This window comes from Ceratotherium simum, chromosome 26, assembly GCF_057802395.1.
Source record: "Ceratotherium simum simum isolate JZ-2026a chromosome 26, ASM5780239v1, whole genome shotgun sequence".
Classification (NCBI taxonomy): domain Eukaryota; kingdom Metazoa; phylum Chordata; class Mammalia; order Perissodactyla; family Rhinocerotidae; genus Ceratotherium; species Ceratotherium simum.
The window spans coordinates 13,913,152-13,985,240 of record NC_141925.1 but is presented as its reverse complement, the minus strand read 5'-3'; positions in this window follow the sequence as shown (position 1 = coordinate 13,985,240).

The following is a 72,089-nucleotide window of genomic DNA, read 5'->3' as shown; positions in this document are numbered from 1 at the left end:
TGCAACCTTTATTTGGAGTTTGATTGCTTCATTGCCTCTTGCCCTCCAGGTGAAGGGGCAGCCAAGAAAAATGCATTCTGCGTGACACCATGAGCTTGGATGGCGTTCTGAATGCTGCTCAGACTGTGTCTGTTGCACTGGGAAGGGACAAGAGGTGCTCTGCATCAGCCCCAAAGCCAAACATTTCCCCCAGTCAGGATTATCCTATTCCTCCTTCAAAGAACGACAGGTCATAAGAACTCAATACTTATGGAGCACTGCTAAGTATCACAGCGCTATTCTAAGTATTTGACATTATTAACTCATTTAATACCTATGAGGTATTACATACTCTATGACGCAGAAACGATCAATAATATCCCCATTTCATAGATGAAGAACTTAAGCACAGAGAAATTAAGTAACTGTCCCAAGGTCAGATATCTAGGAAGTGGTAAGCCGAGATTTGAAACCACCATGTCTGACTTCAGAACTAGTGCTCTTAACTGCCTCCACTATACACAATTTACTGTGTATTAGGGACTCTGCAAGGATTTTATGAGAATCAATAAGGTGAAATTTCTTCCCTGATGGAATATCCAGCCTGGTAAAGGGAGTAGATTAACAGAGACAACACAGCGTGTGAGACAATTAGAGCAAAATGCACTGTCTCTGCTGTTTAGCACCATCACATCTCTTCTTATTCTCTGTCTTTATTCTAGTTTGACTCAATGGTTTTGAACCAAGAATCATGTTACGACATATCAGTTACCCTTTAGGTGGTCATTAAATAATGGTTGAATGAATAAATAAAGTAATTCATGAATGAATGTGGTCTTATGGTGAGATTTTGAGCAAGAAATGGAACTATGAATGGTAAGAGGCTCTTAGAGTGAATATTTGCTTTTTTTTTTTTTTTTTTTTTTATGCAGCACTATCCTCCAAGCCCCATCCTTATTTGTGAAATTCTCCCTTCCCCGAACTCCACCCGTGTGGTTCCCACTAAATCTGCCATGGCCTTGCATTGCAGCCCCCCTGGCCTTAGTTGACTGGCCAGGAGTAAGCTCCTAAAATGAGCTGGGCCAAGGACTTCCCTTCCTCAGGAATTTTGGAATCAGGAGAAAGAAAATCAGAACAATCTCTCTAGGTAGTTAAAACTATACAATGAAAAAAAATGGAATCTGTTGGCATCCACATTTTCAACCCCAGGGAGAAGCCTTGTCTGCACTAAGAGAGCTGCATAAAGCTTTATGCTAATGTGCAGCCAAGAGCCAAAGATGAGAGATGGAGAGAAATTACTTCTGACATCGTTCAAGTCTCTGTTTGCAGATACTTAACATCTCTGAGCATTCATTTCCTCCTTTGTAAAATAAGGGGAGGGAAATTACATCCTAAAAGGTTCTACGGTCCCACTGCTGTTTAAGGAAGAAAGGGCTCCAACCAGACAACATCCAAGCAATGGGAACAGCTGACCCTCCCCCTGTAATCATTTTCACAGCCCCAGCACCAGAAAGCAAGTCCTGTTGAAGGAATCCAGTTCCTTTTGTTCTTGAGTTCCATCAAACAGCCTTCTGATTCCTGACCACAGGTGATGGGCAGAAAGGGCAGCACGAATAGGTAAGTCTCTATGTCAGGCGAGTTTCATGTTTTTCATGAATAAAATGGTGTTTGAAATGTGCACAACTGGTCTCCTGTGTCTTTGGATGTCATGAGCTATATCTCAGGGTCTGCTCACCTGGATGGGCTCAGCATTCAAATTCTGCTCCTACGCGGCTGAAAGATCACACCCTCTTGGCTCTCACCAAACATCTGGTCTAAACACGGCCGTTTTCCATGCCCATTACAAGGCTACACTGCTCCTCAATGAAGAAGCACAGTAGCATCTGTGATTTCCAACCGTGATACGGTCGATGAAAACAACTCTTAAAATTCCCTAGACCCATGGTTTTCACATTTTTCTCTAAGGATCTTCAGAGGTCACCTGGGGAGATGGGGGTGTTAAATGGGATGGTCCTTCTACTGGCTTCCAGCAGTGCAGCTCTACTCTGATGTCCTTTTTCTGTTTTTCTTTTGTGAGGAATACTGGCTCTGAGCTAACATCCATTGTCAATCCTCCTCTTTTTTTTTTGCTAAGGAAGATTAACCCTGAGCTAACATCTGTGCCCATCTTCCTCTGTTTTGTATGTGGGATGCCGCCATAGCATGGCTTGATGAGCGGTGTGTAGGTCCGCGCCCGGGATCCGAACCTACGAACCCTAGGCTGCAAAAGCAGAATGTGCAAACTTAGCGACTATGCAACAGGACTGGCCCCTGATGTGTTTTAAATATTTGGGTTCTGCATGTATTAGTCAGGGTTCATCAGAGAAACAGAACCAATAGGACATAGATAGATTAGATAGATAGATAGATAGATAGATAGATAGATAGAAGAGGAGATTTATTATAGGAATTGGCTCAAGTGGTTATGGAGACTAAGAAATCCTACAATTTGCCACCTGCAAGCTGGAGTGTTTCAGTCCAAGTCCAAAGCCTTGAGAATCAGGGGACCAATGGTATAAATCCCCATCTGAGTCTAAAGGCCTGAGAACCAGGAGCACTAATGTCTGAGGGCAGGAGAAGACGAATGCTTTAGCTCTAGCAGAGAGAGTGAATTTGCCCTTCCTCTGCCTTTTCGTTCTATTCAGGCCCCCAATGCATCGGATGACGCCCACCCACCTTGGTGAGGGTGATCTCTACTGGATCTGCTGATTCAGATGCTAATCTCTTCTGGAGACACCTACATAGACACACCCAGAAATCATGTTTTACCAACATCTGGGCATCCCTCAGCCCATTCAAGTTGACACATGAAACTAACCATCACATAACATGTGATACATTCTGACATTTTCTATTTTATTTAAAATTTTGAAATGGCAGCCCTGCCTCACTAAATTAATGTCATGATCTCCTAATGGGTCCCAAACTGAAGTTTGAAAAACATCACTCTGCCATGCCCACAAAGCACTTTCCAGCTTGGATTTGCTTGAGTTCACTATATCATAGGTCACAAACCCGTTCCTACCAGACAGCAAGGGACGTGCTTAATTTGAGCTGCACGTGGTTGGCTAGCATAATGTTTTTGTTAAAAAAAAAAGAAAAACTTCCAAAAGTTTTAAATGCAGACATGTACATTCTAGAACTCTAGTCTTTCTTGGGGGGTGGGGGAGAGGAGGAAATAAACAGAAAGTTGGGCAACACGGGGTCTATATTCCCATATAGCTACAATTGGTTGGAGCTGAGTAGCAGCCACTGAGTTAGATGGAGCATTCCCCCTCCAGTTGACCAAGGTCCTTTTTGTTTATGATAATTCCACTAATGTGGAAAAAGATGTCTGAGTTTGCTCCCTCCACTCTACGCTTTTCCCAAAATATAAGTCTGAACAGGAAGCAATTCCAAGACCTCTTGGGTTCACTCTGAGGTCGCCAAGCCCTTCCACATGTCAAGCCTCCCACTGCAAATCCCTTCTTACATGGATTGTGTGAGAACAGCCCGCACTCCTTTTGATAAATACCCTTTGCTAAGATGCGGGTCAGTGTAATTTTCTGAAAGGTTAGGAGGAGTGACGCTCAGAGAGGGCTCGCTTATTATTTCAAATGCCACCTGTCCCATTCCCTAACATTTACTGAGTTATTCATAACTTGATTCCTGCCACACCTGCCAGAGTGTCTGACCCACTCCCCTCTCCCCCTCCCATCATAGTCTCTCCAGCCCTGAAATGGGAGCTGTAGCCAGAGGGCAGTGGTGCCTCCTTGAGCCAGCATGGTCTCTAAACTAAGAGAGGGAAGCCACTGTAATAGGTAATTTTTGTGCCAAGTCAAGCTTAAAAGTCATCAATAAAATCCACCTGTTTTGAGGCATGCAGCGTTGTTGATTGTATCCATGTGGCTGCAAATGTTTAGTCCGTTTTCAATTTGCCTGCTAGCCTGCTCAGCCAGATTAAAAAACCAATACTAATGTTTTAAACTAGCAAGTCTCGGAAACACTAATTTCTCCTTTAAATAATACGGGGCATTTGTTTGAGTCAGTAATTTCAGTTAAAGAAACTTTTGGGGCACTAGTATTCATCCCATAAGCCTACTGAAGTTATAATAAAAATGATAATAAGGATAACATTAAGATCTATCATCTCTTCAGTGTCTACTGTATGCCAAGCAGATCCACGGTGTTCAGCTCATTGCAATGTAGATAGATAGATAGATAGATAGATAGATAGATAGATAGATAGATAGATAGATAAGATAGATGATTGATAGATAAGATAGATAGGTAGACAGATAAATATAGACAGTTGTTTAACTCACAACATCTCCACAAGTTAGATATCAGAGGATTATTCCCTTTTGACCAATAAGAAACCAAGGCTCAAAGAACTTCAATGATTTTCCCAAGGCCACTCAATCATTATCGGAGCCAGGACTGGATTTTGAGACTGTCTGTACTTTCTACCCAACCCACTGCCTCTCAATCATTATTATACCAAGAAGCCTCTCCTTGCAGGCAGCGTCTATGTCCATATACACATCAAAGCACCAAGATTACTCAACAAGACAACTGTGATAATTCCCTGCTGTCACGGTCTTTCTTCTGGTCTGGAATGAGAAATTCTGGAGCTAGAGTGGACCCAGCCTCCTTCTTCCCACAGGACCCAGGAGATCCTGGTCTCACAGGAGGTTGAACACCTTGACACTAGGGTCAGACTGGAATCCTGCCTCCCTCATTTCTTAGCTATGGGACCTTGGGCAAGTCATTTAATCTCTCTGAGCCTCAGTTTCCTCATCTAAAAGAAAGAGGGAGACTAATAATACCCACTTCATAGGGTAATGGTGGGAGAAAAATGAGGTAGTTGTAAAGCACATGACCCTGTGGCTGGATTATGATAAATAAACGTTAGATACAGTTATAATTAGCCATCTGAAGGCTGCTGCCTGAGCAGTTATTACAGCCGTATTGGAGAATCTATAAGAACAGAATTTGATAGCTTTACTATTGGGACAAAATGACTACCCTTCATCCCACCCCATATACACTCCCTTACCCCATCCACCACCCACAATGCCACCACCACCTCCTCCTCCTCTGCAGAGAGAAGCTGTCAGCCAGGTTTTGAAAAGTAGGCAACTGAAAGGCAGCCTTTGTCAGTCTGCAGAGTTCACCCAAGGAAGCCCCAGTCTGTGTGTGTCCTGGGCTTGTGCTCAGATGTGCCACCTTCTCTGCTGGGCATCAGCTCTGGGACCCACTGTTCCTGAGTTCATATGACTAAGAACATCCAAACTCTACTAGACTTACTCTTGGGTCCTAAGGATAGGCTGACTGACTTTCTTGCATCTCTTCTTCCTTCCCTCTTCCTCTTTCTTCCCCTGCCCCTACCCCTTCCCAGTATGCCCCTTCCTCACTTTTTCTGCCCCTGCCCTTTCCCAGTATGCCGCTTCCTACCTTTTTTCTCCAGGATAATTAGGTTGCATTTTGACCTATGAACTCTCAGATATGTCCAATGTTATCTGCTTCTCCATCCTGGTTCAGCACCAAGTGTAGCCTGGAAGCAAGGACTTGAACTCTCCCATCCCATTAAATATCTTCTCAGCATTACACTCCTTGTGCATCAGGTCTGTATTCGTTTCCTAGGGCTGCCACAACAAATGACTACAAATTTGGAGGCTTAAAACAACAGAAATGTATTCTCTCCCAGCTCTGGAGGCCAGAAGTCCAAAATCAAGCTGTCCTACACTCCTTCCAAAGGTTCTAAGGAAGACTTCCTTCCTTGCCTCTCCTAGCTTCTAGTGGGTGTGGGCATTCCTTGGCTTATAGCAGCATAACTGCCTCAGTCTTTGCCTCCATCTTCTCTTCTCTCTGTGGCCTTTCCTCTTCTATCTCTTAAAAGGACACACGTCATTGGATTGAGAGCCCCTCCTAATGTAGGATGAGCCCATCTCAAGATCCTTAACTTGATTACATCTGCAAAACCCTTTTCTCAAGTAAGGTCATATTCACAAGTTCTAGGTGGACATATCTTTTGGTGGACCACCAACTAAATTCCTTGATACTACTGAGTCCCATGAAAGCTGTGACATACCTTCCCTTCATCATCCAGCTCACTTCACTCCTTTACCAAAACAATGCCAAGACCTGGAGAAAACCTTTCACTTTATTACACAAGCCAGATCTCCCTACTCCCTTCCTCAAAGTCCACGTTTTGCAGAAACGTGGAGGAGGTTGTGGGAGTGATGTGGGGAAATAAAATATAACTCCAGGATGATAAGTGGGTTCCTGGTCTCCTCCCTGAGTCAGTCAGCTTCCTGCAGGATGAGGATCACTGCATGGGAGACATTGGCCATGCCACTGGTCACTCTCTCCAATGAGACAGAGTCTGAGAAATGGGCAGACATTAGCACTCCCCAAAACCTATTTCCATCGCAGTAACAAAATTTCTATTTTCAAGTAAATCTAGTAAGTGCTGAGTTAAATAAATTCAGACAGGTTTCTTCACTGCAGAACTTGCCAGAGCTCTCAGTACAATACCTCTATGAATAGAGGTAGAAATAACTCGTAGTATTTCCCAAACTTATGGCCCAGAGAACCCTTTACTTGTGAGGCATCTCATAGCCCCAGTGTTCTTCCAAATACGCAATGGGAAATACTAGTATAAATCATTCTATACAATTAAGTAGCTATCAAGTCATTAGAGAAATGCAAACTAAAACCACAATAAGATACCATTTCACACCCGCTAGGATGACTGTGACCAAAAGACAGACAATAACCAGTGTTGGTGAGAACATGGAGCAGTGGGAACCCTCATACTTTTCCGATGGGAATGTGAAACGGGGTAACTGCTTTGGAAAAAATGTTTAGCAGTTTCTTTAAAGGGTCAAATTTACCATATGACCCAACAATTTCACTCTTAGAAAGAAAACATACATCCACATGTGAATGTTCATAGCAACATTATTCATAATAGCCAAAACCTGGAAACAGCCCGAAAGTTCATCAGCTGGTGAATGGATAAGTAAAATGTGATATAGCCATACAATCAATTATTATCCAGCAATAAAAAAGAACGAAATAATGATACATGATACAACATGGATGAACCTCAAATGCTTTATGACCAGTGGAAGAAGCCAAACACAAAAGACCACACATTGTATGATTCCATTTATGTGAAACGCCCAAAAAAGGTAAACATATACAGACAGAGTAGATTTGTGGTTGCTAGGGGTTGGGGATAGGATTAAGGATTAACTGTAAATGGACATGAGGGATTTTACCGAAGTGATGAATGAGTTCTAAAACTGGATCGCAGCAATGGTTGCACAAGTAAATTTACTAAAAAAAAAAAATCATTAAATTGTACACTTAAAACAGGTGAATTTCATGGTATACAAATTATGCCTCAATAAAGTTGTTTTTAAAAAGCGCTATCACTGATTAATGAAATAAAATTTATTAATCTAAAAAAATGTCTCTCAGGCTATATGTACAGCCTTATACTTCCTCAAATGAAGGTGTTGAGCAAAAGTTTTTAGCATAAAGAGGAGTAAAGTTCCAGGTGCAAAGTTTTTCATCAACTTGGGAAAGTTGATCCACTTGCATACAGTACCTACCCTTTCGGTTGTGTTTAGAAGGATGCATTGAGGTCCTTTAACTGAAGGATGTGCAGAGTTACTTGCTAACTGGAAACACTTGTGACGAATCCCTACTTGCAAACTGTACACTCGACACAGCAAGACCCAATCCATAGAATTTATTCGAATGGTGGAATTGATTAGAATTCCAGGACCAATGTGATAGAAGTTCTAAGGGAGAGGGATTGGGCTCTTTGATCTGCCTGGTTCCACCCTGACTTCTTTCTAATTAGCAAAGCTTTTGAGGCTGACTGATAAGCATTCTGGGCACTGCACATGTCTGGCCACTGACTAATTAATTAATTTTTGACTTTGAGCAGTGACATTTCATTTGAAAACTTTCTACCATCCACAGATGAATGTGGAAAAATAGGGCAAAAGATTTAAAAATATGCTAAAGATGCCGTTTCAAATCCAGTTGATTGCCAAGAGGGCAGAATGGGTCACTGAGTTAAATAAAAAGATGGATGCTGGAGGGGAAGGGCTGGGGGAGGGTGTGCTAGGCCAGCTCTGATCCACTTTAGCCCGTCTGTGTGTTTGGGCTTAGCCATTTACCCTCTCTATTCTCTGGGTCATTTTATTTAAAAATTAGGGGTCTCCTTGGCATCCTCATTTATTGAGAAGTGACCGTGTACATTGCCCACAGAGAGATAAAAACAGAGAACAAAAATGACTCACCAAGAACGGAATGAGAAGGTGAACAGAGCTTATGAATCTACACAGAGGTTCTGAGATGAACATTGCCCAGATCAAGGGTCTGCAAACTATACCCCCAGGGCCAAATCCAGCCCACCACTTCATTTTGTAAGTCAAGTTTTATTGAGATGCAGTCTTGTCCACTTGTCTATGCATTGTCTTTGGTTGTTTTCATGTTCACCATGGCAGAGCTGAATGGGTGCAACCAGCAAAGCAGAAAATATTTACTTTCTCTCTCTTTACAGACCAAAGTTTGCTTACCCCTGGTCTAGATGGAGTGAGCATTATGCCTTTTTTGGTGTCATTGAAGGAACATTGGGAATCCTTCCTTGTTATCTTAAAAGACCTCCTTTTTCTGACAAGAAGGGAGCTAACATTTTCTTGAGTACCTCTATGTGCCTGGCACTAGGTTCCATTCTCAGAGATTAGCCTCACCCCATATCTTCTGAGGTGGGAATTAACAGAGTCGTGTTTCAGAGGAGGAAACTGAAGCACAGAAAGTTAATCACTTGCTCATAAGTTACAAAACTGGTGTTTGAAACCAGACCAACTTGTCTCCAATATGACAGCACAATGCCTCCCTACAATGTCAACACTAAAGTGAACATTTTGGCAGGAGGCTCCCTTAGACATTCCCTTTGGAAAGGGCCAGAGAGCTTTGGGAACAGATTTTAGAGTGATGCATTTGATAGCATTTATTCAGTCACCTCTATGCCAACTCTATCCTCCCAGCTTGGAGACAAGCCCCTCTATTAGTACCCCCTCCAAGCAGGACAAAGACAAGGCCATAAAATTTAACAAATCTTTGCCAAAGAGTTGGGGACTTCAAAGTTTTTCACAGAGAGAAATCATTGCTACAACTAGAATTACTGGCTCTTCAGTGGAAAACCCACAAATTTAGGTCCCTTGTCTCCCTTGCCCCAGACTCAGAAAGAGCTCCCCCTCCCAACCCAAGACCTTCTCATTTCCCATCCCAAGATGTTGACCATAGAACAGACCCTTCCTTCAGAAAAAAACCCCCCACTCCAACCACACAGGGGGCTGCAGCTTCCAAGGTCCAGGCAAGGCATTCAAAATATTTACAGTGTAGTTCTAAAAGACTGGGTCATTCTCTACTCTGGAAGGACTATGCCAAGGCTAGTCTACCTCATGTTCAAAGTCTTTTCTTCAGCCTAAGGTAAGGAGATCAGGCCTGACCATAACGCCCTCCTAGCAGAATTCTGCAGCCCTGATCACCCATGAAAAAACTTCTAGAGACAGGCACACACATTTCTGATCAGCAAGTAATAAGTTTCAAGCATCATTCAGCCTAAATACATTTTTAGAGAGGAACAAGTTTCCTCTCACTCTGCAAAGATGCAGCCCTGCTACACATAATATCCATTTCCATGACTAAATAAAACTCTGAGCATTTTGAGCTTCTGCATTTAAGTTAATATTGACCAAGGTGACTAAGGTCTCATATGGCATCTCTGCGCAAATTAGAAAACAGCCACCTCCTGCCAGCAGGTGCACCACTTGACAAGTGAGCAGTGCCTCTGTGAATTAGGGCAAAGTGGCCCCGTTGGACACACTCCTCTGTTGGACACACTTCACCCTAGGGTGCCAAGCTGAGCAAACAGATGGTGGGTTGGGCTTCAATGTTACCATTGTGCAGTGAGCAACCTGCACAGCCATCCACAGCTCTACTTGGTTGCCGTGAGGAATACTGGCCATTTCCTTCCTATATCTTTAACTAATGGGCCCATTCCAGTGACTTTTTTCATAAACACAAGTCATCTGAAAAAAAGTTAAATTGATGTCCACCCTTAGATGAAAAAAAATGTTGGTATTTTCAACAAAAGAGTTCAGAAGACCTGAGTTGAACTGACAACTCAGCCAACTGCCCTCTGTGTGAGCTTGGACAAGTCACCCGGCCTCCCTGAGGTTTTCATCTCTAAATTGGAGGCATCGATACCAGCACTACCAAGACCTCAAAGATGTTGAAAACCTCTAATTAGAAAATGAAGAGTGACTTGGTAAACATAAAATGATTTGCAGATATTAAGCAGTAACCTCATAAAAAGATGCAACAAATGATATCATTCGTGCTTCCATCCAAAGCCATTTTTCCTGTTCGTGCTGTTTCTGGCTGCAGTATTCTTCCAGCAAAAATCTGAGAAGGGCCATTAGTTGTCCCTGGTTTTCCAGAAAGGTCATCCAAGCAATAAAGGGTTTCCACTGTGGAAGGTAATTAGCTCTCGAAGCCTTTCCATCCCACCTGATCAATTAGACGAAGACTAAACACTCCCATCCCTACAGTACATAAAATCGAATTTTATGTACACTTTACTGTTATAGAATTGCAATGTGCTGCTTTCAGAATTGGTCACACGAGCTGGTGAATAATCAAATTTTTTTATGTCACCACCCTGCCTCATGATAAGATGTTTGACTAGAATTTTTAATTTCTTGAGAAAATAACAAAAAACAAAAAAACGATGATACAGGCTTTTGCGAGGCTCATCGGGGCTGCTTTAAAGATGTCTGCGGAATCCAGCCCAGATTGCAACTGGGCTGCCTTAGCCATGCCTTTCCACTGCTGTAATCTGCAATCCAGCCTCTGTGTCTGGGCTGGATGTGAGTACCAAATGCAAGGCCCATTTTTCTTTGTCAAAAGCTCTTCTGTGATAGGAGGAGATGTCAGACATCCAGCGCGGGATTCTTCTCAGCAACCCACCCAAGCATAGATGTGCACCCCTTTCCTCCTCTCCTGGAAGACAAGTTATTAAAAAGATGTATTTTTGAAAGCTGCCTTCTCTGCATGTAACATCAACGTCAACAAACAAAGGCGGAGGGAAGAAATGTCGATGGGAGGCCGGTCCAAAGAGAGGGAGGGAGATGCCTCCCTGAGCGCAATTTAAGGAATGATCAATGCATGTGTCAAAGGCAGCGATAAGACATGCTGAGCTTATCAAAACGGAAGCTCTGATGACAGAGTTCACATGTGGCAGGAAGATAAGAGAAGCCAGGCTCTCCTCTCTTTCTTTTCTCTCCCCAAAGACCCTGTTTTAATTTCCCACTCTGCATGTTACATTTTCAGTCCCAGTGGAGACCATCTAGCCTTGTTCAATTCCTCTTTTAATCTCACTGTAAATGTTTCCAGGAGACTGTGATTAGCAGACGTCGACCTCAATGCTATTTGGGGAAATATTGTGCGAGCGGTGTTGGAGATCCAAAATGCAGCTGAAGGTTCTGGAGATGCTCTGAGCACCAGAGAAAGGAGTGGGAAGGGCATTGATCTGGATGTTGAAAACATGTATATGTCTTGGCTCTGCCACAAACATGCTTGCAGAAGATCATCTCCCAGGAAAGGAGTTTCTTCTACTGAAAAATGGAGGGGAATATGGACTGTGTTATCAAGAATCATTCCATCTAGAACAATCCCACATTCACCCCTGCTCACTGGTAACAAGGCTCGGAGGTCACGAAGCCACAAACCTGAGCCCACAGTCTTCACCTCTATGCTCTATTGCTAATGGTACTGTATTAGTCAGCTTGGGCTGCCATAACAAAATACCATAGACTGGGTGGCTTAAACAACAGACATTATATCTCCCAGTTCTGGAGGCTGGGAAGTCCAAGATCAAGGTGCCTGCAGATTCGGTTCTTGGTGAGGGCCCTCTTCCTGGCTAGCAGACATCCACCATTGTGTCCTCACATGGTGGAGAGAGAGAGGGCTCTGGTGTGTCTTCCTCTTCTTATGAGGACACTAATCCCATCATGGGTCTCCATCCTCATAACCTCATTTAAACCTAATTACCTCCTAAAGGCCCACTTCCTAATACCATCCCATTGGGGTATAGGGCTTCAACATATGAACTTGGGGAGAACACACACATTCAGTCCATAACAATTACCAAAGCTTCTTGCAAGACAACCAGAATCTCAATATGGAAGCAGAAGGTGGTTTGTATATCCCAACCCCTCCTCCCTCCAGTTCAGCAGATGCTCCCACTGCTGTCCCACTGCCCCCAGCAAGGCTGTGCTGGCCCCTTTGGTCATCCCCAAGCCATGAAGATGTCCCTGGACTCTTAGACTAACTTCAGTCTATTCTATTTTTCCTTGATCCATAACTAAAGCCACTTTCTGTCTCCTTTATCCAAGTCTGAGGCGAAACTAATCCATTTCAAGAAATGGATTTCTTTCAGTTTCCCTACTGAAGGCTCTTTGATTCTGCCCTGATTAACTGGAAGTGGCTGTCTGGCGTTGAGAAGGATCCTGGGGCCATGTTTGGACTGAGATGGAAAGAGAACTGTGATTGATCAGTGCTATCAGATAGATACATCACACATTTGTCATCTCTGCCACCCAGAGCCTAAAGCAGTGTTCTCCAACACTGATGTGCATCAGAATGATCTAGAGTGCTTAGTTAAAGTACAGGTTCCCAGGTCCCACACCAGAAATTCTGATGTAGTAACTTGGTGACAGAGCCTGAGCAGCGAGCTATAGAAATGCCCCTCGGTGATTCTGGTGCACACCAAAGTCTGCATGGCGAAGTTCTGGGAAGAAACTTGTTCCCTTCCAATCTTAGTGACTTGGGATTCTTAGTGGTCCAGAAACTCCTTCACAGAGATGACCCAGAGATGTGTGGCTTGCCCACATGCCTCTGGCCTTGCAACTTCAATGCTAGTAGGTTTGACTTCCAGCTGTCAGCATTTGCACCTCTCTGCAGAAGAGCTTTCTCAGAACACAGGACCTGCTCTACTCACACGTAAGCAGAACAGAAGTGCCAGTGAACTTTTGTGTCCCAGAAGCAGCAACAAACCAGTGAAGCCTCACAAGCACACACATGAGATGCTCCCAGAGTCCCCCAGTGGGGTTAAACTCCAGGTGCCCACAGCACCACCCTGCTTGGTGACACACCCTTACCTGGCCACCTTCTCTTCCCTGTCTCATGTTCCAACTCTCCTCCCCCAAAGAGTGTTTAGGGATTATCACCCAAATATGTTATCTGTCCTGCAAATCTTGTCTTGGCATCTGCTTCTAGGGAAACCCACATTAAGACAAAATTAAAAATAGAACTACCCTATGATCCAACAATCCCTCTTTTGTGTATATGTCCAAAGAAAATGAAATCAGGACCTCCAAGAGATATCTGCACTCCCACGTTCACTGCCATATTAGTCGCAAGAGCCAAGACATGGAAGCAACCTAAGGGTCCATCAGTGGATGAATAGATAAAGAAAAAGTGGTAAATATATATACAATGGAATATTATTCAACTCTAATACAGGAAGGAAATTCTGTCATTTGCAACAACACGGATGAACCTGGAGGACATTATGTTAAGAGAAATAAATCAGACACAGAAAGACAAATACTGCATGATCTCACTTACGTGTAGAATCTAAAAAAAGTTGAACCCCCATAAGCAGAGTAAAACGGTGGTCAAAAAGGGATGGGAGGTGGGAGTGTTGGTTCCTCAACTGGCTCCGTACACAGAGGGCAAGGAGAGACCAAAGAAAGAGGCAGACTGCTCCAGACCGGAGTGAGTGAGGCAGGTTTAACAAGCAAGGGAACTTACATATGAGGCTTCTCTTGGGTGGCTGCAAGACGAGTAGATCTCTGCACCTGCCTGCCAGAATCTTAAAAGTTTATACAGAGGTCTTCACGGGGTTCAGTTATGTACACCATCCAGATGGTCTCAACAATACCTTCCTCTCTCAAAGCTACATCCTTGAAACAGCTCCGGCAATGGGAACGGCAAGCAGAATGTACATTTTAAGGATGGAGGAAGGGGTTGAGGAGCCTGCAATTGCCAGGTCCAGCTCACAGCTCAACTAGCAGTCACGTCCTCTCGATGACCTCCTCCAGCAGGGTGAAATGAGGAGATGTTGGTCAAAGGATACAGAGTTGCAATTACGTAGGATGAATAAGTCTAGAGATCTAATGTGGGGCATAGACACCATAGTCAATAATGCTATATTGTATACTGGAAATATGCTAAGAGTGTAGATTTCAGGTGCTTCACCACACACAAAAGACGGTAACTGTGTGAGGAAACAGATTAATTAGCTTGACTGAAGTAATCATTTCACTATGCACATGTGAAACTGGGGGCCAACTTACTTTAACTATACTCAGTTAGTTGTCTGTTTGCTAAAGTAGTTAGATAATACATTACTGAAGCCCACCCTAGAGATAGCATCTCTGATGCTTGGGTCACCACAATAACAGTGGAGTGCTTAAGGTTCTTGGGAACTGAGAGTCGACTCCTTGTCCACTTCAGGTCGGTTAACGCCACCTGCACAGATGACCCATAGGTGACCTCATGATGGCAGGGAGCCAAACACTCCACTCACAGATCATGCTGACGCCACCATTTTGTAAACATGCATCCTATGACTATGCTTGTGCAGATTCATCAGTTACCTCACTCCTCCTCTCCACCAATCATCTATCCCCACACTTCAGACCACCCTTCCCCTTTATCCCATAAATATCCCTAGTCCCCATCTTTCAGGGAGGCAGATTTGAGATTTGCTCTTCTGTCTCCTCACTTGGCTGCCTTGTGAATAAACCCTTTCTCTGCTTCAAACTCCTCATCTCAGTGATTGGTCTATCATGTGATGGGCAAAACGAACCTGGCTTGGTAACATATGTATATAGCAAAACGTCATGTCATACCTCTTCAGTATATACAATTTCTATTAAATAAATAGAGTTAACTTCAGGCATAAACTTTGTGAAAGAACATAGCTATGTCAACATTAGAAGCATAATAGGGATAATTTTTTCTTAAATTCCCTTCCCTCAAAACACACAGCTCTAATTCTTTCTCCCATCCTACCCCACGTTCCACTCATAACATGAATGAATCTGTGTGTTTGTAGGGCAGCTTTAACTTTTCGAAGCACTTATGCATTTAGACGTCCTTTTGGTGTTTACAAGAGATCTGTCAGGTGGGAGAGGCGAGAGCATGGTTCTCTTTTGGTAAATGAGATCAGCCCTTTGAACACAGGCAAAGAGAAGCGAGTCGGATGGCACAAGGTCACACATCATATTGGCCTCCAGCCTGCCACCAGCATTGCTGCCTCTCCAGGGCAGCATCATCTGTTGTGGATTATACAGTCCCAGGAGCAGGGACGGGTCAGAGCTGTTTACTGTGTGCAGCACAGGGCACTGCACCCCACCAGACAGGGATTTACGATGAGAACACTGTGCTGACAGTCATTGTCTCTTTTCACTCTGGGATGAGGAGATTACTCTAAGAGAAAACTGCTGTTGGGATACTCTCCTCGATGGAAAAGACAAACTAATTGAGCCTGAGTTTGCTGAGCTAGAGCCAGTCAATGAGATTCAATTCTTTATCTCCTATTCATGGTGCCCCAACACATTCAGAGGCAGATGAAAGTGAATGAGCTTCTTTGATACAGTTACTCAAAGGCCAGGCCAGTGTATTCACAGGTACAAATGTCAGATACAGACTAGCACACCTGAAGAGAAACCAGCTTGTTACAAAAAGACTTCTGTGAGTCAATGATTCTTCAACTTGTGTGTGCACTGGAATTCCCTGGAGGGCTTCTTAACATCTAGATTGCTGGCCCCACCCCAGAGTCTCTGATTCAATAGGTCGGGTGGGGTCCGAGAATCTGCGTTTCTTTTTTTTTTTTTTCCCTTTCTTTTTTTTTTTTTTTTTAATTTTTTGTTTATTGCAGTAACATTGGTTTATAACATTGTAAAAATTTCAGGTGTACATCATTGTACTTCTATTTCTGCATAGATTACATCATGTTCACCACCAAAATACTAATTACAACCCATCACCACACACAGGTACCCAATTATCCCTTTCACCCTCCTCCCTCCCCCCTTCCCCTCTGGTAACCACCAATCCAATCTCTGTCCCTATGTGTTTGTTTATTGTTGTTATTATCTACTACTTAATGAAGGAAATCATACGGTATTTGACCTTCTCCCTCTGACTTATTTCACTTTGCATCATGCCCTCAATGTCCATCCATGTTGTCACAAATGGCTGGATTTCATCGTTTCTTCTGGCTGAGTAGTATTCCATTGTGTATATATACCACAGCTTTTTTATCCATTCGTCCCTTGATGGGCACTTAGGTTGCTTCCAAGTCTTGGCTATCGTGAATAAGGCTGCAATGAACACAGGGGTGCATGTACCTTTGCAAATTGGTGTTTTCAAGTTCTTTGGATAAGTAAAATCAGAAATGAAAGAGGAGAGGTTACAACAGACACCTCAGAAATACAAAAGATTATAAGAGAATACTATGAAAAACTATATGCCAACCAATTCGACAATCTGGAAGAAATGGATAAATTCTTAGAATCATACAACCTTCCAAAACTGGATCAAGAAGAAGTAGAGAATTTGAATAGACCAATCACCAGTAAGGAGATCGAATCAGTAATCAAAAACCTCCCCAAAAATAAAAGTCCAGGACCAGACGGCTTCCCTGGTGAATTCTACCAAACATTCAAAGAAGACTTAATACCTATCCTTCTCAAACTCTTCCAAAAATTGAGGAGGGGGAAGCTCCTAACTCATTCTACGAAGCTGACATTACCCTGATACCAAAACCAGACAAGGACAACACAAAAAAAGAAAATTACAGGCCAATATCACTGATGAACATCGATGCGAAAATCCTCAACAAAATACTAGCAAATCGCATACAACAATACGTTAAAAAGATTATACACCATGATCAAGTGGGATTTATTCCAGGTATGCAGGGATGGTTTAACATTCGCAAATCAATCAACGTAATACACCACATTAATAAAATGAAGAACAAAAATCACATGATCATCTCAATAGATGCAGAGAAAGCATTTGACAAGATCCAGCATCCATTTATGATAAAAATTCTGAATAAAATGGGTATAGAAGGAAAGTACCTCAACATAATAAAGACCATATATGAGAATCTGCGTTTCTAATGAGTTCCTGAGTGAGGTTAGAGATGCAGCTTTGGCTCTGAGGACCGCTGCTTCAAGATAGTGCTTTCCAAATTTAATGTGCCTACGAATAACCTAGAGCTATAGTTAAAATGAAGATTTGGCCTCAAGAGGTCCCAGCTGCCTTTCTAACAAGCTCCTAGTGATGCTGACGGTGCCAGTCTGTGGACCACAGTAAGTAAGGAGGCTCCAAGCCAGCGTCTCTAAAATGATGTGCAAGTACCCTCTGACATCAGTCACTAGCGAGCTTATTAAAAATGCTGATGGAAACTCTGTGATGACAAGCAGGTGAGTTGAGAATGACTGTACCCACACTATGGGATGAATGAACACATTTGCGATACAGACTCACGGACAATACAGCATAAAGACCGCACAGCTGGTTACCATGTCATCCCCAGCTCTGTCTCCCCAGCAGGGCCATCTCAGGGCCTCAAACTCAGCTCTGGCTCTCTTGAATTTGCACCAAAGGTGGAATTCTCTAAGTGTCTTGAAAACAGCAAGTTGCAGAAACCCTCTTGAAAGGGAGAGAGGGCCAGCAACCCTACTTGGATTTGGAGTGACAGTCTTCATGCTGGAGACCAGCTGTGGCTTCTAGCTGAGCTGGAGTAGGGTTGGACTGTCATCAGCTCGACATCCCTGAGGATATCAAGATAGCCCCTCTCACCTCCAGCAAAAAGAGAAAGAGGGAGGGCGGGGGAGTGAGACAAAAAGAGGAAATTGTGCTCTCATTACAAGATGGCATTAGGAATAATGTCAAAATTCAAAACAAATATTGAACAATTTGCAAATTGCCTTTTCCTGGGACTTTTGTCTTGGCTTTTCTCGTTTGCTTTAATCGAAAGTCGTGTGCTTCGATGAGCTCACGTGACACGCCATGTTCAGTTAATCCAAATGACTCGAGCCACATGATGCTCTGTTTCTCATCAGTTGCAGAACACACTTTATGTTTCAGGAACTATAGTACAATCACTTCCTAACTATCATATTGCACAGAAATGGCTTTAACACTCAGGTACAATGGCACTTCCTGAGCGATTGAGGGGGTCGTCCCTGGGTCAAAGATGAGCAGGCATCATGAAGAGCAGGCAATTCCCTGTGTACCACCTGGGAAAGAGCAGACAACTGGGCTGGAAAACCAGCTGTGGGGGAAGAGAACATGGCACCCGGGTGTCCCCGATCCTGTAGTGAGAAAAGCAGAAAAAAGCCCAAGAACGTGGCTAGAGAATTGCAGAAATTGGAGAAGAGAGGAGACACGAAGCCATCCACTTTATTTCTAGAGACATTCCAACTAGCCCCCCACCTTTTACGTTCTCAAGACTGGAAGCTTGTACCAAATCACCCCCCAAATGGGGCAAGTTGTAGTAATGTATGGAATCCAAATATTAAGGAGTTTTTTCTACTTTATCACAGGCGAAATAATTTTTCAAAACCAACCAAGCAAGACGCACAAGATTTACTCACAGTGATAAGAGCTAAAACAGAAATTGCTATATGATAGTCACCGGGCCAGGAATCTGATTTACTCCTCCCAACCACTGTACCAAGCAGGTATTATTATTCCCATTTTACAAAGCAGAAAACTGAGGCTCAAATAGCTTATTCAAAGGCCATTCAAGTCATAAATGGTAGAGCAGAGACTGATCAGGGCTACATGAAACCAGAGTTGGGTTTTTAACTCCCATTCTAAACCACCTTCTGTAATCAGATGCAATCAGAAATGGAAACATCCATCATTGCTATACGCAAAACGTATGTTGGTGAGGTCGCTTCAGAAAACAGTTTAGCAGTTTCTTAAAATTTTAAACATAAATTGACCATATGTAGAAAGGACCCCACAATATCTCGTCTAGTATCTACCAAGACAAATGAAAACATATGCCCACAAAAGGCTTTTTGAATTATGCTGCTATGAATGCTCATAGCAGCATAATTCACAATAGCCAAAACCTGGAAAGCACCCAAATGTCCGTCAACTGGTGAATAAATACAAGGTGGTATATCCATACAATGGAATACAATTCAGCAATAAAAAGGAATGGGACAATGAAATATGCTACAACGTGGATGAACCTAAAAAACATTATGCAAAGTGAAAGGCGCTGGGTGCAAAAGACCACATAGTGTATAACTTCATATGAAACATCAGAAAAACTACATCTACAAGACGGAACATAGATGACGGTTGCTTAGGGCTGGGGATGGGAATGGCAGCAACTGAAGGGCACAAGGTGATGAAAAAGTTCTAAAGTTGGGTTGTGGTAATGGTTGCACAATTCTATAAATTTACAACTCAATAAACAGTGCACTTAAAATGGGTCATTTTATGATGCGTAAAATATACCTTAACACAGCTTTTTTAAAAAATAAAAATGTAAAAAGCTAAAAAATCTAAAATCCAAAAAGAATTTAGAAAAAAAGAAATAGCCATTGATTGATCTGGCAAATGATGACATGACAAGCATGTGCCTTCATTTATGTGACAAATGTGACCTCATTTACTCCTTGCAACAAGGCTGCCCCCCCTCACCCTTGGTGCTCTGATGTCACGTCGTGCACAGGAATTCTCATGTCCCCAGACCTCAACACAGGACGTGACATGCAGGAGCCACTCATATGTGCTTGCAGAATACAGCAATATTGTGTCATGATTAAGTGGTCAGGCTCTGGGCAACAGACAGACATAGCGTCAAATCCTGACTTACTTGTATTATTCTAGCATCATTAGCTATTATTACTTTTAGGACTTGAATCTATTATGATATATATGGTTTAGAATAACATCTGTGGCAGGCATTGCTATTTGGCCAACCCAACAGCCATATCAATCCCCCTTATCCTCTTGCCACTTTCCACTATTGCAGCAGGGAAAAGTTAAATACTTTCCTGGATCTCCTTGCAGCCAGGAGTGACCCTAGCTAATGAGATGCTGTGAGCTCTCCTCACAGCAAATATGTGAGGAGAGAGGAGGACAGAATCTGAGAAATATTTTTTCTCTCCTGATAAAAATAACAGTTGCAGCTGGTGCCATCCTTGCCTCCTTCATCCTGATTTGAGTGTAGACGTGATGTAAGGAGCATAGCAGCCATTTTGTGGCCATGAGGGGGAAAAAAAAATCACAAAAGTTCTGGCCTTTAATTGCTGAGCCATCTAACCGACACCAGCAGTAACATGCCTCTAGACTTTTTGACATGTGAAAAAATAACCTTGTTTAAGTCTTATTTCTATTTTTCTATTACTTGTAGGTGAATGTGTTTTTAATTAATATTATTAGAAGCTGAACTACAGTAGTAGTTTTTTTCCTTATTACAATGCGTGCAGGTCTCCTACTTTGGTTTCTCTCTCTTTCCAGCTGGCTCTTCCAAACCATACCTAATCTCTTTGTTGTCTGACTAGAAGACTGACAGTCACGTCTGGGCTGTCCCTACTTTAGATCCAGTTCTAAATATCCACTTGGAACTCCTCTTTTCTGGTGGTGGATTCGTTGAAAATATCCCAAAGCAGCATCCCCAATGGGAAATAAATGAGTCTAATTTCAGAAAAGACAAGCTCATCTTCTCTCCTCATAATAGCAAATCTCATAATACAATGGTAACTACCAACAATGATAACAGGCATTTAATAGACATTCACCCTAATCAATGCCTCTCACCACGAGCATCCTTCATTTTTCCCATCTCTGATCTTTGCGAAGAGGGAAATTTCACTGTAGTATATTCCACAAACATGCAACAGCCCTTCAAGGGGCCGTCTTGATGTCAATTCCCTCAGTTTTTTCAGAATAGGAAGGCAGAACACTGAGCGATCACCAATAGCCCCAGAGCATCCTGCCTCTCTCTGCAGTGGGACATATATTGTCCTGATCTCAAGCAGGTTTGATTTAAACTGACAGAAGGAGGCAGCTTCTCTTTAGGCACCTGGGAGAATCATGATGGAGAAGCTTCTGAAATTGGACAATAATATTCGATTAGCAATCAGGTGCGGTGGGATCCAGGGAGCAGCAGGACGTATTCCTAGAAGGTGCCATAATGAAGGGATGGGACTCAGGAGAGAGGATTGGGAGAGTGTGGTAGGCAGTTTCTGACATGGCCCCTCAATGGCCTCCTCTCCTTCTGTGTGGGCCAGACCAGGAGCCTCGCTTCTAATAAACAGAACATGGCAGAAGTGACGGCATGTCACTTTTGTTAGGTTACAAAAGCCTGCGATTTCCTTCTTGCTATTATTCTCCCAGGCTCTTCTCACATGCCTGCTCTGATGGAGAGAGCCAGACTGCAAAGGAGAGAGGATGGCCTCTGGCCCACAGCCAGCAAGGAACTGAGAGACTCGGCCTGACAGCCGATGAGGAAAAAAATCCCACAAAAAACACAGAGTGGCTTGGAGCAGATACTGTCCCAGTTGGACTTGAAATGATGAGGCCCCAGCCGACACCTTGACGGCACCCTGGAGAGACCCTGACACACAAGACCCAGCTGAGCCATTCCTGGAGTCCTCACCCACAGAAACTGTGTGGGTTAAAACTGCTACGTCTGGGGGCGATGGTTACACAGCCATAGACAATACAGGGAGAGATGCATGATGATATTTTAAAGTGAAAAAAAAATACGCACATATATAAATGTTTGAATACTCAAGTCCTTTCCTCACTCCACATTTTAAGAAGGTCTTTGTTTTGTTCTGTTTGAGGATTTTTCATTTTTTGGTTTTTGTTTGATTTTGTTTTGGAGGTTTTGCTTTTCGTTGCTTTTTGGCCCAAGCGGCTGCTGACTGAATTTGGGCATTTCTTGTGTTAATCAGGACGGTACTGATCACCGTTATTATTGCTACCATTTAATTGGCATTTGCAACGTCAAGCACTGTGCTTAGCTTTATAAGTACTATCTCGTTTAATTTTCACAACCACCCAGTGAAAGAGGGACTATTACCACTCCCCCTCTCACAGGTGAGGACGCGGAGGTTTAGAGAGGTACAGTTCTTGCCCGGGTCACTTAACTAGTTAGTTGTGGAGCCGGGATGCAAACTCACCCCCCGTCTTCATCACTTCGCTGGGCAGAGCTGAAGAAGGGAATCCGGCGGAAAGGCTAGAATGACTTATATCTGAAAGGGCACGGATCCAGAAGGTTGTGGGGTGGGGACGTGGAGGAGGGAAAGAGCTGACAAAGACCAGGCTTGGGAAAAGAAAGATTGGGGAGAGTTGGAAGGAATAAATGAGAGATTGCGGGCACTGCCATGCATGCTGATGAGAGTGGGAAATGGAGAGAGAGAATACAGGAAGGAGGGGGAAAGGAGGGAGAGAGAGGGGAACAAAGAGAGATTGAATAATTTTGTTGTACATTATATACGTAATCCCTTTTAGCATTTTCAAGAGATGCAGTAAAGATCTAAATTACTTTCAATGTAAGAGATGGGCAGTACACAAGACAGTAAAAGAGATGGGCATGGCATCAGGATTACTTCGTCTCTTCATTCTATTCGTTTCTCTGTTTATAGTTTCTGTGATACCGTCTGTTTCTTTGACCCCTTCTTTGTCTTACATGGATCTGAGCTTGTTCCTAATTATCTCCCGCATCTCTCTCCTCCTCCTCGTTGATGCCACTGTTGCTGCCCCCGTTCCAACCCTCACCTTCTCCCTCCTGGATTATGCCAACGGGGCCCTGAAAAGACCTGTCAGCCTCCACTCTTACCCATACTGACCTCTTTTCTAGACTAGTGACTAGGTGATCAGTTTAATTATGCAAACGCAAGCCGGACACTGCTCTGCTCACACCCTTCACGTATGAAATCAACTCCAAGCTTCAGATCATGATATGAAAGACCACCACAACCTCTTGCCTGAGCTACCGTGACCATTTCTAAGTGGAATGAAAAAGAAGTAAACAGTAAGTCCTCTCTCGCCTCCTGACCCACCCTCAGGATCCACCCCACTAGAGACAACCGTATTTCTTGTTTATAGTTCCAGAGATGTGGGATGCATGCATGAACATTATGTATGGGAGGATTAAACTTCACCCACTACAACTTGCATATAAAAAATGAAAACAATGCAGCAAATGTAGTCAATGGATCTTTGATAAAGAGCAGAATTGAAACAGCAGCACGATGACGGTCCTTTCAACAAATGGCGCTAGAACAACTGGACACGCGAAAAAGGAATCTAACACGGACTTTACACCCTTCACAAAAATTAACTCAGAGTGGAACACAGATCTAAACGTAAAACGCAGAACTATAAAACTCCTAGAAGATGACATAGGAGAAAACATAGATGACCTGGGGTATGGCAATCTCTTTTTAGCTTAACACCAAAGACATAACCCATGAAAGAAATAATTGATAAGCTGGACTTCATTAAAATTAACAACTGCTGCTCTGCAAAAGACAAGGGAATTAGAAGACAAGCCACAGACTGGGAGAAAATATTTGCAAAAGAAACATCTTTCTTGTAATCCAAAATATACAAAGAACCCTTAACACTAAACAATAAGAAAACAAACAACCCGATTGAAAAATGGGCCAAAGACTTTCACAGACACCTCATCAAAGATCTCAGATGGCAAATAAGCACATGAAAAGATGACATAGATCATATGTCATCAGGAAATTCTCATTAAAGCAACAATGAGATACTGTTACACACCTATGAGAATGGCCGGAATCTGGAACACTGACAACACCAAACGTTGGTGAGGATGTGGAACTCTCATTCGTTGCTGGTGGGAATGCAAAATGGTGCAGCCACTTTGGGGGACAGTCTGGCGGTTTCTTACAAAACTAAACACAGTCTTATCACATGATCCAGCAATCTTGCTCCTTAGTATTTACCCAAAGGAGTTAAAAACTTATGTCTGGGGCCGGGTTGTGTAGTGGTTAAGTTCGTGTGCTCTGCTTCAGAGGCCCAGTGTTCACGGGTTGGATCCTGGGCGTGGACCTACACACTGCTCATCAAGCTATGCTGTGGCAGCATCCCGTATACACAATAGAGGAAGATTGGCACAGACATTAGCTCAGGGACGATCTTCCTCAAGCAAAAAGAGGAAGATTGGCAACAGATGTTAACTCAGAGACAATCTCCCTCACCTATGTCTGTACAAAAACCTGCACACGGGTGATCATAGCCACTTGATTCATAATTGCCAAAACTAAGAAGCAACCAAGATGTCCTTCAGTTAAGTGAATGAATAAATAACCTGTAGTACATCCAGACAATGGAATATTATTCAGCACTAAAAAAGAATGAGCTATCAAGCCATGAAAAGAAATGGAGGAATCTTAAATGCATATTACTAAGTTAGAGAAGCCAGTCTGAAAAGGCTACATACTATATGATTCCAGCTATATCATGGAAGAGGCAAAACTATGGAAATGACAAAACGATCTGTGGTTGCCAGGGGTGAAGTCACTGGGAGGGATGAATAGGCATAGTACAAATGATTTTCAGGGCAATGAAATACTCTGTGTGATACCGTAATGGTAGATACATGTCATCACACATTTGTCCAAACCCATAGAATATATAATACTAAGAGTAAACTGGGTGATTTTAATGTGTCAATGTAGGCATATCCTTGGTAACGAATGTACCACTCTGTTGAGTGATGCTGATAATGAGGGAAGTTGTGCCAGTATAGGGGCAGGGAGTATATGGGAAAGCTCAATACCTTTCTCTCAACTTTGCTGTGAATCTAAAACTACTCCAAATGCGGCAAACTTTATATTCCCTGATTTCATTTTGCTCAGAGCCCCATTCCACTTGGTAGTGGGAAAAACACTAAACATGCCAGTTTTTTATATCCTCATCTCAGGAAGTTTAAAACAGTCTTGAGTTGGTTCAGAGTCTTTAGGATAAATATTCAGTCGAATCAGAAGTTTAAACTATTCCAGGAGGGTTTCTCTCTTCCACAAGATGTCACATGGTTGCAAGAAAATTGTATGTGTCCTCAGAAGTGTAGAAGAAGGAAGCCTGGGTAGAAGATGTCCACCAGACATCTCCTGGAACTTTTCTGGTGCCTGCAACACTACGGCTGGATTGGTATGTCCCTGGTGTCTCCAGAAAGGATGGCAGGTCTCTTTTGATGTTTGGGGTATCATATTGGGACCCACTTCTCCTTCTGGCCACTTGCCTCTTGTTGCCAAGTCCCTGTCTTCTGAGTCCTCCCTGCTCTGACCCCAGGTGGTCCACGGGTTCTCTCAGCATCTCCACATCAACCTGCAAACATTCATGGAGACCCACAGACACAGGCTACAGGGAAGTCATCCCCACATTCCTCCCCCACTCTTTCTCTATCAAACACAAAACAAGGCTTCTAAAAGCCAGAGGTGTGAAAATATTCATTCCACATAGCAGGAAATCAGGAACATGCCCCACCACACTCTGAAAACCCCCAGACTTATCTTCCTGTTTCTAACATCACTTCTGGGGTATCCATCATGGAGGGGGCATTCCAGACACAGTTACCTTTCTCCTTCCCACCCACTCTCCTGCTCCTCCCAGGACCAGAGGGTCTTCTCCAGCACCCCCACCAGGCAGGACACATGGCTTGTCATGAAGCTCTGTGGTCTAAGCTGGCCAAACTTGCACTTTGGTGCATAAAAAGGCCTTTTGGAATTTAGAAAGAAAGAGCAAATAAATGCACAAAAACCTTTCTCTCTTAACGAAGTTTGGCTTTGAAGATGATTTTTTGCAGTTTACTGGGGAAAAATAAATATGTCATCTTTGAGACTCAAGGTTGAATGATGATCTTTGTTCCATTCTGTGTGGCTCTCTCCTTCTCTGGGACAATCAGCTCACAGCTTAGCTTTCATAACCCAAGGAGTGGCATGAAGAAAGAAACCTGCTTCTCAAAGAATAATTAACCACGAAGAGGTGTTTCAAAAACATTACACCTATCATATTTGGTGTGTGTAGGTATATGTGTGTGGTTGTGTGTGTGTATGTATTTGTACAAACACGTGGCAACATGTTCTACACCAAGGGTCTGCAAACTATGGCCTGCCTGCCAAATCCAGCTGGCCTCCTGTTTTTCATATCGCCAGGAAGCCAAGATTTATTTTTACATTGCTAAGTGGTTGGGGGAAAAAAACAAAAGAAGAATAATATTTTGTGACATATGAAAAATTTTTGAAATTCAAATTTCAGTATGCATTAAGTGTTATTAGAACACACGCCCAGTCCTTTATGTATTGTCTGTGGCTGCTTTCTCATGATAAGGGCAGAGATCACATAGACCACAGAGCCTAGAGTAGTTACTATCTGGCCTTTTTGTGTGTGTGTGTGGTGAGGAAGATTGGCCCTGAGCTAATATCTGTTGCCAATCTTCCTCTTTTTGTTTGAGGAAGATCATCCCTGAGCTAACATCTGTGCCAATCTTCCTCTATTTTATATACGGGATGCCGCTGCAGCATGGCTTGATGAGCAGTGTGTAGGTCCGTGCCCAGGATCTGAACCCATGAACTCCGGCCTGCCGAAGCAGAGCACACGAACTCAACCACTACGCCACCAGGCCATTATCTTGCCTTTTAAGAAAAAGTTTGCCAACTCCTTTTCTATAGTGTTCAGTGACTTTGTTTTGTCATCTTAAACGTATCTTGGAGATCACTCCATATCTTACATTGACTCTATTTCATTCTTTTAGAAGGCTTTCAGAATTTTCTTATTACCAACACCTCCACAATGAACATTCTTGGATGTCTGACTTTCTGTATATAACACTCTACACCTCTCTCCGTATTCCTCCCCCTCCAAGACCATGAGCCCCTTGAAGATAGCGACTTCATCTATTTATCATCACCATCCCAGAGTAGAACTAAATAAAAACATTGACTGATGACAATACATCCGACTTGGAATTCTCGCCAAAAGTTGAACATGGTTCAAACAAAGGGATTTGAACTTCAGTAAATCCTGTGTCCTTTAGAATGGAAATCTATCTTCTGCACCGTTCTTTATATGCATAAATATCTACTCTGCCTCCCTTTTTCTTAGCAATTTGACTTATGTTTAGCAACCATTCCCCAAGATAGCATATTCCTCTGTGACAAGATTTAATTAAACTTCCAGCAAAATAATTAGCAAGGCGATCTTAAAAGACTGTTTTAAAATACCAGAGTGATACCAAGGAGCAAATAGAGTTAACAACTGTCATCAGAGATCAAAGCCATCCAGAGACGTGACTGAAAATTTAACCTCCAGCAGCCAAGTAATGAAGAAGTACACACTGGAACAGTTGTGATAGCCTCCCTCTCGGGTCCCACCGACAAATTCATTTGACATGGAAAATTTCCCAGAGGAAGCTTAAAAATGGTAAATTTCCATTAATTACATAGCAAAGAATGTTCTCTTCATAATTTATTATCCATTAGGAAACTTCTGGGGAAGCTGTAATGGGCTCTTATTATATAGACTGTCCTTCCTGACGTGGAGAGGCTGATGGGATTAACAAACAGTTTCTCAATTGATGGGAAAGCTCATTTGGAGTAAGACACTTTGTAAAGCTACCTTGACCATGACAGTGGCGATGGCTATGTTGACCATGAGTCATGCAGTGATGTTGATGATGGGAGTGGTGATGGAATGGTGACAATTCCAACAAGCCCGGCTACCAATTTAGGATCCACTAGCCAGCACTGGTGGTCTAGTGGTTGATTCAGTGCTCTCATGGCCACAGCTGGGGTTTGTCTCCCAGTCAGGGAACCACACCACCATCTGTCAGTTGCCATACTGTGGCGGTTGTGTGTTGCTGTGATGCTGAAAGTTATGCCACCTGTACTTCAAATACCAGCAGGGTCTCCCATGGTGAACAGGTTTTAGCAGAGCTTCCAGACCAGACAGACTAGGAAGAAGGACCTGGCCACCCATTTATGAAAAAATTGGCCATGAAAACCCTACGAACAGCAGAGCATTGTCTGATAACAGTGCCGGAAGGTGAGAAGATGGCAAAAAAAGACCAGGCAGGGTTCTGCTCTAGTGTACACAAGATCAATAGGAGTTGGAATCCACTCAACTAACAACAGCAAACCCTCCATCAGCATTCTTGGGAAGAATGGGAAAAGTTCAGGGGATGCAAAATCAGAAGACTTAGGTCTCAGCCTCTGCTCTACCAGTTGGTCACCCTGTGGTCATAAGGAAGTCCTTTGTCCTCTATAAGCTTCATTGTTCACCTGTACAATGGGTATCCTACCCTCCTCTTCATCTATTTTGCACATTTGTGGAGATAACGGGAGATGTCAACACTCAGTGTGATGGTGAGAAGAGGGATTCCACACAGTAGCCCTATTCTTACTGGTCTGTTTCACTATCTTCCACGAACATATCTACCCCAGGCAGTCCCAGGAGATCTAAAGATGGAAGAACAAAGGACAGATTCTGGTTGTTTTGCAATCAACACAGGGATGTGGTGACTGTCATTTCTTTCTTTGGGGTCCACAGTTGAATATTGTGTCTTAATTTTTTTCCCCTCTGTTGGGAATATATTTATAAAAGAAGTTTATTTCCTTTTTGGAGATGTAGGTTGAACTACTTTCCAAATGGTGGTGACCATTACTGCTCTTTGATTATTGCTCTTTCGCATTTCTTAGGCATTCAGAAAATCCCAATTATCATCCCATACAAGGGATACTAATACCCAATATTTAAGCACTTATTATGTGTCAAGCACGGCACTAAGTACCTTTGAAGCTGGTACAATTATCAACCCCATTTTATGAATGAGGAAGCTAAGGGCCGTGGGTATTTTTCTAGATCTGCAACTTTTTAAAAATTTTCTCTGCCTCTCACACCCAATATGCCTCTGTACTCCCACCTAAATCACCATCACCAACCTCATCACTAATCAGAGATCCACAGATCTTACTCCTCTGTTCCTCATCTTCCAATTACAGCGACAAACATCTTAACGAGCATTTAAACAGTTAAATGGACCAGTGCATGTAATGGACCCAGCTTGCTACCCAAAACACAGTGACTGTTTAGTCAGTCGTAACTCAATATAGCTGGTGGTTCCACACAGGAGCTCAGGGGTCCAAGCTCTTAGTTCAAACTCTGGATCCTCCACTTATAAAAAGGCAGACCTTAGCCAACAGGCTGCATTTCTCCAAGATTCAACTCCATCATGGGGATAATCACACCTCCCCCCATTGAGTTGTTGTGAGGATTAAACGAATTGGATACACATAATGTGCTTGGGACCCTGTGTGGCACTGTAAACATTCCATACATACAACTCCCACTACTATTGTTATTTCCCAACAATGCAAAGCTTCTATTAAGTGAGTTCTTTTTCCCGCTGCTGTGCTTATGCCAGATAAACCAAATTAACCTTAGGAAGCTTATTACCTTTAAATCTTGATTGCAAACATGTCCTCCTTCCCCTGGCAAGACTTGCTCTTCCTCTCAATTCCTCTGTTAATACTTCTGCTGATTATTTTTCTTAAATAGGGTTAGATTGTTTTCCTCTCTACTGAGCAACAAGCTCAGTAGAGAAAATAGAAATGAGGAAAAATCTGTTTTAGCCATTAACTATGTCTCTCATGCTGCTGGCGACCTCAGCCGGGCCCTCGCTGACCCTCCTCACCTCCCATCTGCACTCAGGTTTCCTTTAATTTTAACAGAGACAGTAGTAGGTCAACCCCCCACAGCCTGTGACCTCACCAACAAAGCAAGCCCCCAATTTGAGGGAGCTTCCAAGTGCAATTTAAAATACTCACGTAGGCCCTATGGTCAGCTCTCAGAATTTGTCTCACAGTGATTTGCATATTCAGAACCATATTCTCCAATGCTTTGGCCCATTGGGGAGTGATTTGCATTCAAGGAGGAAAGGCTAATATTCTAGTCTTAGCAATTATTGAAACACATCCAGTCAGTACTCTAATAAATTATCTTAACCCAATTACTAAAAACATTGCAAAACATTACTGTGCATCGAAGACCGTTCTGCCCAGGAATCTTTATTGGCAGGGTAATTAAAAACGTACTAGCGATGGCTTCTGCTCAAATATTTGGGGATGTTTTGTTCCATTTGAATTAGCTCTCTTGGACTCTGAGGAGAGAAAGCTCTGCCTACTCCTTGCTTTATCCTTCCCTCCCTTCCCCCACTCCTCACTTTTGGGACCCCTCATCACTGGGGTCTCCTTCCCCCATTAATGCCACTTACAAGCTCTTTCCCACCCTAACCCTTCTTACAGAAAGAAATACTTATACAGGCTCAGTCCCCTCTCCTCCATCCCTTCCTTCTCTGTTCAAAGCAAAAGATTTTTGCTAGCTGTCATGTATTGGTGTCACCCAGGGAAGTCCCTAAGACATTTTCCATGTCTAATGCTTTGTTTTTAAGTTGTGCTTGCTTATAGGAACCAAGGCAGAAAAATGCCAGACGGCCAAATGGCAGAACCGGTGGAAACTAGAAAAGACCAAGATGGCGATGGAGCGCCATGCGCAAAAGGAAACGCTGGCAGAAGGTGCCATACGCAAGAAGGGAAGATCTGCGCATGCCCCAAATGCCCCTGGATGATGCAGAGACCCCTCCCCCTTCACATCCTATAAGACTACTGCTCACCTTCCCTTCTGGGAAAAGGTGTTATAGAGCACGAGCTCTGCCTCCTCCATTTGTTGATCAATGAATAAAGTTTCTGCTCTGCTGTTCCCAACAACCGATCTTGTTCTATTGGCACCAGCAGCTCTGGGCCAAAGGACCCACTTGCAGGTCACTGGTCCCTTAGGGCTCAGTAACATTGGGTGCCTACTATGTGCCAGAAACTTTCCCATTATCAGAATAAATCCTACAGTAACACGGCAAGGAATGATAGTCCTATTCCAAGGACGAGAAAATTTAAGGATTACAAAGGTTAAGTGAACTTCCAAAGTTCACAAAGCTGGCGAGTGACAAAGCCACAATCAAACTTAGGGTTGGTGGATCCAAGGCCTTTCTTTCATTCTTTAACAAGTATTTATCAGTGGCTTATATGTGTCAGGCACTGTGCAAGGCCCTGGGAATTAGACAGTGAACACAATCAGGCAGAGTCCCCACCCTCGTGGATCCCATACATTTCCCTCAAGTGTATCGGTCAGAGTACATCAGTTACCCTGAAGTAACAAGCAAACCCCAAAGCTCAATGGGATATAACAAACACTGCTTTCTCATTTGTGTCACACTTCCACAGGGGTTGACTGGGACCACGGCAGGTCATATGTCCACATCTAACCTTGGATGGGGAAATATAATCCTACCAGAGGACTGGGAAGTTGGAAGTATTTGGTAAACAGCACTAATGACAGCCTCAGCTCCTGCCAGACCAAGAGGAGGGATGCCATTTTCAGAAAAGCAACTAGGAACTCTGCAGTGAATTTACAATCAAGCTGTAATACTGGCAGAGGTCCCTGGCACTCTACTTGCAAATACAATATTCATCTCCAAACACCGTTTCCATCAGACCACAGGGATCCCAGCATCAAACTCTGCCCTGATCACAGGGACATGTGACAGTCACTCCTTCATAATTAGGCTCATCTTCACACCCCGCAATGTGCACCAGGCAGCAGGACTCACAAGCCAAGATCTAAGGATGCAAATCAATCCAGCCTGGAGCCTTAGAATGGAGATGGCCAGGGCAGCTCTGCCTATTGAATTAACTTTTTAGCATCACTAAAACGTTCTGAGTGTTTTCATCAAAGAGCCACAAAGATGTGATTCTTCCTGAATATCATTAATTGCATTGTTTGGCATTGGTTCTCCTTTCACTAAGGGGTAGGTCCTGGGTTGAACTGCATTATCTAAGTTAATCTGCCCAACAATGCTGAAAGGAACATGTTAATGGCTCCATTTTACAGATGAAGACACACGAGTAGAAAGATTAAGTAAATAGCTCACAAAGTGGCACGGCAAGGCTTTGAACCATGTCTTCTGACACCTGTGCACACAGCAGCCTAGAGCAGCCAGAGCCTCGGTCAGAAAAACCATAGCGGACTTTGATTCCATGGCCCCAGAATCTAAGGGGCCTGAGGCTGTGGCTAACTGAGACTAGAGATAAGCAAAATGGTCCACAGTCCAAGACATAATTGACTGAACTCAACCCAAATCCAAATCCACCAGCATTTAAAGTGAGAAGAGAAACTAATTTTTAAGCATCTACAATGTGCCAGAACACCAGACAAGTCCAGACTATGCTTTCCCACAGTGACCAGGACCTAAACTCAAGGCATCATCTCATTTAATCTTCCCAACATCACTCCATTGTGTATTTTAGGGATAAGAAATCTGAGTCTAGGAGGATGAGTAACTTGTCCGAGGCCACACAGTGCAGAGGAGGCAGAGCTCACACATGGATCCTGTGTTGCCTAACTTCACAGTTTCTACTCCACTAGGCGCCTGTTAAGGGGTCCCAGGGGAAGGGTTAGGGATGCCCCCACACACACACAACATGCACAAATGTGGATGTTTATGATTGTCTCAGAAACAGCACAGCATCACTTGGGAACAGGTTTGGGTTCCCCCCTAAATTGAACTATGGCTCACTCCAAACCAAGCTCATTAATTTGCCAGGGGAGAGCAACTCCATCACCTCTACCAACAATAGCAACAATAGCAGGAAGGAGGAAGAGGAAGAGGGAGGAAGCAGAGAAAGAAGGACCATCATCACTTCCCCCACCACCATTAATGAAGAATTTTGTAAGTGTCAGGCATGTTCCGAGTACTATACATGCACCATCTCATTAAATCTTCAAGGAAAGCCCCAAAAGGTAGGGAGTACTGTGATTCCCATTTTACAGGCAAGGAGACTGAGGCTCTGAATGGTCAGGTATCCTTCCCAAGGTCAGCCAGCTAGCGGGCAGAAGAGCCAAGATCCAAACCCGCATCTGTGTGCCAAGATCATTCTCTTAACCAGCTATGGCATCTGCCTCTGAGGAAAGCAGAAAAGGCTTTATGTGGATCAGGGCTTGCAGAGTGAGGGACACAATCCAGGTTCCTCTTGGAAAAAAAAAAAATCAGGCAACTGACTTGGTTTCTCTCCAAAGGGGATTCTGTTTCAAGGGTCTGCCTTGCAGCCTCCCCACCCTCGTCTTGGTACCCCACACAGATTTCCTTCCTGGTGGGTCCATCCTTCCCCCAGCTGCCGTGAGAGTTGGCTGAGAGCAACTCACAGCTGCCTGCCCCCCTCTCCAGAGAGTTGCTTCACTCCCTTGCATTGAGGTGGGACCAACTCTGCTGGGATTCAAGCTCCAGAGCTCCCCAGGGACCAATGTGACGCTTGTCTCCATCCCTGCTCAGCTCCTTCTGCCCCAACCTGCTTCCCTCCCTCCCTTTCTCCTGAGAGCTCCCCCCTAATAAATCACTTGCACAAGAATCCCCGCCTCAGGCTCTGCGTCTGGAGAACGAGACCTAAGACACCTCACTTCTCCTGTGCCCCATCTCTGCCTCTGCTCCCTTGGGGTTCCTGGGCATGCGCTTCTGCTTCTCAGCCTCAGAGGTGGGAGAGATGAGAGAGGTGAGTGAGGGACTCGAGAATCTGGGGTGGCCGGGAGACACGAGGCCAGGCAGCTGAGGGAGGACAGCCAACCCAACCATGCAGGCAGTGCCCGGCCGCCCCACGCCAGCCTGCCCTCGGCCTTGTGCACTTTGGGTAATTAAGAACAGATGGCCCAGTGCCTTCGCCAGGCCCCATTAACTCCTTAATGCAGCTCTTCTGGAGGCCGGACGGTCAGCCAGAGAAGCCAGCTTTGGAGGTCGTCTGGTTAAATGATGCCGGGCACAGAGGGCCGCCTGATCTCTCCTCTCGGGCTGGCAGCTGCCCCCGTTGCTTGATCAGAGCTGCCATCAGTGACCAGATGGGCTGAGAAAGGGGCCTGGGTGTGCTTAATGGGGGAAATGTGCTGAGTGCTGGCTTAGGAGTCAGGACGTTGCCCTGTGGCCTTGGACAAGTCACTTAATCTGGGTCTCAGTTTCATCACCTGCCAAACAGCAAGAGTAATAATAACAAGGGCAATAATAATAATGATTTTAATATTGTTCTAATGGCAATTATTATTCCTTTAATGATGATAATAATCATTCTAGTGGTAATAAAAATACTGTGCCAAACAGTTTACATGTAATCTCTTCTTTAATCTTCCTAACCGCCCTTTGGGATGGCACCTCTTATGATCTCCATTTTACAGATGGAAAAATGGAGGCTCAGAGAAGTTAGGTAACTAGCCAAGTTCTCACACCTGGCAAAAATCAGAGGCAGGATTTGAACCCAGGTCTTACTGACTCCCATGCCCCTGCTCATCACCACCATACTCTAGTGCCCCATGCCACTACCTTGTAGGATCTTCAAATCTCAAAAGAAAAGAAGAAACTACAAAAGCATTCTGTAGTTCTCGGCACACAGAAGAATCTTTGACTCCCTTCCCTCCAAAAAAAATAGTTAAAAGACCCCATTCTTCATTCAGTCCATTCTTCACCCAGATTATCTTCTCAGACCTATAAACCAAGGCTTGTACCGGAAACTCCAGGTTCTTTGTAATACTTCTAGCTACCTTGAACTAGGGAAAGATAAGACGTACTTCTACACGTTTTGGATAAAGTTGATTAAGGAGGAGGCTCGGAGGAGGTGGCTATGTCCTCGGTAAATGAAAGAACCCAAGAAACTTAAATGCTAGTGTCTCGTTTGAGAATGCTGGGCATATCAGACGGGCTGCAGGTGAACAGAACCCGGACAAGAGATGTGGGATTCAGGAGAATCACGGAGCTGACCGCGAAGGCACAGGGAACCAACTTTCCGCATAATGGCATTGGTGTTGGCTGATTGAAGTGGGGTTGGGTTGCCTGCCTTGGGGCACTCACAGGAGAGATCTCAAAAAATTAGTTAATTCCAGTATCTGGTTTTGAAATTTCAAAATGCTTTGGCAGAAAATGTTTTATTTCATGACCGGGGTGATCGTTACGTGGGTGTATTCAGTTCGTGAAAATTCATTGAGCCGCTCACCTATGTAAATGTGCTTCCCTGAATATATATTATACTTCAATAAAGACTTTTTTAAATAAAGTAAAAATACGTGTAATGAAAAACAGAAAGTGCTTTCGAAAGCCCAAAGTGCTACCCAGGTTTACTGTTTTGCTGTTCTTACCATGTTGTAAACAACGCTCCTCTCTTCCCCAGGCTCATCTTAAAACAAATGGGCACTCAGCTCACTGGCTGTCTGCTTACTTTAGTCTCCACATCTGTGCGGGAATGGTCCCCAGCCCACCTCTGGAGTTCATAAGCATCTTCCAGGGAAGACTTGATTACTTTCTATTCTCCAAAGGCTTTAAAATGATAGGAGATGTTCTTCTCCAGTATCTCATCCACTCCTTGAAGACGGAGACCATGAGATGGTGTAAGCAGCTCGGTGGAGTCCCTTGCCTTGGCAAACACAAGCTTTGTTGCCACAAATGGCAGATGCCAAGAGCATAGGTCAGCACTCCCAACATGGGTGGATCAACTCTCTAGCCTCCTTCAACCCATTCCTCATCCTACTCATCCTCTCCACTTTCTCTCGTTGTCTCGCCATGCACCTTGACTTCTACATCTTGTCTTCTAATTCTATTTGGAGCTCCTAATTCCTCTTTTCATTGGTCCCCGCCTTCCCCAACTTCACACCACTTCCTCCTCCAGTCCTCCCCAGTCACCATCACCGTCACCATCCACCCAGCTGTTCAAGCCCAAAACTTAGAATCACCCTTGATTCCTCTGTTTCTCTTACTCCGAACTTCCTGAGTCCGTTCACCTCTCTCTACCTCCATTGACATCACTCTGCTCCAGGCCGCCTGTAGGACTGTGATAGCTCTCATTTATATTCCTTTCAAACTACCTCACACCCAACAGCCAGAGGGAGCTTTTTAAAATGTAAATCAGATTATGGCCATTCCCCGCTCTGAGCTTCCACTGGTCTTCCCATCCCACTTAGAGCAAAATCCAAACATATCATAATGCTTGCAAGGTCTAGTCAAGCTGACTTCTGCTTACTCATCTCCAGAGCAGCCTCTCTCACCCAGCCCCAATCACAGGGACCAGTTTCCATTTCCTAATCACTCTAAACTCATCCTTGACGCAAACCTTTCAGGCATGCTGTTCCCTCTGCCTCTAACACTTTTTCTTTGGCGTTTCCCATAGCTGGTGACTTTTCCTTCAGATCTCATAAACAGGTCACTTCCTCGGAAAGACCCTCCTTGACCACCCATCTAAATTGTCCCCTGATTATTCTCCATCACGCCATCCTGTTTTGTCCAATTTATAACACCTGATCAGAATCTGTCATCATCCTTATTTGCTTACTGTCTGTATTCCACCCAAACAGGAAGGACCATGAGGCAAGAGACCCTGTCTATCTTGTTCTTTTGCGAGCCCCCAGTACCTGGCACAGGTTCGGGACTCAGTGAATGAATACACCTGGCACTCACCCCAGCGTTACTATCCTAGGCTGCCTACAATAGAAATGCCTGCCTCTGGCCCATTCCCTGCCTGGCATTCCCAATTGACAAAGAGAAAAATGGGACATGAAATAGCGGCTCCAGATCCTTCCTGAGACGCTTCTGCTTCCTTAAGCTCACCCCTTGCACTCGAATTTCCAAAGGCAACAGAAAAACCAAGGTCCTTCTTGACTCAGGCCTGCATCACTCCTTTCAAGTATCAGGGGTCACTTGGGCTGACCCGCATTCCCCATTCAACTGGAAACCAAGAGGCAGCCAAATAAAATGGTAGCTCAAAGAGTCTGGACCCTGGAGTTGGAAGAACCCAAGGTCAAATTCTGGCCCCATCTTATTTATAGGCTATTTGTCCTAATACTAATTCTCCTAAGTCTCAGTTTCCCCTTCTTGAAAACAACAATAAGTCTATCTGTCTCAAGACAGGCTGTGGCCTTATGGAATTGTTTAGGGGGTAAACAATTACCACGAGTGTTATAAGAGGTCTATCCAGAAACTGTTTAGTATAGTAGATTACACAAAGCACTCAGTAAATGTTATCTTTAATTAATAGTAATATCTCTGGGAAGCCTGCAGATCTCAGTTTATATTTTCCTTCCTCTAGGAAGATTCCCTTACCCCATTATCCTCTAAGTCTGACTTAGATGCTCCTCCCACATGTAGCTCTCGAACCCAGTACTCAACGGGTTCAGTGGATCCTTGTCTCACTCAAAAGCCACGTTTCTATACTGAGACTCTACAGAGCTGAGCCCCGTCATCTCGTTGATCCTCTTCACACCACTCTCCCCATCACTTGACTCTGCTCCAGCCACAGTGGCCTCCGTGCTGTTCCTCAAACTTTCCAGTCACTCTCCAAACCCCCCGACTCTTCCCTCTTCTTAGAACACCCTTCCCCCAGCTATTTGCATGGTTCCCACCCTCATCTCCTTCAGGAACTTGATTAAATAGCTCCTCCATGAGGTTTTCTTCGGCCATTGTGGCAGGCTGAATAATGGCCCCCCTAAAGATGCCCATGGTCTAATCCCCAGAACCTGTGACTATGTTACTTTATGTGGCAAAAGGAACTTTGCAGAGACGTGATTAAGTTATGGATCTCGACACAGGGAGAGTGCCCTGGATGATCCAGGTGTGCCCAATGGAATCACAAGGGTCCTTATAAATGGAAGGCAGGAAGGTCAGAATCAGACAGAGAGAGACTGGAAAATGCTAAGATTCGGACTTCATGGGGCCAAGAGCCAAGGAATGTAGGTGGCTTTCAGAAGCTAGAAACTAAGGCAAGAAAATGGATTTTCCCCCAGAGCCTCCAGAAGGGGTGCAGGCCTGCTGACAAACTTTCACCCTCCAGAGTTGTAATATAATACATTTGTGTTATTTTAAGCCACTAAATTAATGGTAATTTATCACAGCAGCAAAAGAGAACTAATATAGCCTCCTAATCAAAAATTACATTCCCCACCAAATGTGCACATGTGCACGTATTATGTATTTACATAAAACACACACACATGTATGCATGTGCACACAAAACACACACATACACTCGTTATCCCCCTCCCTTTTTGGTTTTCACCACACCACTCACTATCTGACAATCAAAATAAATAAGAAAAATATGGCACATATCTCCCACACGTGCACGTATACACACAGGAATAAAAGTTCTACAAAGACAGTGTTTTTTTGTCTGTTTTGGTCATTGCACTTAAAAACAGGCCTGGAATTACTGAGTTGATAGACACTGAATTTGTTGATTGCATGCTTTCTTCATCTTAGCACCTATATATTCTATTCTTTTTTGTGTGTGTGTGAGGAAGATCAGCACTGAGCTAACATCTGATGCCAATCCTCCCCTTTTTGCTGAGGAAGATCGGCCCTGAGCTAACATCCATGCCCATCTTCCTCTACTCTATATGGGATGTGGCCACAGCACGGCTTACCAAGTGGTGCATCGGTGCGCGCCCAGGATCCGAACCGGCGAACCCTGGGGCACCGCAGCGGAGCGCGCGCACTTAACCGCTTGCGCCACGGGGCGGGCCCCTATATTCTATTCTTATCATTTATATAAAATCCATCTCACCCCTCGACTTTTAGCCCTTGAGGTCAGGGACCTGTCCCTCTTGGTCATTGCTATATCATTCCATCAGTAACACAGCACCTTGCTCCCCCAAAAAAGATCCCCACAAACGTGTGCTGAATGATTGGGCCAACACTACTGCATTCTATACATCTGAGCCCCCCGAGCTGTCAGAATTCCAACTCATCAAGATACTTCACATTTTCTATGATTGTAAATACGTCTAATTTCCAGTTCACTGAAGCAGCGAGGAAAAAAAAAAAAGAGCCACTCGAGTCTGTAATTTACAAAGTAAATCTGCCCAGCAGAAATATTCATCTTCAGAAGACAGTGGGAATTCAATAATTTTTAAAAAGGGAAAAGAAAGAAACCCACCCCATTCATTGTACTTTCCAGTTGCATTGTTTGCAAACCTTTTGAAAGCAGTTCGAGGCCAAGGCTAATAATTTTGCTTCAAGGGGTTCATTTCCCAGGGCTGGTGGCACTTTTGTCACTGAGGGGGGAACACGGCAGGCAGAATAACCAAGATTGTGGCTGAGATCCTTCTTAGAGAAAGGATATACGAAAATCCAGTCAATTCCACTTGGCTCGCTAATTAGAATTCCAGGAGTACAGGGGTGGTGTGTCCCTTTGAAATCCTTGGAACAATCAGATGAGCAGGGCTCCCCCTCAGAGGGAATGTGCAAGGACATTAAATTCCATTGTTTTCACTCTAAATAACCACATAGAGAGAACTGGTGGCTAGAAGTTAAATTAGGCGGGGCTGGGGGCCATCAGTATCTATTAGCTGCCTTTGCTGTTATATTTCCTCTGTCATAGATCCATCTCATCACGCCACGTTGTAAAGGAACCATCCCTGTTGATTTCCAGATCTGTCTGGGGGTCCCTAAAGGGTAGAGGCCATGTATCACCTTTCCTTGCATTCCTGGCAGCCATTATAACACCTGACACACATAGACGCTGTGTTGAAGGATTCAATAGATGCGCAGAAGACTGAATGAATGGACAGATGAATGGATGTTTTCAACCTGGAAGGAGTACACCTGTACCAAATGCCTGTGTCCCCACTTGCCTGACAATCATCCAGGGCACATGTTCAATCAACAGCTCCTCAAGCCCCCACCCTAGAGATTCTAATTCAGTCTATCGCCAACAGAACCTGGGAGTATGTTGTTGAACGTTCACTCCGGTAGCTCTGCTCATCAGGCAAGCTGGAGAACCACGTGCTGCCTCCATCTGTTTCATGCCTCCTCACCTGAAATGTCCTTGTGTTCTGCTTCCCATCACAGCATAATCTTCAGCAGAAGTTTCTCACATTCGAAATGGGAAGCAGGCCATTTCCACTTCCAGCCACTGTGTATTCCCCAGTCATTGCCATTCAACTCTTCCAAATGCAGCTTATGTTTCCATTCTCACTCTCTTTACCAGATTATCCAAAGGTTTCTGGCATAAAGTGGAGACAGCAGAGCCCACAGGGTCTGCATTCTGCCTGACACCCACGCAGTGACCCTGGAAGACCCAGCGTCTAAATGTGGGGCCACCTGGCTCTCAGATTCCCTGGCACCCAGCATCCTTCCTGCCTGTTCACCGTGTGTACCGACTTGGGAAATGGGGGTGATTAAAGTGTGTGTTTACTTTAGCTCGCTACACATGTCCCTCCTTTGAGGAATAAGGCTTGGGCTGTGGCTTTCAACCTGTGTCCTGGGGGACCTTTAGGGACCAGCCAGGTCCAGGACTCCACCCTCCTCCCACTGGGGCAGCATCTTTTATTCCTAGGTCCATAGAGGATCTCCCTCTGCAACTTTTGATTCAAACAAAGGGTTCCACGGATCAAAAAGGTTTGAAAACTACTAGTCTAAAGTACATTTTTGAGCTGTACTCTAGCATCATTATTTCAACCTTCCTCTCTCATGGTACCATTAGAACAAAAAGGAATTGCCTCTTAAGACATTGAGAAGCCAGACCTAAGGATCATATCTCCTGTTTATAAACCACTCTCTGTGGCTGGACATCAATTGTTATCAATTCTTGGAAGTAGAAGAAACCTCAGAAGAAATTAATACTTTCTCAGTTAGGGATCTATTGCCTAACAAATTACCCCCAAACTCAGTGCCTAAAAGCAACAACATTTATCATCTCACAGGTTCAGGAATCCAGCACAGCTTAGCCCGGTCCTTTGACACAATCACTGACAAGATTGAAGTCAGGATATTGGCGAGGGCTGCAGTCACCTCAGGCTCACCTGGGGAAGGCTCCTCTTCCTGGGTCACCCACATGGTGGTTGGTGTTGGACTGAGGGCTTCAGTGCCTCTCTAGCTGTTGGCCAGAGCTGTTGCCACACAGGTCTCTCCATCAACAGTTCATGACATGGCAACTGGTTTCCATTAGAGTAAAAAAAAAGAATGCAAACCAGACGGAAGTAGCCTAACCCTTTTGTAACCTAATCTTGGACGTGTCATCCCGTCCCTTTTGCTGTGTTCTGTTCATCAGAAGCAAGACACTAGGTCCAGCCCACATTCAAGGGGAATGAATACACAAGGGCACGAATACCAGGAGGTGGGGACCATCGGGAACCATTTTAGAAGCGGCCCATCTCACCTTCTAAAGCATCTGCACCAGGACATCTGGTCAGAAGCAGTGGCGTCTGATATGGTCACACAGACCCAGGTTCAAATCTTGGGTCTGCCCCTTACTATTCCTACCACTGCTCAGAATAATAATACTGAAGACGGCTCCTGCTGCTACTTATCCGACACCTTGCAGCTCTTCCCAAGCATCACCTTATTTCCTCCTCACAACATGCCTTTGAGAAAGTACTTTTCCTACACTCATTGCACAGATGAGGAAACTAAGGCTCAGGGGAGTTCAGCAACTTTCCCGAGGACTCACAGCTAGGAAGCAGAAGCCAGATTCCAACCATGGTGCTTCTGGTGCCGTGACCCCTAGGCTGTGCTCTGACCACTAGCTTGACTCCTTTGAGCTCTTCCGTGAGATAGAGATACTAACACTGACCTTCAAGGGCTAGTAGAGAGGATTAAATAAGCTAATAAAATAATGGCACACCATCAGAGATCAAGAAAGGGTGGGTATTTTGTTGAACAAATATTTGCTGAGCACTTCATCGGTGCCAGGCAGCATGCGGATCTGGGCTGTGCTTACACAATCCTGCCCAGTCCTCACACCAACCCCACGAGGTAGGTGGTAGTAATCTCTTACATTGGCCTATTACAGCTAGACTCTGTTTTGAGTGCTCTAAAAAATTCACTCCTTGAGCTCTGATAGCGACCCTAGGAGGTAGGTGCTTGGAGCAGAGGCCCTAGGGGCCCTCACTTTTATCACTGTGGGGCATGCAAACCAACTCCCAGCCTCCAGCACTTGGCTTCCTTGACAGGGCTTTCTCGGGCTGCTGAAGCCTGTCCTACCCTCCCGTGTGGCATGCACCGCTGCCCTCCCCTGGGGACATCCTTCAACAGATGACTGCTACCCCAGCTCACTCATCCCCCCAGAGAGATAACACTGAGCTGTGTGTTACGCCAAGTCCACCAGGGTCGCCCAGAGTGAGTCCCTCTGTGTTGTTTCAGTAGCAGCTGGCTTAATAGTACACACCTTTCAGCTGCCTTCCCATCTCTGTCTCACTTCCCCACTCCCCTACCCGTGTTCTCTGAACCTTCCAGATAGATTACTTGTACCCAAATCCTTGTCTCTGCGTCTGCTTCTGAGAGAACTCAAACTAAGACAATATGATTATTATTTTTATTATTAACCCCATTTTCCGAGGAGAAAACTCAGGCACAGAGAGGTTAAGTAACTTGCCCAAGGTCACACAGCTGGGAAGTGTTGGAGTTGGGATTCAAACTCGGGCAATCTGGCTTTTAACATTATCCACGATGATTCTATTTTTCTTTCTGACTGAGCAGAGTAAATAGAGTCAGAACAGTTGCCTTAGAGTGGTGAGGATAAACGTTCTACAGCAAAGCATTGTGTAACTAGTGGCCAGGTGAGCAAATGGTTTTATGGATCCCTGCAAACACCAGTTCCATTCTCTAATGAAAATGTCAGCTCCCCAACACAAGCAGCTGTGATCCCACTGAAAGATGTGATTACGGAAGCCGTGCTAAAGGTGTTATCGTGTAGCAAGGATTTCTGGTGTGCTTGTAAACCTAAAACCGTAATTGCCAGAGAACGCATCCCCACAAATCAAGCCCCTCTGTATTGACAATTACATCCGGTGTTGCATGGAATTTAATGCCTAAATAATGAAGTCATAGAACAATGCTGGAGACAGAACGTTTGAATATACGTGATTGATTCATTTCTCGCTCCCGTTTAATAACCCACTTAGCCGGTGACAGTTAAGTGCAGCAGACTTAGAAAGAACATAACACACCAGAGAGAAAACATTTCACAGATTAATAACTGGATGTGGGTACAAGCTGGCGCTCCCCTAATAGCAGCACAAAAATAGGTTATCGTCAAAAATCTGGATTTAATGTTCCAAAATGGGGATTCGTGCTTTTCTTTTATACGGTTCAGTACTTATCACCACAGGCTAATGAAAAATAAATCAGAAATCAGGAGCTAATAAATGCAATTCTGGGGGAGTATTTCTTTTTAATTTAATACCTTCCAAGATCGTGATCTTTGTTCAAGATGTTTAATGTTCAAATTACAATGTGTGAATATTAAGCATATTCGATTATGATTGAACTCTCCAAAAGGCTAATTTATGAACCCTGCAGCCTAGCACGTGTGCACCATTGAAAGGAGGATGTGGCCACAGTTCGTTTATACCAATTTCTCCAGGATAGAGATAAACACCCTGAAACTGCCTGTCTGAATAAAGTCACGGGCGTATGTCTCTGACTGGTTTGTTTGATTTGTGCAGAGGAATGTACAATTAAATGATATTGACTCCGTGTTTAAAGCAATTTTGGCAGGAATTTTGCTTTGGGGAACGTTCTCTTAAGTTCCTTTCTTGCTGTTGGGGTGAAGGAAGGAGGTAGTTAGCTGAAGGGAGGGGCTCTCTCAGGGGGGACACTGATAAAATGGGCTTCCTCTCCAGCCATAATCCTCTTTCTGAAATAATTTCATGACGTCTGTAGGAAACTATTTTCCCCCAACGAACTTGGTTTTAATGTGAGTTTCACAACATCGTCATCCCTTTAACTTGTTATAAGATTTACTGTCTTTTGCCCTGTTTATCATAGAATGGCCAAGCCATCAGGTGTCATGAGAACTGCTTCGTGTCTTTCCAGGTGTCCAGCCAGACTGGAGGGACCTACCACTAAAGCTGAGGGGAACTAGAGGCAGAAGAGTGAAGGCATTGTCCGTGTGCTATGAAACATCCTGCTCTAGAGAGAACCTGATCCATGCATTCTGCAGGTTATTGACTTTTGGCATAGCATAATTTGTTTTTAATTTATTGCCAAAGACTATATATGACACCTCCAATCGATTTGGTAAAACTGAAACATAAAATCAAAACTCCAATGTTAGGACAAGATTGGGTAGAATATAATGCAGAAACTTGCATCTCGAGATGCATTTATTCCAATGAAGCCATTGGATTCTTTTTTTTTTTTTTTAATTTTTTGTTTATTGCAGTAACATTGGTTTATAACATTGTATAAATTTCAGGTGTACATCATTATACTTCTATTTCTGCATAGATTACATCATGTTCACCACCCAAATACTAATTACAACCCATCACCGCACACATGTGCCCAATTATCCCTTTCGCCCTCCTCCCTCCCCTCTTCCCCTCTGAACTCTCATACACTGCTGGTGGGAGTGCAAACTGGTGCAGCCACTATGGAAAACAGTATGGAGATTCCCCCCGGGAAAACAGACATCTTCCTGGCCCTGAGCAACCTATAAAGTGCCCTCTGGGAGAATTAGTAAACCCCCTCCCACACCCTCCCCTCCAAACACACCCCTCCCATGGGCAGGCTCCTTTTGTTGAGCACACAGTGTCTTTATGCAATTTGGTGATAAATTTACCCCTCTCTAGGTGGAAGCAGCTCTGTGGGTGGGTGCAGACAAGCCAACTGTGCCTCGGTGCAAAGAAGACATGGCTTCCTCCAGGAGGACACAGCCAAGGAAAATAGCTTGGCAAGCAAATGCTGGCTTGATATCAGCTTCTGCGTACTCCTCTGGCTAGGCTGTGCACAAGGATGGGGATTTAATTCTAAAACTTTTTCATGTAGGGCTTCAAGTGAGACCACGGAGAGATAGGATGGACACAATGGGAATAATATTGCGTTCCCTTAAGCAATGTTTCAGCTCTTGGTGAAAGCCAAGAACATGTGTCTAAGAGAAATTTAAGGGAAATCAATTCTCCTGGGGCCAAGAGAATGTGGTCCTAAAATCCTCAGCGGTCTATTTCAAGACTCTCTCGTATGGTAGGTGGACTGAGTGTGCTTCAGCCAATCCTCCAAAGTCCTCCTTCTCTTAATAAGCTCAGGATACTTCAGGATAGATCAGAGAAGTTGGTAAACCATTCGCTTAAGTCATGGCGCTGGAGGAGCCATCATCAGAGCAACATCCAGCTCAGAGGAGACCCGCCAGGATCTGTAAGAGTCTTCTACCATGGGGCAAGAACGGCAGAATGGAGGGCAGGCTGAGATATTGGGACAATTTCTACCTTCTTTCTCTTATTTCAATAAAAAAGCCATCTTTTCCTTCTTTAAATTCCCTCTCTTGAGGGACTTGATTTAATGAGCCATTCAGGTAGGCTCAAGAGCATAGAAACTGGCTATAAATTATGAAAGCAGCCCAGAAATCATTAGCTGCATGAAGGAAAGGATAACATGAGTGGTAGTACCTTAAAGAGGAATGCCAGAGTTGAGTCCCTCTGGCACTGGAGAAGAATGAAAAGGGAACAGGGGAATGGACTGAAGCTCTGGAACTCACTACTTTGAAGAAATCCTCCATAATCCTCTGACATTGAAAAGCCAACCAAAGACACCAAGTTGGCGTATCAGGCAATTCTATTTTCCACAAACATGGTGCCACTCAGTGAGAGGGCTCCTTGTTCCTGTAAATGTTCCTCAAAAGAGATCCTCCCTCTGGAAAAGTCATTAGGAACACTCCAATCATGAGGGGAGGAGTCTCTTATTGATATAATTGATGCTGGCCATCCAGAAGAATTGTGCAGATTTTGACTGCTCTGATTGGACAGAGGCTGGCAAGATGCTAACCAATGCCCATGCAATAGGGTTTAACTCTTCCATTCCTGTTTTCGCTGTCAGTCTGGGACCAAGAATAGCTTTCTCTCAGACTTGCAGCTCATTAAGCTGGCAGGAAAGGTTTCACCATGGACTAGCTGCTGCTTCAGCTACAGAAAGCCAGCTAGTATAACGGAAGATCCTGGTATAACAGAAAACCAGGCGGAAATTCTTCCCCCATGTTCCCAGAGTTTTGTTCGTGACCTCGTGTATTACAGTCAACATCTGGAGTGAACAACTTATAATTGCTGCAATGCCTTGAGGGGTTTTCGCCTATTTACATATAAATAGTTCTGACCAGAACTGGCCACCAGCAACGGTTAATTTAATTTACTATCCCTTGGCAAAAGAACAGTCATTGGTTTTCCAGCACTTTTAACCTTGTTAGACCCTTGGGAAATAAAAATTAGATTGAGAGAAAATTACCAGTGGTGGATAACAGTATAAAAGTGACAGTAACATATATAAACCTCCAGCAGGAGTGGAATGAAGTGGCGTATTATTGTTTGCGGGCTCCCAAAGTTCAATATTTCTCGTGTGATTTACACTTCTGCCGTTGTCTCACCCCCTGCGGTAATTCTGGCCGCTCTGGGCAGTGTCTCCCGGGATGCACATCCTTGTTACTGTCAGAGAAGGGACAGATTACCTGGCTAAGCAGGGAGAGGTGTTTGGACGAAGAGCCATGAGAAAACGGCACTCAACAAACAAGAGTTTAAAGAGATGCCTGGAATGAGGCAGGTGAGTGTCGGGGGTGGCCGAGGCTGTCCTGCTTTCTCTGTAGAATCCTATGATTATGCTCTATGTCGGGGCTCAGCTCTGATTGGAGGTTCTGGGTAATGCTGCCCTCTCAGCCTCATTGCTCACCACTGTATGCTCCCACCACTTGAAACCTCCTGTTTTCACACACACACACACACACACACACACACACACTCCTATACCACAACTGTTTCTCTTCCCTGAACCTTTGCTCATGTGATGTTCTCTGCCTGGTCCAACCTTTTCCCCTTCTCTGTTTTACCTGTCTAGCTCCTAAAGGCCCTTCAAAGCTTAGCCCAGGCATCACCTCTTCTAGGAAGCTTTCCCTGATTACCTCTAGGTCAGGTGAGTGCCTTCTTTATTATCAGCCTCTTGAACTTGCCATTTACATTATTTGCATCCATCTCTTCGTGTGTCTTTCATCATCCCACCGCCAGAACACATAATAAGTCTGTTGTGACCTCCTAAAGAACAGAAAATTTAAGTCCAGAGAGAGAGGTCAGGGTTCAAAACAGGAGATGGAGGCAAGAAGGTTAGGAAACTCCTAACTGACATCTCCAACAGGGTAGGTTTCCTCATACAGGCTTTTCCTTCATTGCACATACCACAGTTTTGCCCTTACGTTATTTGTGTGATTATTTGATTAATGTACAAACACACACACACACGACTGTAAAGCCCCATATTTCTAGTATTTAATACAGTGTCTAGCACACAGATGGTGCCCTATAAATATGCATGTAATTAATGAGCACACATGAAACAGATCAGGGAGATAGCAGAAATAAGGTCATAAATGGGGGGATATTCCCAAGTTCCTTTGTATATGTCTACATGGCATGAGAACAGACAGGGACACTGCATATAGATAATGGATACTGAGCTCCAATTCTAATGAAATTACATCCAAGCCTGGAAGGGTTTGATTCTGAGACTTATGTTTAAACAAATATTGAAACCACCATGATATTTCTCTTTCACAACAGGACCCAAAGCCCATGATTTACTGAGTATAAACAGACTTAAACGGTGAAGCTGTCTGGATTCCACCAACACTTTCATTTTACATGGAAGGCGGTGGAGCAAGGTTTTATCCACTGACCCACTGGCATGATAACTTCTCATGGACAGAGCACTGTATTTGTTTAGGAGACACTTTTATTAACAGTTGGAAGTAGAACATGAGGCCCCAAAAGTCGTGCACAAGTCACAAAAGAAGAACAACAAAGTGCCGTGGACAAATGGTGACCACAGTTAACCTTGGGTTCTTTTTTTTTGCCAAGCTATGTTGTGAGCAGAATTTGCAAGTTTGGGTCAGAGAAGAATTACTCTGATAATAGAGAGGAGAGGATCCAGAGCACTGCATTGTGTCGGGAAAGAAAGACACAAGGGGGCCGGCCCTGTGCCTTGGTGGTTAAGTGCGCGCGCTGCAATGCTGGTGGCCCGGGTTCGGATCCCGGGTGCGCATCGAGGCGCCGCTTCTCCGTCCATCCTGAGGCCGAGTCCCACATGCAGCAACTGGAGGGATGTGCAGCTATGACATACAACTATCTACTGGGGCTTTGGGGGGAAAAAATAAAATAAATAAGAAAGACACAAGGGTAATGTAATAGTAAGACATCTGGGGATTTCTCAATTTGCTTGCTGTGGGCAATGTGAAATAAACTCACTGTTCTGCCTCCCCTACAACACCTTCAGTAAATTCTGCTTGGCTCATTCATGCTCTCATGTGAGTGGATTTTATTTGCGGGGGAGGGACTCAAAGAGTAGGAAAAGAGAATTGCTGACATCTGGATGTTAGAGGAACGAGGAAAATGATTTCTAGCCAAACTAGCTGACTTGCCAAGGGATCCTCTGCCAGCCACAGACTGAACCATTTCAGATCCATCAATTTCATCTGTCCCTCTCCTATATATTAAGGATTTCAACGAGCCGTTTAGCAAGGCACTGCAGGGAAAAGGGAAGGAAGGGTGAGTTCATCTTTATGAGTTAATGTCAACATTTATTGACTTCTCATACATGTCAAACAGTTTACATGGATTCTCATTTAAATTTCACAGCATCTCTATGGAGTAGTTGGTATTATTTCTATTTTATAGATGAAGAATAAAGAAATTCAGGACCATGGAGGTAAATTATCCCAAAGCATGCAGCCAGAAAGTGTTAGAACCTGAATTTGAATCCCTATCTGCCTTTCCACCATATTACACTACCTCCTGGAAAGGGCTGGATGATGACTAAGAAGGGGAAAGGGGTGGAGTTGGGAGATGACGCCACCAGTTCAGGTGGGGTTTCCTGAATGTAACTGTCGCCTTAGAGTACTTTAATTGCTCTAGGGAGCCAAACAAGGTGTGCTGGTGAGGTAGATAACTGGGGGCCTGGGAATCCTGGGACTGAGTTTGCCATGATGACCAAGGGAAGTCAGAAAACGTGGTGCCGGGAATGCAGACTTTGGAATCAGGCAAATCCTAGTTTGAATCATGGCTCTGATTTATTATCTAAAACAGTTCAACTCTAAATTTCCCTTTAGAAATAATAATCATAAACATAAATGTAATGATTAGTCAAAAGAACAGCTCTTCTGAATCAGGGAACAACTGTCGCCAGAGAATAATAACCCTAAATCTCCTCTGCTGGATTCATGGCAGCTCATAGTTAACAGAGCACAAGAGCTCAACCTTGTAATTTCCTTAATTCCTAAAAATAAACTGAAACTTCTGGTGTTAATGGCATGAATCTTAATTTTATAGAAGAGACAATGTTGATAGTGGTGATTGTTTTGTGACCTTGAGCAAATTACTTCACCTCTTTGAACCCCAGGTCATTGTCTGCAAAATGAGGAGTATTAAGCACAAAAGTTAGTTTTGTAGATGATGTGAGATAATGCATGCAAAGTGCTGAGCACAGTGCCTGGCACAGAGCAAGCACTCATTAAAGAGAGTGATGATGGTGGCAATGATGATGATGACAATAATGGTGACGATGACAATAATGGTGACAATGACAAAAATAATGATGCAAAGACAAGATCACGATAAGACAATGATGTGTTGATGTTGATGTGATGGAAGATTGCTGTTGCTGCTGCTGCTGAGGATGATGATGTTGATAATGATGACAATGACAAAGACAACAATGCAATGATGATAAGATTATGATGAGCAGGGATCACGATGCTGATGTGTTTGTTGATGGTGATGATGTTGGTGAAGATGATCTTGCTTATGAGCAAGATGAAGGAAGGAAGAAGGAAGACAGAAGAATGAAGAAGGGATTAAAAGAAGAAAGAAGAGGATTTCCCTAAAGCAGCCACTGCAACTCATAGACGACTGGGTCTCACATACCCAAACCTAAGGTGCTCTGTTCATCCAACCAGAACAGACATCCTCTTTCTGATTAGAGGAGGAATACCAAGCACACCAGTGGACATGGCCTCTGAGATCCCCCTAACCTCACTCCTCACCCCTCTCTCCCCTGCCCCAAGGATGAGAAGGGAGCCTTATTCTTTTGATTCTCTGTATGAAGCGAATAATGCAGCCATGTTCTCACCATAACCCCTATAGCCAGATGCTTTCCATGCAGTGGATCCAAGCTATGAAGGCTAACAAAATGTAGGATCAATCCTTAAGTGCCTAGTTTCCAGGTGGACTGAGCAAGCCTGGGAGGACCTGGCCAAATCACTTCCTCAGTGCCATCATTCATAAAATGGAAATGAAGCCTTTCCATGAGTTATAAGAATATCAAGTGGATGAATAAGAATGTATAAGCAAATGTGCTCTGAATTCTCTCAAGTAGCAACTATGAATAACTTAATTTTTTGATAATTATGAAGTGTAGAATTATTCTAACCAAAAGTATGACTTTTAACAAGTTAGTTAATCTCTCTGAATCTCTGTATGATGGAACAATAAGTTTATACAGCAGTATCTATCTTATAAGATAGTAACAAACCTTAACCAAGATAATCTATATAGAGAGAGTTCAACACGGTGTCTTTCTTGTGGTAACCTCCAGTAACGTTAGCTGATATTAATATTATTAGTGTAGGAGAAAACAAGAAAATAAGGCAAATATACTCAAAATACAGATCTGATTATGTGAATCTCCTGCTTAAAACTTTCAGTGGTTTCCTCACAGTTCTAAGGATGGAGTCCAAAAGCTTAACATGGCTCCAAAGCCCTTTATGACCAGGCTCCTGTCTAACTCTCTCCATAGACTAAACCTTCCTAAATTACTTTCACACCTTCCAAGTTTCAAGCTCCTTCTCTGCTCTCACTCTTCCATCGTGCTGCTGGCCCTCATAGAACACTCAGCCCCCAGGCTTGGGGGAGCTTCCTTCCTCCAGGAGCCCACAGCCATTTGAATCTCCCATATCACAGCATGGTTGCGTAGTTTCCTGGTGATTTATCTGTTTCCGCAACTACCTGGGATGGAGATGGCATACTGACTGTCAATCTTCACCATCTAGCATAGTCCCTGGCACAGAGTAGAGCCCAGTCAATGCTTGCTGAGTGAAGAAATGAGTACTGTGGTTGATGTTAGCATGAGGCACAGAGGAGGAGCATGGCACGGGAGTCAGAGGAAGCCTGATGGAGGATGGTGCCTGGGCAGGATCCTGATGGACAGGCAAGATTTATCTAGGCAGATAGAAAGAGTAAGAGCATTCCCGAAAGAAAGAACAGCACGGACAAATCACAGAAGTAGGACAGAGCATGGTGCATTGGGGAAACGTCACATAATTATGCAGCACTGAAATATAGGATTCCAGAGTAGGGTAATACAAGATGATATTGGGCTGTGTGTGCCAGCAAGGAACCTGGCCTTTATTCTGTAACCGCTGGGCAGCCATTGAAGAATTTGAAGTAGAGGATACAACATGAGATTGGTGACTGGGACCTATTATCTCTTTTTGATTATTGTCATTCTTTCTTCCCACCCTCTCCTCCTTTTCTCTTCTTTCCTGTATCTTCTCAAATATATTCTTGCCTACAGTTTCCATCTACATGGATTTTGTTAACCCAGGATGTCAGAGAATCATGAATTAAGCCAGGTAGTCCCAAAGCATCAATTGGGATTCAGCGAGATAAAATCCCATTCTGACGTGGTCCAAAACACTAATAGACACTTCTCCCCAGCATGAAGGCTCTATAAATGGTCTGAAAATGAGGCATAAATGATGTCTTCATCTTTATATAAAGGGAACATGTTTTTCACTTGCTTAAAATAATTATTTACCTGAGAGTGCCCGTGGCGACACTAAACTTTTCGAATGATCAATGCACTTCTTTTTTTTTTTTTTTTTTTTTTTTTTTTAAAGATTTTATTTATTCATTTTTTTTCCCCCCAAAGCCCCAGTAGATAGTTGTATGTCATAGGTTCACATCCTTCTAGTTGCTGTATGTGGGACTCGGCCTCGCGTTGGACGGAGAGGTGGTGCCTCGGGGCGCGCCCGGGATCCGAACCCGGGCCGCCAGCAGCAGAGCGCGCACACTTAACCGCTAAGCCACGGAGCCGGCCCCAATGCACTTCTTTTTAAATTGCAAATATAACTCTTGTCATCCCTCCTCTTTGGTGGAGCTTCTAACCTAACCTCTTTCAGTGCAGAATACCCAGAAAATCCTACTGAATTGCATGGCTAATGATGTTATTCTGAGACAATGGTTATCAAACTCAAAGTCCTAGACTTCTTTAGGGATTAGGGTTAGGGTTAAGAATTAGATTTAAGTTTAGAGTTAGGGTTTAGGTTAAGGTTTAGGGTTAGGGTCAAGGTTAATGTTAAGGTTAGGTTAGATTAGATCAGGGTAATATTAGGGTTAGGGTTGGAGTTAAGGGTAGGGCTAGGTTAGGGTTAAGGTTAGGGTTAGGTTTAAGGTTAGAGTTATAGTTAAGGTTAGGACTAGAGTTAAGGTTAGGGTAATGGTTCATAACCCATGATATGAAGCCAAGAACGAGGGGCTGGCTGGGAAGCTAAGAATTCATCAAGCACAGGGAAATTTTTGACACTGAAGATTTGTATCCTTCTACTAGAGCAGGTGTCAGAAAAGATTTTCCATAAAGGGCCAGATAGTAAATATTTTAGGCTTTGCAGGCTACATACAGTCTCTGTCACAATTTCTTAACTCTGCTGCCCTAGAAAAAATGCATCCAAAGACCATACATATGCAAATAAGCATGGCTATGTTCCAACAAAATTTTGTTTAGAAAAATAGGAAGCAGGGCAAATTGGGTCCATGGGCCAACGTTGTTGACCCTTGTATTAGGGTATTTGAGAGCGTGTTTTGTGATCCGCTATAAGAGGACGGTCTTCTGAGAATTGAACCAACATAAAGATATGCCAAATGGAGATATTGGAGAGCAAGATCAAGGCAGTAGCATTATTAGAAACCCTGGATCCAGCCATACCTGAAACTAAATTTCCCCGATAACTTCATTTATATGAAACAATAAACTGTCTTTTTTAAGTAGTGAGAGTTAAATTTCCATCCACTGCAACCAAAAAAGCCTGACTGGTATTCAATGCACACAGAAAGTCAGAAAAATAAGTCAGGTCTCATCCCAAATCTTCTGACTCTCATGCCAGTGCTCTCTCATCTCAACAAGCATCAGGCAGAAATGAATGCGCTAGCTGAGATATCTTTTGTTCTGGCGAAAGATCCACGTTGCCAATGTGGGCTGGATTTTGCTCCAAGAAACCCCTGCTTCTTGGAGTATCATTAAAGGAAAGTCTGTGCCTAAAAAATGCAGGCTGTGGATGTGGAAAGTTGACAGAACAGCCCTGGAGGGCCAGATGGATTCCAGACAGCTGTGACTTGATGGAGGCGCTCCATTTGGCAGGACCAGGGAGAGCCCAGCATGAACAGCATCAATTAGCAACCTCTTTTGAGAGAGGATGATTACAGCGCATCACTGCAATCAACCTTCACGCAGCCACTACAAATAATGGTTAGAAAGTCTCTGTAGCAACATGCAGACATACTTGATATGATTTTAAAAGAGAAGAGCAGAACACACTAGAAGTCTCAGTCATTGCTGAAGGATTATGAATTGGCACAAACTCTCTAGAAAGCCATTTTGCAATATGTGTCTAAAGCCTTTAAAATCAAAAACCTCATGACTTCTGATTCAGTAATCATCCTCCTCTCCTGTAAGGATCTGCCCCAAGAAAATAATCAGAAATGCAAACACAGTTTTCTGCCCAAGGATGTTCATCACAGCATTATTTATAATAGCAAGAAGAGAAAATAGTGTCCAAATGCCAAAGGTAGGAAGTTGATGGAATATATTATTGTGTACAGCCACAGGATGGAAAATGATGATAGCCATCAAAATTATGATTAAGAAGAATCTTTTACATCATGGGAAAATATTTAACTAACAAATTGCATATATAATATAACTAGTAAACACTATATGGTATAAGTTTTAATTTTTACTTACCTGGATATAGTGATGAAATGCTTGAGTTGGTGGACTCAGGGCTCCTCTTATGGGTTTATTTGCATGGGGATGATTTTCTGGGGCTAAAGAGTAAGGAAGGAGGTGGTAGGAGACTTCCTAGAGAGAGAAGAAAGCCAGGACAATTAAAGGGATGTAACAATGTAAAAACATCTGATTCTTCACAATATTTTTGAGACCCCCACTGAGGAGAAGTTCCAGGCAGAATTGAAAGGTCTTAAACATCACTTCTTCAGGGAAGCCTTCCCCTTTCCCTAGATGAGGTCCCATGCCCCTGCTATATGCGCTGAGAGCACTTCATCTTTCTCCTTCAAGGCACGTAATAGATGTTGTCATCATATATTTAGATGATATGCCATTCTCACTCACCAGTCTTGCCTTGTTGGATATGGTAGCCACTATAAATAGCATGTGGCTATTTAAGTGTAAATTAACTCAAATAAAACAAAACAAAAATCCATTTCATGGTCACTAGAGCCACATTTCAAGTGCCCAATGGCTGCATATGACCAGCGGCCATCATTATGGACAGTGGACAGTACAGATACGAAACATTTCCATCATCGTAGTCTTATTGGATAGTGCTGTCCTAGCCATGATTCCAGGTCTTGCTCACATGTTGTCCTTAGTTCCTAGAGTCTGGCACTATAGTCTGCCCATAATGGGGGCACTCAATAAATATCTACTGAATGAATACATAAAGGAGATGTCTTCATTAAAAGTAGGACCTTAGTATAGCAAGAGAAATAAAATCATACCTCTCCCTTAGATTTGTCCTTTTTTCTAACAACCATCACCTTCGAGATCTAGTTGTGAATACATTTGGTAAAGAACAAATAATGATAAAAGAGCTCTGAACTCTAGGCATCCAAGCACGTGGCGTCAGCTCTGACAGCAAGGATGTCATGATGACACAAGTCATGACCAACTTCTCAGGACTAAATCAGAACTGGAAGTAGCATATTCCTGTCACTGAGGCCAGGGTGCTTGGGATGACAGAGCTGAGGAGCTAACGGTGGCCCATCCATTCTCTCATCATCACTGATATTTCTTTCCTGACAGCTAAAGGACAAAAAGTTTAAAATCTGGGTCATGGAAAGGACACGAACGTTCTGAACTCTGGAGCTCCAGACAACCCATGCTATTCAACCTCTGTAGGCTCCCCCACCAAAAAAAGCCACAGTTCAAAAACCTCAAGGTGTAGCTGCAAGAAATTCTACTCAAACACACTTCCTTATCTACAAGAGGTGGTCAGATAAATGTTGGATCAACAGATAACTCTTAGTCTTGGAGAGCTGGTACCTGGTAAGTAACACTCACTCATTCATTCAACAAATGTTTATTGGGTATCTACTGGATGGTAGGCAATTCTTAGGCACTGGGAGATACACCAGTGAACAAAATAGAAATAGACAAAAATGGCTGCCTTCATGAAGCTTACCTGCCAGGCTGGTTTTCAGCCCTGGCTGAATATTAGAATCACTTGGGGAGTTTTGAAACATCCCATTGCTTAGGGATGCACACACACACACAAACACAAACACACACACACACACACACCCCAGAGATTCTGATTAAAGTAGTCCAAGATAAGGACTAGGAACAGGCATTTTTTTTAAACTTCCCAAGTGGGTCCAGTGAGCAGTCACCTGGGGAACTTGAGAACCATGTTTTAAACCAGTGGTTCTCATAGTGTAGTCCCCAGACCAGCAGCAGTAGCATCCCCTGGGAACTTGTTAGAAGTTCAAGTTCTCAGGCTTTTCCTCAGATGTACAGAATCAGAAACTCTGGGAGTGGGCCCAGCCAGCTGTGTTTGAACAAGATCTCCAAGTGACTGTGATGCAGACAAAAGTTTTGGAACCACTGATCCGAGCAAAATTAACTGGGAAGATGAGTTTTTAAAGATAGAAGAATCCTGCTCTGCATCTTTTCCCAATGCTCTCCTGCCAAGTCATTAAACCTGGACGGGGGTCGCAAGAGCAGCCTCCACAAGTTGGTACCTGACTGCCACACTGCTGGGTTTTCAGAGGCTCTCAACATCCACTCAAGGCACTACCTTGCTAACTGGGGCTCCTTTCCCCATCCAGTCCCCCAACTAGCATCTCCTTCCCAACTGCCAATGAGCTTGGCATAGACACCCTCCAGTTGACTTCTCCATAATAAACTGCAAGTGTAATTGGCCCCCACAGGCATCTGATGTCCTTATCTCCCCCAGGGCTGCACAGAAGTGTATACACAGAAGCATGACCCACTGTGACATGCTCACATAGGGCCTCGTTTTACACAACACACGTAAACACATTCCTACTCTATCACACATATGATGTCACAAACACGTAAGCACACATCACTCACTGTCAAGCATATGTTCTCATCCTCTTACACTGTCCTAGACACACACACACACAGATCACACTTTACCAGTGATTCTCAAGTTTGTCTACACAGTGGCCTCATCTGGGAGCTTTAGAAAGTTCTGATGCCTAGGCCAGAGCCCACACCCATTGAACAAGGATCTCTGGATCTGGGACCCAGGTATCTGTGTTTTTCAAAGATGCCCAATGTGCAGTCAAGGTTGAGAACTACTGCTCTACGCCATGGCCCCATGACTAACAGATAGAGGGGGAAGTAAGAGGGTCTCAGTTTCTTTCAGAAAGGAAGAGACAACAGCAATGGAGGATACTGGAAGTCAACGACTTCCAAAGGTCTCCTGTGACTTTCTCTTGACTCTCTATTATCTGGACCACTCATCTGGTGTTTCCTGAACACATCCTACCAAGTCTTTTTCCATTTGTTGATGCCCATTATTCAAGGACCACTAGGAACACACTTTTGTTGAACAAAGTTGGGTTTATTGACCCACTGCAATGAGGGAGATGGCACACCACGGAGAACCATGAGGCATCTCGGTAAGAGACTGTTAGCGGGAACTTATTGTAGGATTTGGACTGGTGTTGTGTAATTTTGGGGAGGTTTCAAGGAAGCAGAGCTTTGCCCTGCATTGGACATGTCAAAAAATGAGGATAATCCTATGACTGGGTATCTTAATGAATCTTATCTAGGGGTCAAGAGGAACGAAGCAAAGCTAAAGTTATAATTGATAAAGAAGCAGAAGTCACTCCCATAAGCCAGCAAATAAAGATGCTTGGCCATTTTGATGGTTTTGACAATGGTCTTGTTTTGTGCTCAAATATGATTGTGGAGTGGTCTTGCATTTGTCTTTCTCTATTATAGCACAGAGTGGCCTTGTCTGATATTGGTCGCTTGTGAAATTGTTGATGTTCAACAAGAGAGCACCCAGGACTAGCTGTGAGCGCCAGACCAACTCCCATGCTGCTCAATTCTTTCTCATATCTCTGTTCTCCATGTTGACTCAATATTGTCTCTTTGCTTTGTAAATGTGTCTGTTTCCTCCTCTAAGAAATGAACCTCACCTTCTCACCCTCCTCTACGGTACATAGCACAGTGTTGGGCATATAAACAAGGGAGCATTCACATTCTGAAAAGTACATTAGATTTAAATTTGGAATCAGAAAACCCAACTTTCAACTCCCACTTTCTAGTTGCTAAGTGCACAACCTGGGCAACTGGCTCAACTTCTCTGAGCCAGATGGGGATGACAGTCACTGTCTACCCCACTGGGTTTCTGGTGGGAATAAAACAAGAGCCCACTGCAGCCACAAGGAGTTGGCAAAGCAGCAGCTTCTCAAGAAATGCACATATGGTAGGTAATTGAAGTGGAGAGGTGATTGGTTTGACCAACACCGTGGTCATGGGCGCAAAGGACAATTGGCTTAAGGGACCTCTAAGACTCCAGAGTAGGTACAGGAAGTTGAATAACAGGTGGAATTCCAGTTGGCTAGGTGACCCTTCCGCTCTTAGAAACAGGCTTCAAGGGTAAGTGGCCAGAGGTTGAATTTGCTTAGAATGCCACACTGCAGCATTTTCCGTATCACAGTGCCTGGCTTACTATCTGCCAGACATTGTGATACAGAAGTGGGAAAAAATACACAGTGTCTTCCCAAAGATGCTCCTAGTATTTTGGAAGAAAGAGAGACACAAACAAAACAACTGCAATTCGGCATAATAAAAAACAGAAGCACTTACAAGGTACAGTATAGCATAGAGCAGGGAGGAGTTAATTCTGTCAGGGGCTGGGGAGGAGTGATAGGGAGATGTTAGGGAAAACTTCACAGAAAGGGTAATGCTTCAACTGGGTTTTTGAAGGGTAAGTAGGAGCTTGCCAGGCAGATGGAGTTGGAAGTGTCAGGGGAAAGTGATCCTTAGACAAGGGGACAACAGGTGCAAAGGTATAAGAGCATGAAATGCTCTGAGGTGTCCTGGGATCTTGAACCCCATTCCTAAGTAAGTCATATCAAGGAGTATAAGACTACCATGTCAACTATTATATCCCCAGGCCAGGCCATAACCAATTGTCTAGGGCGTAGTATTTACTTGCCCTAGTGCTTACTTACTGGCAATGAGTGAACGCCATAGCTGTTATCATCGGAGATTTTAGCCAGTATAATAGAATTCCAGTGAAATGCAAAAGCATTTTTATGTATAATGTAGGTTTGCTTTATAGTTATAGCTATAAAGTTACGTTTTCAGTCTTCTTGTTCCATATTTATAACTCTCTGGAATTAATTATATGGTTAACTGGTTTCAGTGCTCAAAACCAGGCTTCTTAAACAAAGATTGCACAAATACTGAGAATTTTATTATTATTATTATTCAATCCTTAGTTTGCTGCTGTCTGTCTTCAAATCACTTATTCAGGAAGGGTCTGGCCCAAGGGCACAAGATTCTCCCCTCAGCCTCTTCAGAGTTTGGCTTCCAGAAAGTCAAGTTTAGTTAGTTAGTTGTAAGATAACAGGTCACCACAGACCCCTGGGCTGTTCCCACAGCCCTTGCTTCTGTAGCAGAGACTCAAAAGCTGATTCTTGGAGTAGCTGCCAAGAGAGCTCTGTGCTTCACAGACCATGTGAGCGAACTTCCCCTGGATGGCCAACACTGAAAATGGTCTATCTGGCCAAGTTTAGTGGTCAGAGAGGCCCTTCTTGAAGGATCCGTTTAGGATATGCTACATACAGTTCAGAGGAATGGGTACCCTTCTACCAGAGTGGATATACTCTCCAGACTCCCTGTGCTGAATCTGCCGTGTGCCCAGCAGGCTAGCTAACCACTCCCGCCACCCCCGCATGTCAGCTGCTTCCGGGGCTGGCCAGCCTTGAGATGCGTGTGTCTCCACTAGGGCAAGCATAAGGCAGTGCTCATTAATAGAATGCATCTTCTGGGTGACTGAGGGAATGACAGAGACACAGATGCCACAACACACATAAAGAGTCCAGATGAAATTGTTTCATGAAACGGCAGCGTGAGAAAAAAAGCCATGTTCTAAAATAACCTGTCATTTTATATGCAAATTGAAATTGGCATACGAACCAGATAAATTATATGTAAGTAGACATTTGACTTTCTTATCGGCATCTCTAGAAGTTTGTACTTCTAAGTTGGAAAAAAAGGATTTAACCATCTCATTGAGAAAATGAGAGTCAGTGTATGTTCAGGGGTACAGAATAATGTCATACTGAGTGCTGTGAGAGAGGACGGGGGGAGAGCTGGTTAGAATGAGGAAGGAGTATCAGGGACGCCATGTCTTTAAGCCACTGCCGCTGTCCCCAGACGCCACCTACAAGGGGCACTGGGCACCCATGGAGGGTTCACATTCCTGGTCTGAACTCCCCGTGCCTCTTCTCCTCTTCCCATCTTCCTTTGGCTCTCCCAGGGGCTGACCTCACCTCCTGTTCTCCTGTTGTCATCTCCTCTTCTCTCCTAAACCTTAGGCTGAAAACTACTTTCTTGACTCTGTCTTTATCTATTTTATTCTTTTTACTGTTTACGTCAGCATCATAGAGGTATAATTTACGTACAATAAAATGGATCCATTGTAAGGGTACAGCTTGATGAGTTTCAACAAATGGGTATACCCCTATAACCACCATCTCAGTCAAATATAAAACCCTAAAGAGTGCCCTCATGGCCCTTTGTAGTCAGTCCTTCCTATCACTATAGTTTCCCATTCTCAGATTTCAGATGAATGGAATCATACAGCATGTGCTCCTGTGTGTCTGTCTCCTCTCACTCAGAGTGATGTTTGAGATGCATCCGTGCTGTTGCATGGACCAGTAGTTCACTCTTTTTGAGGCTGAGGAGTATTCCATTGAATGAATTCACCGCTATTCATTGATCCATTCACACACTGAAAGACATTTGGGTTTTTCCAATTTTTGAGTATTACACATGAAGTATCTGTGAACATTCAAAGTCCCACGCTGCCTTTGTCCATTCTTGGAAAACGGTTATCTCACAAATCTTGTCCAGTTGTCCATTGCTTACAGTGGCTCCATTATGGCCAGGAGCAGAATGGAATCATCTTTAGTTCTTGTCAACAAATTTGCCTCACTGCCTCAGATCTGCTGTCCCCATCCTCTTCAAGAATGTGCTGTTTGACTCAATTCTAAGACTGTCTTGTTCCCAAACAGCATTCCCAGCCGTGCCCCTGCCCTAAAAATGGAAAACAGTTAAAATTCAGAGTTTGGTGGCCAGTTTAACTTCACCAGTGACAAGTCATATAGGTGGCATGTACCCCCTGACATGATACAATGAGAAGGGTACTTCATTCTGTCATATCCTTCCCCAAACCCTTTAACATCAGTCTAATCAAGAGAAGCTCAAATTGAGGGACAGTCTACAAAATACACGACAGTACGCTTCAAAACTCTCAAGGTCATGAAAAACACAGACAGACTGAGAAGCTGTCACAGACCAGAGGAGACTCAGGAGACATAACAACTAAATGTCATGTGGTCCCCTGGACTGGATCCTGGAACAGAAAAAGGACACTTGTAGGAAATACTGGTGCTATCTGAATAAAGTCTGGAGTTTGGCTAAGAGTGAGGCACCGTGTTGGTTTCTCAGTTTTGACAAATGTACCATGAAACTGTAAGACGTTAACAATAGAGAGATCTGGATAAGGGGTAGGCAGCAATGATTTTTGCCAACTTTGCAAATTTTCAGCAAGTATAAAATTATTCCAAAATAAAAACAATATTTAAAAAATGTCAGACTTTGCATTCTGAGCACATAAGAGCCAATAAAGTAATAAACCTGAGCTGTGGTCAGCCCGGCTAAACCTGCTCTGCCGCCACACTACACTCGCATTTCCTGGGAAAGGCAGGTACCCCTTGTCCATTTGCACATCTCATTCCACTCTTTATCTCCCCTTCGTGTAGCTCTACCTGGGATTTGTGATTATTAAATTGCTTCTGTTGATATAGCCGGAAATCCTTACTGTGGCCTTTCTGCACAGATGGGCCAATAAACTGCCCCAAACCAAGGGGAGAGAGGCACATCTGAGCGTGGAAGAGATGTGTCGTAACACACATCAAACCCCAGCTAGCTCCAGGAAGATAAAGCCAGACGGGGACACGTGCCATCCAAAGCTCTGGGCAAAAACACACCATCTAATGCCCTGCCTTTTCCATCCTTTTTTCTTTTCTGCTGGGAAGCAAAGCCCTCCAGCGTGGGTGAGGCGGCTGTTTTACAAACTCTGCACTGGGCTCTCATTTTATTTCCCGAGGTTAACGATCTAAATAAATCTGCCCTGCCTTCCCTCTGCTAAGCTGCTTGAGAAACGATGCTTTATCGTCAACATAGATCAGATCGCTACTTTCTCCCTTTAAAAGTTGCCGTCGGTAGAAGTTCTCGCTCTGCCTAATGAACCAATATTAGTTTAACTACATGTTGTTAATTAAAAGCCAAGTTTCGTGCAAGCTTTTTTCACCCTAGAAAAAAAAGGAATATTGTCCTTGCAAAGTTCCTGAAACAGAATAATAGTTCTAGAATTTATCGGTCTCTCTTAATGGATATGATGAAATATCTTTTTAAGAGTGTCCAACGCTTGGGATCTCATTCCCCTTTCAGGCAAGACCTGACCACAGATAACTCTCTATAGCTCAGGTCATTTAGCATTCGTGCATGGGAGAAAACCTTTCATCCTAGCTTCTTAATCTTTTTTTTCATCCCAATTTTCCCGGTAAGTCAACATGAATTGTGTGCCCAAGAAAACAAAGGCCACATCTCCTGGTGGTTCCAGCTAAAGATTTAGGTCTTCCTTTGGGTCTCTCCAGAAGGAAACCCTGAAATAAGGATTCAAGTCAAGTAATTTATTGGGAGGTGATCCAAGGACACATGAGTAGGGCGAAGAGAAGTGAGACAAGAGGGGAAAGGAGACCAGTATAAAGGGTGTGTTATCAAGTAAGTTACCACTGTGAGAAGCCAGGCTTAGCCACACTGGCAATGGGACCAGTGTAGAATACACACTTTGGAGTCATCTAGCAGAGAAACCCAAGAGCTATTGTCTCCCAACTTTTAATCACCATAGGTTCGTGGCTCTTCCTGGTGGGTGTTAAGTTCCCAGTCCTTCTAGGCTCCCATGGGCATGGCACAGTGGGCTCCAGTGACCACAGAGAGACTTCAAGCAGAGTCACAGGCGCCAGCAGTTGGAAGTTCAGCCAACTTCCACGGAAATGGTGAGAGCACCTGAAAGGCAGTAGGTCAGAGCAGAGACGGAGGTGGAGCCCAGCCCTCCAGCCCTCTACCACGTTGGGTAAATCCTGTTTCTGACGTTGGCAGCAAGAGAAGAAAGCCCGCCACCCTTTCACGTATGGCGCGGTGGTTAGTCCGGCTCCCGGAACCTGCCGGGTGGAATGCAGTGTGCAGGGCCATGGCTTCCCTTTCTCTCCCTGTGTGGTCCTTGGAAATGGCACAGGAGAAAGATGCCTGAGCCAGTGGGTCTGGTTCTGCCACTAATGGGGACCCTGCGGAAGTCACTTAACATCTCTAAAACTCAGTTTCCTCCATCTGTGAAGTGGGGACAGGAAAAAGTATCTCATTAATATTTATCTTAAAGGAAACTAATATTATCTCAAGTCTCTATTTGAGAAAACTGGGGCATCCGGTGTTGCTGAGACCATCAAATGAGACAATAGACTCAGAAGACAAATAGCACCCTACAAAGATAAGATAGTGTTAATAAGAACTCCACGAGGGAAACCTTTCCAAGACAGTCTTCTGCAGCACGGCTGCCAAAAATACAGCCAGCCCAAGGCTGTCCTTGGGTTATTAAGGATATTGTAATTAATGTATGAATACGGACACTAGCTTTGAAGGATTCTAAGAAACATAAAAACCAAATGCAACCCATTATTCTTGTTTAAATCCTACTTTTTTTTAAAAAGTTATAAAATACAATTTGAGACAATTGGAGAAATTTGAACATGCACCAACTTAGATAATAGTAACAAAATATTGTTAATTTTGCTAGGTGTGATAATGGTATTGTGGTTATGTAGAAAAATGACCTTATTCTCTGGAGATGTAGATTCACATATTTAGGGGTGAAGTGTTATGTGTCCATATTTACTTTAAAATGGTAGAATAAAATATGGTAAAATGCTAATGAATGCTAGGTGATAGCTATATGGGTGTGCATTATACCATCTTTTGTACTTTTCTATATGTTTGAATAGTTTCATAAATTTTTTTTCCAAAAAAAATTCACAGTGTTTTTAAGGAATGTTTAAATAAGTATTCAAACAACAGAAAGTAGACAGCATAATTGGGATTTATCTACATTGTTATAGTGAACCCTAGTTCACTTATTTTTTAATTGAAATTTTTGAGACAATTGTAGATTCACATGCGGTTGTAAGAAATAATACCGAGTCCCCGTGTGCACTTTGCCCAATTTTCCCCAATGGTAACATTTTGCAAAACTGTAGTTTAATATCATCACCAGGATGTTGATAGCGATAAATTCTACAGATCTTATTCAGATTTCCCCATTTTTATCTATACACATTTGCGTGTGTGTCTGCATTTAGTTGTATACAATTTTATCCCACGTGTAGGTACCTGTGTCCACCATCACATCAAGATACAGAACATTTCCGTCACCCTGAGGGTCCCTCATGTTGCCCTCTTATAATTACAGCCACCTCACTCCCCACCTGCATTTCTCCCCATCTCTCAACCTGGGCTCCTCCCTTTCCAAAACTATGTCATTTTGAGAGTGTTATATAAATAGAGTCATATGGTATGTAACCTAAAAAGTCAACATGCGGGGAGAGGTAAGATTGGACTGGAAACCAGAACACCTGGGTTTGAGCCCAAGTTCTGCCATTAGAGAAACATATTTCTTAGGTATATCACCAATGTATCTCGGCCTTTGTTTCTTCATCTGTAAAACCAAGTGGCCACTTGCCTTCTAGGGTACAAAACTTTGTCCAGGAGACAAAAGTGTGCCCTTGGCAGGAAGCCCAATATGAATGGTACCCCTGGAGTTATGCAGAGCACTATCTGTGCAACTAAATGCAAAGACTCTGCCTCCAGGCTGCCATCTTTCCTCATTTCAAATGCATATGTTGGCATTTGTGTGTTTTCTCTATTTCTGCAGGCTTGATTAAATCAAGATCTCTCCCTATTACCTGAGAGAATATTCTGCTCTCCTGTGCTGATATGGAAAGCTTCTGAGCCTGGGAGGTCCTGGACCATGATAAATCCATCCCAAAAACAAAGGCCACCTTGTGAAGCCCCTTGTCAGACAGTTAAAACTCTCCAGGTGACATCCTGACTTTAGTGCCAACTTCTTTTACATTTCAGCAGATGATCTGACCTTTTCAGGGTCTGCGTTTCCCCTTTTTATAAAAGAGAATCTGCAACAACTGGAACTCCATGCCGCCAGAAGAGGATGGACAACTACAGGGAGAGGATGCTTTGCCCTCTTAGAGTTTAAATACGTGACACATGCAGCTCTCTTCGGTCAAAGAGTGACTCCAGCGTTGTTTAATTTATGTTCAATTATTTATTCTGCTGTAATGCCTTCTCCAATTACTAATAGATAATTGCATAAGAGGAAATGAAATCCAACATGCTGGGCTAATGTGATATCATTTTACGGGCAAATGCCTGGCTTGGAAACACTTGCTGAAATGGGGCACAGGTGATTTAGTGCAGTGAAAGCAGAGAGCCAGGGCCCCCCTTTAATTAGCTCCTTAACTTATTTAATGATGCATTGTGGATCCTGAAAGCTGTTATTGTTTAAGGGTCTAATGTGCCATCCAATTCAGGAAAGGAGTCTGGGAAGGAAAGAGACAAAATGCTGACTTAGGACTCAAGTTCTTGGTGTGATCCGCGCAGCACCACGAGCAACCCAGGTGATGGTTATTTTGCTTTCTTTCTCTCTTCTCTGTGCATCAGGTATTAGTGGAAAGATCCTTTTAGTAACTTCATGTGGCTATCAGCCTCAAGTTTACAACCTTACAACTATGTATATTTCTACTTCCTGCCTCGGCACATTCAGCATTGACAACAAGGAAATAATTTTTCCCTCTAAGTTATTCTTTGTCTTGTGTAAAAATCAGAGTCCCAAAGAGATCAGCAAGAGATGTAATTATTTTTCTAAACTGAACTTACTTTTTATTTCCAGAGCTTATTTCACAGGGAAGGGAGAAACTCAGTCTCAGTAACTTTGGGGTTCTCCTCCTCCTGGGGGCACCTGGTTACTTTTGAGCATCTATGGCTTCACATCTCCGTGCATTGCCAACCTGTTTCTAGTCCCTGCTTTTCTGGGTGAGGGCACGGGGATACGATGCAGCCCTCCTATCAGAACAAGCACATATTCTAGTTAGGCAGGGCCTGGACTCAGTCATTCTCCTCTCCTCTCTGAGGCCATCTCTACTGCCAGCCGTGTCCCAGTCAATGTATTTTCCTGTCTAAGTCCAGCTTATCCTTATATTTCTCTTCTCATTCAAGTTATGTAGCTTTTGTGGCCTTTTCCACATGAACCAAAACCAGGGATCATAGATCAGAGCCTTTGAAACGTGGAAGAGAATTCAGAAATAACTTAATACAACACGCTGCCCTTTACAGGGAGGTGAGTCAGGGGAGCGGGGAGAGCGTGATTACAAAGGACAGCAGGGGGGAGTTTTCAGGGGTGGTGGAACTGCTCTGTATCCTGATTGCAGTGGTGGTTACATGAATATAAACCCTTGATGGAGTTCATAGAACTATACACAAAAACATCACTCTTACTATGTGATAGATTAAAAAAACAAAATTACTGAGTCAGCCCTGGAGGTCTAGTGGTTAAGATTCGGTGCCCTCACCACCACGGCCTGGGTTCATTTCCCGGTCGTGGAACCACACCACCCATCTGTCAGCTGTCATACTGTGGCAGCGGCTCACAGAGAGAGCTAAACTAACAACTGGGATACACAGACATGCACTGAAGCTTTAAAACAAAACCAAACAAAACAAAATTACCTTAAAAAATATAGAACTAGCAAGTTGGAAGTTTGGAATCCAAATCTTGGTCTCTTGAACCCTATAAAACTACTCCCTAAAACAACTACAACTTAGTTGACAGAGCAGGTCAAGATGGCAGGGACGCGCGCGCGCACACACACACACACACACGTATATATTCCTCTCCCGAAGCTTAGCATAGTGTCTGGTACATAGTAGATGCTCAAGAAATATTTGTTGAATGAAAATGAATTAGCAATTTGCACACAGGAAACAAGAACACAAATCAGATACTAGATACACACGTAGGGATGGCTTGAATTCTTGGCCTCCAATACTCCATTTGTTTACGTGCTTAATGCCTCTGCCAGATGGGGACTGGGCTAATATTCTGTACCAAAAAAAAGTCAATACTAACAGAAGCTGTCATTTTTCTGTCCTTCAGCTGGGAGCCTTTCAAGTCACCCATAATTCTCTTTACTCTGACCTGACCCTTGAGCTACAGGATCAGATATGAGCTGCAGCCTCAATAGCCCGATTTCAATGTTTTCTAGTCACCTCATATCTTATTCTCTGTTATAGCTTCGTGCCAAGAACAGTGCCCATAGTAGGTATGTCACTGCATAGGTGCCCCAAGGAACTCAAGGGTGGGTTTGGAAGCATTTAACTGTTTTTCCAAATTGTGTTTTTTCCTTTTTGTTATGTTAAGGAGATGCAACCACCAACCACCCTGAACCAGACCAAGCCTCACCACAAGAGCTACACTTTGCCTTATTTTTAATGCTAAGATCTCTCTAGGAGGAGCTTAGGCCTTATCACTGTAACCTGCAGTGTACATGGAAGCATGTTTTCCAACTGCGCCTGCACAAGCAAATACCCACCATTCCCTTTTGAATATTCATTCCCCACCCAAAAGAAAATATCCTTGCTTCCCTTTGTTCGGGGACGCCATGATTTTGGAAATGATTCCTCATGGCCTCCTATTTGCTGCAAATATACTTTACTTTGTGAGACAACTTCCACTGGTGTAGAGTCTTATTTAACTCACCAGGAGGCGAGCCCACTTGGTTCAGTAACAGGTGTGCAGCAAATGCTTGATGAGTGAATGAACTGCAGAGGAAATGCAGGCAATGCATACAAAGAAAAAATAAGTGGGATATCCTTGGAGAAACTCTCCAAGACTGCAAAAGCTGGCTGACATATTCCAGAGGACACATTTAAAGGAAGAATCCTTTAAAGGACAAAAGATTTCAGTGAAAAACTACAGCCCAGGGGCAAGAATGCCCTTCTCTCTGTGTGTCAAAACTTCAACACTCAACACTTGGGAGCTTCTTCCCTCCGCCACTAGGGCACTTGCTCTGAGGATAAAAAACACAGCAGGTATTCAGGGAATAAATTAGAATGTTTATTGGGCCACATCCCCAGAGACAGGCCATTTGTCTCATCAAAGTTACAGCTGTCTCCAAAGCATGGAAAACCACTCCAATCGGCAATTTACATGGGCAAACTTAACATGTTGTACGATGTTGATCTATGGTGACAATTAAGAACGTATTACCAAAGTCTATTTCACCATTAACATCCCTGGGCACAGGATAAGTTTTAAATCTTCCAGCTGCTTCTTCCCTAAAGGCTTGGCTCTTGGCTAAGGATTTAGAGATTATAAATTTCACAAAGGATGAAAACTACAAGAGGAGAGTCTTGAACAGCAAATAATGAGTTTAACCAGCATCTCAAGTTCTCAGCAAGATTTACAATGTCTCTCTGCCTAAGGCCAAGAAATCTTTTATTTTGAAGTTTATAGCCTCTATCACATACTGTTTTAGCTCCAGATGTGAGAGTCTGGCCCTTGGATGGGATTCTTTTATGGAAGCCAGTGGTCACTGCTTCAGTAAAAACTTCTTTCTGAGGAACTTTTTGGAGAATAGTAGAGTGACCAGGAGGCAATAGCTGTCATTTCCAAAGACCAAAAGAGGCACCTATGACTTGAACAAGTTGCCTGATGTACAGACCATTGATTGCCTACTCATTTGACCAGAAAGCCCAATGGCTAGACTTCCAACACTCTGGTTTGAAGGAACCCTGGGGCTAATTGGTTCTATGATGACAGAGGTTGGATTCTCACCTCTGGTGGGGCTGGGTCACTTTTGGGATCACCAATCACAGCAAAGGAACACTAGGAAAAGTGAATCACTATCTACTTATGGTTGAACTGACAGTTTGAAAGTCAACCGTACCTGGCTCAAACTTTCTCAAAGTACAGTCCAGACACCACCTCCATCAGAATCACTGGGGTGACTTTAAAGGAAGAAAAAGCCCATATGGCCAACCTGCAGAACCAGAATCTCTGGAGTTGAGGTCCAGAAACCCTCATTCTTTTTTTTTTTTTTTTTTTGGTGAGACAGATTGTCCGTGAGCTAATATCTGTGCCAATCTTCCTTTATTTTGTATGTGGGATGCTGCCAGAGCATGGGTTGATGAGCAGTGCGTATGTCCGCACCCGGGATCCGAACCCATGAACCCTGGGCCGCCAAAGCCAAGTGTGTGAACTTAACCACTATGCCACTCGGCTGGCCCCTAGAAATCTCAATTCTTAACATGCTCTACAGATTATTTTTATATGCGCTAAATTTTGGGAAGCTGTAATCAAGCTTTGTTGGGATGGATAAGAGCCAACCTGGAAGAACAAATCACGTACTCCACGCAGAGCTCTCAGATGCCACTAGTAAGCACTTCTCTTTGCCTTTGGTTATTTTCCTCTGAAAATGCAACCATCATCAGGGCCTCATGGAGAGAAGGGGAGGTGACATTCCTGAGGAATTTTCATCTCTTCTGAGACATTTAACCTTCATTGGACCACCCGCTAGCATGACAATATTTCTATACAGTCCTGCTCAGTTTTGACTTGAAATATGTTTCTACAATATACTTGGCATCCCACTAGGTGCTAGAATATTTCTAAAGCCTAAAATAACTTGAGACTTGAGTAGTGAATATCCATTAGAAGAATTTCAGGTACTGTGAAGGCTGGTGGGGGGAAATATTTTAGCTCCAACTATTTATAGGCAATACTACCTTATCCCCTCCCTCACTCTCTCCCAAGAGAGAATCATATAAAGTTTGACTCCCATGACCATATATTGGAGACTAGAACCTTGCACCATCTATGAGTCCAAATTCTCAGTGTTGTCTGGTCATGAGGCTTTCGAAGCATGGCATTTTATCAAGGAAGAATAGTTTCCGAAGTGCAACGTGTATTATGTGTACACACACACACACACACACACACACACAAATAAGCCTAGGAAATGTATTGCTCTGCTTTGCAGGGACTGGCAGAGGATGGTGGCTTAGTGGCCACAAAGTTTACCCATTCTGGTCACCAGAATCTTACATACAATAATCAAAAAGTATCCATAAATACCAGATAGCCATCTATAACAACACAAATATTTCTCTTATAGAATAAATTTTTATTGAATATGATATGGCATATCATTTTATTGAACTGAATATGATATGGCATAGTATAATGATGATTGTGATAACTAATATTTATTGGGAGCTTACTCTGTGCTCAAGAATTTTACATGCATTTTGAGTGGTTCTCACTACAATGTTAAGAGTTAAGCAATTTTTAAGAAAGAGAAATTAAGAATACAATCCCATTTACAATTGCAACAAAAAGAATAAAATACCTAGGAATAAACTTAACCAAAGAGGTGAAAGATCTGTACACCAAAAACTATAAAACATTGCTGAAAGAAATTGAAGAAGACACAAAGAAATGGAAAGATATTCCATGCTCTTGGATTGGAAGAATTAAAATAGTTAAGATGTCCATACTTCCTAAAGCAATCTATAGATTCAATGCAATCCCTATCAAAGTTCCAACAACATTTTTCACAGAAATAGAACAAAGAATCCTAAAATTTATATGGAAGACCCTGAATAGCTAAAGGAATCCTGAGAAAAAAGAACAAAGCTGGAGGTATCATACTCCCTGATTTCAAAATATACTACAAAGCTATAGTAACCAAAACAGCATGGTACTGGCACAAAAACAGACACACAGATCAATGGAATAGAATTGAAAGCCCAGAAATAAACCCACACATCTATGGATAGCTAATCTTTGACAAAGGAGCCAAGAACATTCAATGGAGAAAAGAAAGTCTCTTCAACAAATGGTGTTGAGAAAACTGGATAGCCATATGCAAAAAAATGAAAGTAGACAATTATCTTACACCATACACAAAAATTAACTCCAAATGGATTAAAGACTTGAATGTAAGACCTGAAACCATGAAACTTCTAGAAGAAAACATAGGCAGTACGCTCTTCGACATCGGTCTTAGCAGCATATTTTCAAGCACCATGTCTGACTGGGCAAGAGAAACAATAGAAAAAATAAACAAATGGGACTACATCAAACTAAAAAGCTTCTGCACAGCAAAGGAAACCATCAACAAAACGAAAAGACAACCTAACAATTGGGAGAAGATATTTGCAAACCATATATCTGATAAGGGCTTAATCTCCAAAATATACAAAGAACTCATGCATCTCAACAACAAAAACCTAACAACCCAATTAAAAAATGGGCAAAAATCTAAACAGACATTTGTCCAAAGAAGATATACAGATGGCCAACAGACACATGAAAAGATGTTCAACATCACTAATAATTAGGGAAATTAGGGAGTGTAGACTGGTGCAGCCACTATGGAAAACAGTATGGAAATTCCTCAAAAAATTAAGAATAGAACTACCACACGATCCAGCTATTCTACTGCTGTCCAAAGGACATGAAAACATGAATGTAAAAAGATACATGCACCCCTATGTTCACTGCAACATTATTCACAATAGCCCAGACTTGGAAGCAATCTAGGTGCCCATAAAGGGACAAATGGATAAAGAAGATGTGGTATATCTACACAATGGAATGCTACTGAGCCATAAAAAAGATGAACTGTTGCCATTTGCTACAACATGGATGGACCTTGACGGTATTATGCTAAGCGAAATAAGTCAGAGAGAGATAGTCAAATACTGTATGATCTCACTCACAAAGAGAAGACGAAAGCAACAACAAACGGATAGAGACAGAGACTGGATTGGTAGTTCCCAGAGGAGAAGGGGGGAGGGAGGATGCCGAAAAGGGTGATTTTCACATGTGTGTAGTGATGGATGGTAATTAGTCTTTGAGTAGTGAACATGATGTAATCTATACAGAAATCAAAATATAATAATGTACACCTGAAATTTATATAATGTTATAAACCAACATTACCTCAATAAAAACAAATAAATAAATAATACACAACTACAAAAAAATTTTAAAAATAAAAGCTTTCATTATTCAAAAAATAAATAAAGAGCTTAGAACACTGCCTGACACAGAGGAAAGCTCATTATCATTGTCCTTATCATTTGCCACTATCATTATCAGGAAGTTCCA